The sequence below is a fragment of the Eurytemora carolleeae genome, unplaced genomic scaffold, assembly GCF_000591075.1.
Source record: "Eurytemora carolleeae unplaced genomic scaffold, Eaff_2.0 scaffold344, whole genome shotgun sequence".
In the NCBI taxonomy this organism is placed as follows: Eukaryota; Metazoa; Arthropoda; class Copepoda; order Calanoida; family Temoridae; genus Eurytemora; species Eurytemora carolleeae.
This window is the reverse complement of record NW_019396248.1, coordinates 71,751-143,839: the sequence shown is the minus strand read 5'-3', so window position 1 is coordinate 143,839 and position 72,089 is coordinate 71,751. Positions and strand designations below refer to the sequence as shown.

The following is a 72,089-nucleotide window of genomic DNA, read 5'->3' as shown; positions in this document are numbered from 1 at the left end:
GTAACCTTTTAATGTGACATTAAGTTTTTAAGCATATTTCTTGTTTTTCAAGAAACTATGAAATGATCAAAAAATTGGTTTTCGTCCTTCTGAAATGTTCACAATGGGATTTGTGTTACTTTAAAAAAATTTTTAAAAAGAGATTATTCATATTGAGTTTCTTATTGCCACTGATTTCAAACATTCTTAAACTTTGAATTGGTATGGTTCAGTGGTTCAAATTTGAATTGGCAGATGGTACTTTAGCGATGCAGTTTAAATTGATTAAATTAGGTCCCCGGAAACTCTAACGCAGGAGTAAAAACTTGCTATTTAATTCTAATTAACTACTAATTTCTAGATTCTTGATGGTATGCTGTGTGCAGGAGGAGTAGAAGGAAAGGATTCTTGTCAAGTAAGTACATTTCAGAGCTATAGGAATTGTAGCGAAAAGTGCGCTAAATGTTGTTCAACATGAGCTGGCAACTTTTGTGTTGTATATTAATAATCCAGGTTGCTTTATCTTATTATCTACTATTGTGCACTTTCAATTAAAGGATTGAAGCTGTCTTTAACTTTCCATATCTTAATTTTAGTTATTCATCCACTAACTGAAAAAAATTTAATTAATCTGAAGATTAACAAAAGATCAAGATCAAACATTGATCTTGATATTCACAATCCAAGAGTTGCCAGCTCTGAAGTCGGGTATTTTGAGTTCTGAATCTTGGGATCAAGAATGATTCTCTATGCTATTCAGAACTACAAATCAATTTAATTCCTTTTCAATATCCTGCGCGCGGAGGATTTAGAGAACACAAGTTCAAGATTAACAATTCTCCACACAAATGTTCCGTCCTCTGATCTAAGACAGTTCTAGGTTTTTAAACCACAAAATGCTATTTTTGTAAACTTATTTCTCATAAGATTCAATCAAATAATACAATGCTTCTGTTATAACAGTAGATTTATGTTGAATCAAATATTATCAAATCTTGCTGATTTGCTGATTTTAGGGAGACAGTGGAGGTCCGTTCACAGTTCCTGATGCAAACAACACTCATTCATTGGCAGGAGTTGTCAGTTGGGGTGATGGTTGTGCAAAGGTAAATATTTTTTGCTCATTTAATAATATTCCTGATATAAAGACTAACATGCTAGATAAAAATACTATAATGCCATAAATTAAAACTAGGCTTCCAGGGCAGGTTGCACTCATCTTCGATTTTAACTTTTAACTTTTATAATTATCAAATAAAAACAACAACAAAATTCCAAAGGTTAATCAATTTTTTGTGGATTTTGAAAAATCGTATTTTTTTAAGGCAAATTCTATAAACCTTTTTTTTGTTGTCATTTGAGGTCCCACAAAATATTTGGGCCCATTTGGTTCAGACGTTTTGATAATTAGATTTTAACGGACAGACAAGCAAAGTATAGATATACTAGGCTTTCAGGATACTTTAAGCCCATCTTCTATTTCAATTGTAAACATTTTCTCATTGTATAGATTGTAAAATAATAGGGAGTTGCCATTCTATGTTGCGCGCACATGCCCCTTAAAATTCCAAAACAGAGAGAGGGGGATTGAATTTTGTAGATCCAGAAATTAGTATTTATTTAGGGTTAGGTTGGGTTAAGACACTTTCTGTGCCGAGCGCTGCAGCTAGGACAGGCTAGGGAGCCGAGCGCTGCGGCCACGGGTTAGGTTAAGTTATGACACTTTCTGGGCTGAGCGCTGCGACTAGGACAGGCTAGGGGGCCGAGTGTTGCGGCAACATGTCTTACATTAAGACTCCACCAGCTGCCTGTCTCTACGCAGACATCCCACAGATATTATTTTTCAAGATCTACAAAATTCAATCCTCCTCTCTTAGTTTTGGAATTTTACGGGTCATGAGCGCGCAACATAGAATGGCAAATGCCAAAATAATAAGAAACAAAACTTTGCGGATTTTATAAGAAATTCCTGGATTTTCACAATTCAATGAAAATAGAATTTGATTTGAGGCTAATTTATGAAATTTTGAACATCCCTTAACCTTCCCAGGGTCATGTAAGGTCCCACACAAAATTTGGGGCTGATTGTTCCAGCTGTTTTAACATTTATTGGATACAAACATCAAGATAGAAAGCAAAGTGTTTATGTAGTAAATGACGTACTCTTAAAAGTTCGTCCCCCAAACTGTTTCAGTTCAGGCACAACCAGTCCACTATCCATGTCAACCCTGGCTCTAAATAAATAAAAATAAAAATTGTTTTGTCACATAAATCGGAAAAATTTCTGGGTTATAAAATGGAAACTAGAAGTTTTATGGTTTACGTTATGTAAACCGTACACATTACTGGGTTACAAAATGAAAACTGGGAATTTTTCGGTTTCTACTTTGTAAACTGGACAAATTTCTGGATTATGTTAGGTAACCCGTAAGCATTCCAGTTTCCATTTGATCAGGAGTTATCCCAGAATTATACTAAACTCCGAATCATTCCATTTCCAAGATGGAAATTTGATTCTAGAATAATGGAAACCCTAAACATATATTTATGTATAGGCTGGTAGTTATGGAATATATGCTGATGTGGCTTACTACAATGCCTGGCTTCAACAACAGTTTGCTGCTAACGGTGGAATAACACTAACCTAATCACTCTCCGCACTAAATCTGATTATTTTTCAGTCAGTGTACTGCAAATTGCTGCAGTACGCTATGAAAACTTAGTTGAGGGTGGAATATTTACCTCATAAGTTTTAAGTATTATATATTATATATGTATAAGTATATTAAGTCACTAGCTACATTTGTGTTATAGATAACAGATCTTTGATAGTTATATCTGCCTTAGTTTATCATTTTTATGTAAAATGTATTTCAAGAATAAATATCATATGTTTACATATTCATTAAATTATTATTGTGGTAAACATAGAAGGCCATTATTGTCATGGATGTAATGGAAGGAAAGTTATTTCAGAAGTATACACATCTTTTGTACTGCAGTGTACTGTCTCTGGGCGGTAATGTAAACAAAAGACGGATGTCAAAGTCTAACATGGGATCCATCTTTCACATAAAAAAAATCAATGAAATATTCTGGTCATAGGAAACTATTATGTGAATTATCAAAATTATCAAAAATTAATGCTTTTAACCTCCTCGGATACTAAACGAACACTGATGCATCTATTCTTTTTTACAAATTCCGCCCAAAGAGAACTGGTTTCGTTGTATAAACAGAGTATACACGACCGCAATTAACTTTCCTTGCATTACACCCTTGATTTTTGTGATGTTTTTAGTCTATCTATCAATTCTAGTGGGAAAAAAATATTGGCGTTAAAGGGAGTGTCTGACTTGACATGGTAGTTGAGATGAGAATGCAGAATTGTAAAGAAATTAAAGACGTTTAAGTGTACGGTGTATAATCATTCAGAAAGAGTGAAAATTGAATCTTTAAAATCCTCCTGGATTGTTCAAACCGCCAGGCAGGCGTACAGGACCTCATCCTGATAGGCGTCACTACCAGAAAGGCAAGTTGCGGTAGAAACAAACGTCTTATACAAGGTGTCTCAATAAACATGGGAATTAAGTGACAACTTTTATATAGTCTTCAATTCATGTACCTTTTTTATGAAAACAATAATTGCTCATTCCAGTTGAAACATCTAACATTGAAAACGCCTGGTCTTGAGATTTTCAAAATGAGGTCTACCATTGACGAATATATTGCAAAATTTGTACTTTCAATTTATTTAATAAATCAAAATTGACTGATTATTAAATATTTTCGTAAATTTTTCAGACACAGCCGTATATTTATACTTCCTTTGCCATTAATTAAATATCAGAAATCAAAGACAACTTTCACGTCGTCTCTCAATTTCAATGTTTGTTAGGACATCCTGATTTCTAAAAATATTTTCTACGATACTGCATTCTCATTTACAACTACCCTGTCCAGCCAGACACTCCCTTTAAACACTTTATCAAGAAAAGTTATTAAAAGTTAGACAACTCAAAATATATAATTCTAAGATAATTTAACAACTTTTGAAATCTTTTTAGAAATTCTATTTAATGCAAAAGGCTGTACTGTATTTACATTTGGTTTATCTAGATTTCTTGATCTTTTTCTCTGGAAATTCCCAATTTTCATCTCTGCTGAGATTGCAATTGGGGTCTGTGATTCAAAATTAAGATTTCTCCGACTAAAAGTCTGTGGTCTCCAATGAAAAGTTTGTGGTCTCCAATGAATAGCTTGTGGCCTCCAATAAGCGAATCTAATTATAAATGAATAGTATGCACTGCATGCAATTATTATGATTTCTTTAATCAGACCTGCTTTCTTGTTAGAGAGGTTAAATTTATCTTGATTTTTCAGTTTTAAAAACACACTTTTTAACCACACTGCTTTAATTCGTAAAATCTTTCTAAAAACATTAAACCTATTCCTGCTGTAGTTTTTTTACATAACTCAAAAAGTATTGGTCTGAGGCTGTTGAAATTTTCTGACTTTTCTTACATACCCAAAGCCCTCCCTGTAGGCCTAAAACCGGGCTTTAATACTAACTGCCTGAGTCCTCAGGCACACTGCCTGAATGACTGCTTTTGCCTGTAACAAACTAAATCTTTGTTTTGACCCACTTTCACTTGTCAGATTATGATAAAATTTAGTTTTTTGGAAAGCCTATGACATAAGGAAAAGGGTTGCACAAGTTTTGCACAAAAAAATTGCAAATTTTTTGCAAACAACCTGTCAAAGGAAACTTGCACATTTTTAGTTTTTCTTGATTAAAAATCAGGTTATTTAAAATTTTGCCAAAAATTATTGCATATTTGAAATGGCATGGTCAAGGGTTTTTCAAAAATGTATGATTTTTCATTTTTTGGACAAATTTTTTTTTGCAAACATTTTTACTACATAACTGGAATTTGCGATAAAAAATTCAATTTTTGCAAATTTGCAAATTTTTTTGCAGATTATAAAAGTAGAGCACAAGAGCTTTCCAATGATGTATCATTTGTCATATTTGGACATAAAACATGGGATTTAGAGGGGGGGGTCAAATTGACCCCCCCCCCCAGCATATCCTGGTTTTCAAGTACCCCAGCAGGAAAAGGGTGAAGATTTAATATTATCTATTGTTGTAAGTTAAGGATTACATACACGTATTTTTTTTATATGATCTGTTTAATGCTACAACTTTTATACAAAATTTCATATGTATAAATTTTTGTATAAATTTGACACAGTTTTTATCAATTTCTTGATAAAAACAGATAGTTGTTTTAAATGTATCCTACCCTTTCATTTTTGCTTTATAGTCCCTTTTAGAGATTTCCAATGGTTGGGCTATGCTATAAGTTACCCAAAGCATCCACATTTACATTTCAAAGCATCTTATTTGTCCCAATTGATAAAATATAAAATACTTTTTAACCTCTCGAAGAAGAACGATAATTTCTTCATCAATATTGATCACATAAATGTTTCAAGGGTACCAAAGTGAATCGAACATCGACAACTTTGCCTGTTTGGCCCCTTGAAATTACGCTTAAGAAAGAGGCCATTTTCTATTAATGATATTATCTTACCTTATCTATGAACACTCAAGGCCAGGTCGCTTTTGTCTCCGTCCGCCTGTGTCCTCCTTTCCTGTACTTGAATTTTGCGAAAGGATTAAGTATGAATTCCTCTACCAAACTGTATGGTTCTCCCTTACCCTGGTGGATCTGAATACCTGCCTCCTGAGGTCGACCAACCTGTGACGGTACCTCTGACATTCGTAAGAATAGTTTTCAGGTAGGCTGGTCTACCTGGTTGACCTACCTGTCTTGTTATCTGCTAAGTTAGGTCGGTCAACTCTGCTGACCAGCTCTGAATAGTTTGTCATCGGCCGGTCAACCTGGTTCTCCTGGCCGCTGTCCCATGGCCGGTGAACCCTGTTCACCGGCCCTGGGTAAAGCAACCTGGAGGACCCAAAGTGAAGAGAGGGTCTTTTCCCCTCTTCTGAAAGATATCTTGTGAAAGAGAGGAGGGCGAGAGCGCGAAAAGAACGGAGCTTAAATTTCGTTTCGTTCGTACAAACTGTAATGGCTGCTCCATGGACTGGTTGCATTGCTCGAGGAGCGCAGCGGTTGGACTTGGTACTAAAATGGTGTTCAGTCTGTTCCTATAGATTAAAGTAAGATAATATCAAAGCCTCTAAAACATTGTTCAAGATCTCAATTATAATTTTACAAAAAAAACAATTAAAAGATTAAAAGATAAATTAAAATCTATTTAAGATATTTCCATCTGTTTATAATAGAAACATTTGTGGTGTATAATCCAGTATTAAGTATGAGTCAATATTCTCAAAAATTGACGTTGCGTATACTTTGTACTTTCTACGTGTTCATGTCTCATGAAATATAACTATTGTTAGTGCCTACGCATTATTTCATTTTATTTTCACATTTGTAAAATTATGGTTGCTACTTGCTGCCTGTACATTTTAAATGCATTTCAAGATTTTTTTAATGACCAACACAACGCATGGCGTATTTTTATTTCCACAAAAAAAAATAAAAGCATTTGATAAGAAAGTTTAATTATAAATATACAAAGAGCAGATGTAAGTATACTTATACAACATATTAAACATGAAATCTAAAAATCAAATGAAATACTAGATACAAAGGAACTGAGTTTTTGCAACAAACTCTGATATATTGTAATCTCTACCTTTGCAACCGGATTTTGCAGACCTTTGATATTTTATGCTAATCTTTTAGATAAAATAATCTTAGTCTGAAATAACAAAGATTTACACCATCAGGCTGCAAAGATTAGACATTTTTTGTTTATTGCAAAAACTCAGTCTTTTAAATTACTGGTATCCATAATCCGATTTTTTAAAATATGAGCTAGGTTGCCTAAGTACCCACTTTGGTCTGCAGCAGATTCAAATTTTAAATCATTGATTAAAGTTAAAGATTCTTGATTTGTGAGGATCTGAATCAGTGATTCAGTATTTAAACCAGCGGTAGGTATTTAAGGTATTTAAATTCGGTCACTGTTTTTTAGTGTAAAGATTGATCAAAACGGAAATTTATGTTATTATTAACAATCTAATATGGTATTTGGTAAAGATTGATTAAGAGATTGTTTGATAGCTACGCTTGTGTCCCTGTGTGGCATTCAAGAGCTCGATTTTTAAATATTATTAAGACACCGATAGATAACGAGATCTCGCCCAGTGGAAGTAACCTTGGTAGTTCCCCGATTGTAGCCGTTTGGATCGTGTCCTGGTTGACTTTGATAGCTAACGGGTGGTACCTGGATAGATACCTTTCGAGGACTTGTTATGGAGTAGGCGTTTACTACATATAGACCTAAAACATTGGATATTAAAAGTTTAAATGTTATTCAATCAGAAAGATAAAAATTTACAAATATATAAGTATTAAAACAAATACAATCAGAGCTCAAGTTCACACTTAAACTATAAGACAGAAGGAGGAGGTCAAATTTATTTGACATTATTGATACGACTTTAGTACATCGTAGCTCCTCTGGTTTATTTGACATTATTGATACGACTTTAGTACATCGTAGCTCCTCTGGTTTATTTGACATTATTGATACGACTTTAGTACATCGTAGCTTCTCTGGTTTTCATTTATCGCAAACTATGGTTGATCCCGAGATTTAAAAACACAAACTTTCTTACTATATATATTATATACATACATTACAATTCAGATTTAGAAATAGAAATGCATCTTCTAAAAGTTCGATTGTTCAATATCTGGCAGCACTGCGCTTCGTGCAAATAATAAAGTTTGCAGAATTGCAAGCTGGTTCATTTAGTATTAATAAAGAACAGTTCAATAGTTTTACTGCAATCACGTTGAATTTATATCCATCTAAACCAACCAGTGCAGTAGGGGAAACTTTTAAAGTGAGTAAAATCACTGAAATATCAAGAGCAGAGACACCTAGCGGCCAAATAATCGGCGTTTAAAGATACATCGTATATAAAAAATTGAAAATATTATGAAATATTATCCAACTCTCTGAATCTATATATACTATATATACAGACTATATATACTATATATATACTACATATATAGTATATATATACTATATATATACTATATATACAGACTATATATACTATATATATACTATATATATACTATATATACAGACTATATATACTATATATGCAGACTATATATACAGACTATATATACTATATATACTATATATACTATATATACAGACCATAAATTTTTCTCATTTTATAAGAAACAGATAAAAGTAAAAATAGTAGCGGATAATATTAAATTCAATTCGATATTAGTCCATGAATTTTGAGTATTTGACGCCAACCTGTTTTGTAAAAGGAAGACACACAGAAAGTGAGATTTTGCCACAAACTCAAATTTTCTAATAAATCTAAGACTAATGGTATTGGGACGTTATCAATGAACTGATATTTGATCTTACAGAGTTTAAAGTTTAAACTATCGAAGCTCTACAAAATTAGGTTGCAAAAATAAAGAGATTAAAAATTAGATTTTCTGTCAAAAAATTCATTTCCTACAAGATTTAAAAGTTTTGCACTCAGTTATTTCTGAGTGGTTCAATTACTCTCATGCTCATTACCAAGCACGCGTAAAACAATAAAAAGAAACCTCCTGAGTAGTGTAAAACTGTGATTTAAAGTTTGCAAGCTCTCAGGCAATAATCAAGAAGAATTTTGCCAATTACTTCTGAAAGACTATGAAACTAAAAAAATACGTTTCAGTTTTAAATTATACATGTAAAGACTGGGTGGTAAAATCAAAGGCCATTGCCTTGCGACACTTAAAAGTCGACCTGGTCTTGAAAATTGATGCAACATTTCATGATTTATTTGCACTAAAAGGGAGATAAATGATTGAATGATTCACAAAACAAAAGTCTTCTAGTTTCTTTATAAAATAATATAAACGTGTTTTTGTATTAAAGGAAATTGCTCAGTTTTATGTTTATTGTCTAGCAATATTTCTTCTAGTTGCTTTATAAAAAAATATAAACGTGTTTTTGTATTAAATGAAATTGCTCAGTTTTAGGTTTATTGTCTAGCAATATTTCTTCCTAAAAAGTTGACAATAAAGATATCTTAAAGAAATTGCAATTTAGCGTCATTTTTAGAAACCTGTCATTTTTAGAAACCTGTCATGCGAAGATAGCTATGGTCGATTTACAACAGTACCATTGGACATTATATACTGAGACCAAAATGTGGAAGACGACTCGTTTTTTTCCGTCGAAAAGTGATTATTTCTGTGAAATTCTCCATTATTTCTTCCAAGCAACAAAAATCAAATCATATTAGCATAGAAACCATAAATTAAAATAGCCAGTTCAGAAAAAACAACATATTCATATCTAATTCAAACTTGATCCAACAAAGCTTTGAGGGTACTGTTGTAATTCAGGCATTACCATTTTGAATGGTCGCTTGAAATTACGCTTACAGTCCCTTTAGAACCAGAGTTCTGCGTCCAGACAAAGTACTTTAAAATCATGTTTGTTTACGGTTTCTTGTTTTTAATAGGAGTTTTCAGTCATTATAAAAATACAAATATGATATTTATGAGGCTAAATGCAGTCCTGCGCGTTTACAAAAAGTTTAAAAAACTCTACTAACTGTCTCCTGGCGTAGGATACAGGTATACACGGATACACGGATACATGGATACATGACAGGGGCCAGATATAATGGTTCTTCATTCGTTTTTCCTCAGTTGATGACAAGCTGTCACGGTGTTAACAATGGACACACTTTAAATGATTTGGACCAAACCTAGCTTCTTTAAGTATACAGGGTGTTAAAAAACATGGCTTATTTTAGTATACCTAGAATGTTCCATTGACATGGCTAAGTTAAAAATACAGAGTGTATCATAAACATTGCTCATTTCAGGAAATATCAGGTTATAAAAAAACATCGATCATTCAAGAGTACAGGTGATGTTTCGTAAACATGGATGATTAAAAGTACACGGTTTTCCATAAACATGGATGATTAAAAGTACAGGGTTTTCCATAAACATGGATGATTAAAAGTACAGGATTTTCCATAAACATGGATGATTAAAAGTACAGGGTTTGCCATAAACATGGATGATTAAAAGTACAGAGTTTTCCATAAACATGGATGATTAAAAGTACAGGGTTTTCCATAAACATGGATGATTAAAAGTACAGGGTTTTTCATGAACATGGATGATTAAAAGTACAGGGTTTTCATAAACGTGGATGACTAATAATAGTACATGGTCTTCCATAAACATGGATGACTAATAGTACAGAGTTTTCCATAAACATGGATGATTAAAAGTACAGGGTTTTTCATGAACATGGATGATTAAAAGTACAGGGTTTTCATAAACGTGGATGATTAAAAGTACATGGTTTTCCATAAACGTGGATGACTAATAGTACAGAGTTTTCCATAAACATGGATGATTAAAAGTACAGGGTTTCATATTCATGGATGGATGATTAAAAGTATAGGGTTTTCCGTAAACATAGATGATTAAAAGAACAGGGTTTTCCATAAACGTGGATGATTTATTGATCAGTATTCTAGGATACTAGATATATTATAAGTGTTCTAGGTTACAAGATATATTATCAGTATTCTAGGATACTATTTATATTATCAGAATACTAGGATACTGGACATAGTGTTCTATATATTATAAGTATTCTAGGAAACTAGATGTATTATCTAGGATACTAGTTAAATTATCAGTATTCTAGGTTCCTAGATATATTATTAGTATTCTAGAATACAGGATATATTATCAGTATTTAAGGATACTATATATATTATCAGTATTCTAAGATACTATCTATATTATCAGTATTATAGGTTACTAGATATGTTATAAGTATTCTAGGATACTAGATCATCAGTATTCTAGAATACTAGATATATTATCAGTATTCTAGGATACTATATATCAGTATTCTAGGATATGATCTAGATTCTACAAAAACAAGTGTGTTTTAAGAGAAATGTGGTGATAGGATAATAAGGCAATTTTGTCTTATTAGTCATTTAATAAGGGGAGGAGGGGGAGGTGGTGGAAGGGGAAGTGGGAGAAGGAGAAGGTTGTGGAAGGGAAAATAAGTTTTCCCGCCTGATAGCATAAAAAATATACACATGCATAGGAGGGTATTAAAAAAGTATAAACTTTAATGAATGTTGAAAACAAAAAATTTGTATATTTAAAACATTTTTAGATACAATTATTTTAATTTTTATTCCTTTTAGTCGGATTCAGGTCTTAAGCTTGATTTCCGTTGTAAGTTTTCCATGCCTCATGCCTGGCCACACAAATTCACAATGATGGTCAACTCAAGTCAGAAAGTGGAAATTGAAGAATTCCTCAAATTGTCCACAAAACTTTGCAGTTAAGCTTAATCTCAACAAGATGCCTGCTCTGTTCTTTTAATGCAAACAGATCTACAGAGATAAAAAATATATAAAATATTTAAAGGATGATTGTTAAAAACTAAATTTTTAAATATTTTTTTTTTTTTAAATTAAAGATTTAAACTTAACTTAACTCGTAATTTCCAATAATATTCCATATTGATGTCCGATACACAACGGTAACAAAAAACGTTGAAATTATCCCTAATCTTCCCTTTACAATTTGATTATTTTTAATCACGATTAAAAATCAGAAGTCTGGTTATAGAAACAATAGGATTAAATTGTGATTATTAAACATCTTTCAAGCTTAAAAAAGACAATATCTTATTAATCAGATAAGGTTTTCAGTTGTTAATCTTTCCATGGAGGGTCTATAACGCTTACTTACATTCCCTTGAAATATGATTTTTCTTTTTCAAGTTTGCTCCCTTGTCATTAACTAAACTAGACAAGCTACTGAAGACCATTAAACTGATTTATTGCGTTTACGTGATTATACTTTACATAGACTAATACTTAAACGGTTTTTAAGAAACATTTACAGTGTGCCCCGATAAACAGGATGTTGTTACAGTGTGCCCCAGTAAACAGGATTGTTGTTACAGTGTGCCCCAGTAAACAGGATTGTTGTTACAGTGTGCCCGAGTAAACAGGATTGTTGTTACAGTGTGCCCCGATAAACAGGATTGTTGTTACAGTGTGCCCCGATAAACAGGATGTTGTTACAGTTTGCCCCGATAAACAGGATGTTGTTACAGTTTGCCACGATAAACAGGATGTAGTTAGAGTGTGCCCCAATAAACAGGATGTTGTTACAGTGTGCCCTGATAAACAGGGTGTTGTTACAGTGTGTCCTGATAAACAGGACGTTGTTACAGTGTGCCCTGATAAATTGGATGTTGTTACAGTGTGCCCCGATAAACAGGATTGTTGTTACAGTTTGCCCCGATAAACAGGATGTTGTTATAGTGTGCCCCAATAAACAGGATGTTGTTACGTGTGCCCCGATGAACAGGATGTTGTTACAGTGTGCCCCAATAAACAGGATTTTTGTTACAGTATGCCCCGATAAACAGGATGTTGTTACAGTTTCCCCCAATAAACAGGATTGTTGTTACAGTGTGCCACGATAAACAGGATGTAGTCAGAGTGTGCCCCAATAAACAGGATGTTGTTACAGTGAGCCACCATAAACACGATGTTGTTACAGTGTGCCCTGATAAATTGGATGTTGTTACAGTGTGCCCCGATAAACAGGATTGTTGTCACAGTGTGCCCCGATAAACAGGATGTTGTTACAGTTTGCCCCGATAAACAGGATGTTGTTACAGTGTGCCCCAATAATCAGGATTGTTGTTACAGTGTGCCAGAAAAACAGGATGTTGTTACAGTGTGCCCAGTGAACAGGATGTTGTTACAGTGTGCCCAATAAACATGATGTTGTTACAGTGTGCCCAAAACACAGGATGTTGTTACAGTGTGCCCCGATAGACAGGATGTTGTTACAATATGCCAAGATAAACAAGATGTTGTTTCAGTGTGCCCCAATGAACATGATGTTATCACAGTGTGCCCAATAAACAGGATGTTGTTACAGTTTGCCCCGATAAACAGGATGTTGTTACAGTGTGCCAAGATAAACAGGATGTTGTTTCAGTGTGCCCAGTAAACAGAATGTTTATACAGTGTGCCCAGTAAACAGGATGTTTATACAGTGTGCCCAGTATACAGGATGTTGTTACAGTGTGCCCAGATAAACAGGATGTTGTTACAGTGTTCCCAGTAAACAGGATGTTCTTACAGTGTGCCCAATAAACAGGATGTTGTTATAGTGTGCCCACTAAACAGGATTCATGTTAAAGTGTACCCCTCTAAACAAGATTGTTGTTACCGTGTGCCCCTCTAAACAAGATTGTTGTTACCGTGTGCCCACTGAACAGGATTGTTGTTACCGTGTTCCCCACTAAACAGGATTGTTGTTACAGTGTGTCCCTCTAAACAAGATTGTTGTTACCGCGTGTGCCCCACTAAACAGGATTGTTGTTGCCGTGTGCCCCACTTAACAGGATTAATGTTACCGTGTGCCCCACTAAACAGGATTGTTGTTACCGTGTGCCCCACTAAACAGGATTAATGTTACCGTGTGCCCCTCTAAACAAGATTGTTGTTATCGTGTGCCCTCTAAACAAGATTGTTGTTACCGTGTGCCCCACTAAACAGGATTGTTGTTACCGTGTGCCCCACTAAACAGGATTGTTGTTACCGTGTGCCTAACAAGGATTTTTGATATACCTAGTTATTAACAAACTGCAGATAGTTTTCAATCCTAATATATTAGTAAACGAATGGTTAGTTAATGAAACTTTACATTTTACTACAGATTTTACATTTACATTTACATTTTACCACAAATAATGAGACTTAAGAGACGATTGTTCGACATCTCTACTGTTTGTTTTCTTAAATTCACGATTCATAATTAGACCTTGGGATCGTCCCATTGTAAGAGTTTCCGGTCGTCTTTACCATCTCTTTCTTTATGGATAACCTTTAGATCACATTAAAGTTAAAGTTTAAAATATGGTTGCTTACAATTTTTACACCTGTAAAGATTATTGGGTTTTAATCTTATTTTGTTTAATATTTTAAGGGGATTTATGTAAAGTCTGTTGTGTTGTGTTTTTAAACGTAAGCCATCGTACACTTCAGATGTTCTACAATTTGAACACAGTTTTAGAGATAAAAACAGGGAGTGCTCTGTCGTCGATATCGATAATGGTTTATAAATAGGGTGCCAGGCATTCTCCTTTTTTCATTGAGTTCAACTTAAAATCACGCGCGTATACAGTCCTTTAAGAAAATATTCGGATTTAATTTTAAAAACTAGGTTTGTAGGACGCTTCTCGCCTCCTTTTATATTGACAATTTTAGACGGATCGGTTCGACCGTTTGGACGTTTTATGGAGACGAATATTCAAACTAAATAGATTGGGTAATACATGTTAGGATACTTATTCGTTATAAGAAATAGGATTTCATAGTTTCGAATTTTGTACTTTTTTGGAATTTTGTACTTTATTTGGAATTTTGTACTTTATTTGGAATTTTGTAGTTTATTTGAAATTTTGTGCTTTATTTGGAATTTTATACTTTATTTGGAATTTTGTACTTTATTTGAAATTTTGTACTTTATTTGAAATTTTGTACTTTATTTGGAATTTTGTACTTTATTTGAAATTTTGTACTTTATTTGGAATTTTGTACTTTATTTGGAATTTAGCCTGAGAACTCAAATTTTTGTTTAACTTAGCTCAGAACATTTCCGCGTTTCTGCCGATTTTTTTTATCAAATGTCAAAATACAAGACTTACGCTAATTAGTCATTGCTATTTGCAAATTCAATCGTAATCCTAGATTACATCGTCGTTACTCAACCTCCAAACCTGCAGATTACAAACGTCGCAGTAAATTTGTTGAATAAAATATTTGTATCTTATCTGTCATAGCTCTGACATATTTCTAAGCTAAGAAGATTGCCTTTAATACAAAAACTTAGTTTCCAGGCAACGCTGGGTTTCCAAGCAAGTATGCGTAGTTATAATAATAATAATTTTTCAGATGTCAGGATAAAATATATGTACATATACAGATGCGTCTTATGTCAAGGATTTTCTTTTTAGCAGTAATTATCCTGTTTAATTTAAATCATCTATATTTCATGAACAAGTGTTTCAATTTCAAAAAATAAAATCTAAAGACGTAATTTTTTTTATGTTTTTAGAAGAAAATGAATTTAAATTTGTTGAATTTATTGCTCTGTATTCCTGCTCTCTATTGCTTTCAGGTTAGTAAATATTCAGATCATGCATCATGCTGTCTAGTGTCTAGTGTCTAGTGTCTTGAGTCCAGTGTCTAGTGTCTAGTGTCTAGTGTCTAGTGCCTAATGTCTAGTGTCTAGTGTCTATTGTCTATTGTCTAGTTTCTCATGTCTAATGTCTAGTGTCTAGTGTCTATTGTCTTGTTCAAGTGTCAAGTGTCTAGTGTCTAGTGTCTAATGTCTAATGTCTAGTGTCTAGTGTCTATTGTCTAGTGTCTAGTGTCTAGTGTCTAGTGTCTAGTTCAAGTGTCTAGTGTCTAGTGTATAGTGTCTAGTGTCTAGTGTCTAGTGTCTAGTGTCTAGTGTCTAGTGTCTAGTGTCTAGTGTCTTGTGTGTAGTGTCTAGTGTCTAGTGTCTAGTGTCTGATGTCTAGGTGTCTAGTGTCTAGTGTCTAGTGTCTAGTGCCTAATGTCTAGTGTCTAGTGTCTATTGTCTATTGTCTAGTTTCTCATGTCTAATGTCTAGTGTCTAGTGTCTATTGTCTTGTTCAAGTGTCAAGTGTCTAGTGTCTAGTGTCTAATGTCTAATGTCTAGTGTCTAGTGTCTATTGTCTAGTGTCTAGTGTCTAGTGTCTAGTGTCTAGTTCAAGTGTCTAGTGTCTAGTGTATAGTGTCTAGTGTCTAATGTCTAATGTCTAGTGTCTAGTGTCTAGTGTCTAGTGTCTAGTGTCTTGTTCAAGTGTCTAGTGTCTTGTTCAAGTGTCTAGTGTCTAATGTCTAATGTCTAATGTCTAGTGTCTAGTGTCTAGTGTCTAGTGTCTAGTGTCTAGTGTCTTGTTCAAGTGTCTAGTGTCTAGTGTCTAGTGTCTAGTGTCTAATGTCTAATGTCTAGTGTCTAGCGTCTAGTGTCTAGTGTCTAGTGTCTAGTGTCTAATGTCTAATGTCTAATGTCTAGTGTCTAGTGTCTAGTGTCTAGTGTCTTGTTCAAGTGTCTAGTGTCTAATGCTAAATGTTTAGTGTCCATTGTCCTTCTTTTCTAAATTCGTTTTAGATTCGAATTTAGCTTAAAATTTCTAAGAATAAAGGTGCCAAGTGTAATTTATGAAAATAAAATTTTGGGGGGGGGACCCATGTAGTAGTAGTTGACATTAAATTGTCGGCTCGCAAAAATATGGACGATTTTAAATATTTTTTTTTTAGATCGCATTATTTATTTTTAGGTCTTAATAGTTTCAAGTAATTCGATTACAAAAAATAATTTTCCTATATTTTTTAATATTTATTAAAAAATATTCTTAATTTTGTTTTTGAGCTTTCGGCAAAGTTGATATTTAGGAAAATTGTAATTTGAAATTATTTACTCTGTAAACCAATTACAAGTAGATACGTACAAAACGTTTGTAAAATATAAAACATTTAAATTATGACGGAGGTTTACAATACATTGTTTGTAAACGTGACTTTATCAAAATATTTGGTAAGACCTATGCTTACATAAAAATAAAAGAAACGTGAGACAAGTGTTTAAAGGGACTGTAAGGGAAAAATGAAAGGGGGTATAGGCTGAAAGCTAATCACTTTAGCTTTTCATCGAGACCCTTGAGACGCCTATCTGAAGTTCCTAACTCGAGAGTTGATATAAAGCTGTTTCAAACTTGTACGAAAATGCATATATATACAATTTCGTATAGAAATAGTAGGTAGGTTTTAAAAACACTTAGAAATTAAATTGAAAAAATATAATTGTTGTTAAGACTACATCACCCCATGGGTTCCTTTAAAAAAGATCAGCCTTTTCACAAATATAAATTAATATAAAACAAATATAAATTTTTATGCAAAGAGCTTTACTAAAATTAAAATATGCATATTCAGCCATACTGAATNGTGTTGTTGAGGGCATGGGGTTTTTTTTCATTCATTTTTCATTTTGTTTCCACAGCAATTAAATAAGTTTAATAAGTGTATATATGTATATTAATCCCTCAAAAAATAGAAAATAGAAAAACAAAAGTAAATAATTGAATTTTAATCGATCTATTTTTTTCCCCTTTACTAAAAAGGTTTTTAACATAAATTCAATTGTGGAAAAAATCTTACCTTTCACAGTTCTCCAAGGTTTATCGAAGGGAAAAGATTCAGGAAGAGAAAGAATTATTTGTACAGCTAAAAAAAATAATTAAGTATCTAAGTTTTACCCCTGTTTTACTTATAATTACTTATATACAATACCCAGAATTTGGAAAATAGGTCAAAAAAACAGAATATTAAGGTCAACACTGAAGAAATAAAACGCGGGGTAGAATTCTGCAGCTAGGCTTGTATGTTTTGTTTTGCAATGTTGTCTAGCTCATTACTGGTAAAATTGGTAACATGTATAAGAAAAATTTGAAATAGTTTTTATTTGTTTAGTTCAAGATAATTTTTTCGAGCTATAAATAATTAAAAATACTTAATATCAGCCCTGACCTATAAAATCCGACTATATGTTTATTTTTCCCGCAGAATTAGATGATTTGAATAACTAAAGAAAGTACAATAATTTTAATCCACCCCCCCCCCCNCTGTAAAATCCATGGCTGATAAACTTCAAGGACCTTCTAATCAAGTAGAAAAAACAGAGGTTAGCGAAGTCAGAATAGAGAATATTGAAAAGTGTTCCTTAGCTTCACCTCCTCAGAGTAGAAAGCCCTATGTGATTCAAAATGCAGACAAAATAGTAATTATCGAACATTTTCATGGGAACAACTTTACAATGTAATTATGTAAACCCGAAAAGAATGATGTAATATAATATATTTGATGACAGCTCAGTAAAGCTGTATGTACATGTTTTGATCTTTCCTAGATCAAATATTAAACTAGGTGTAGTTTACTATTTTATTCAAAATTGATTGAGAGAGCGATAAATGTAAAAATAAAATTAAATTAGAGAACTATTTATTTGATAAATCTGTATGGATCACAGGGAGGATAATTACTTATCCTCCCTGTAAAGAGGGAGGATAAGTAATTATCCTCCCTGTAAATAGGGAGGATAAGTAATTATCCTCCCTGGAAATAAAAAAAGGAGGGAATTAAAGGTTGGTTATTTCGTTGAACAGGAGATTAAAACTTTAATGACTAATTGAAATATTTAATTTTGGTTTGTTACAGGAGATAAGTCAACAATTAAATGTATTGTAATGAATATTGCTACTATCGATTACAATTACGGACATAAATCTTCTGGTTTGTCGAGATCAATCATTTGCTCAGAGAAAGGGAGTGTACAAATATATTTGTCTTGGTCTTCGTTTCATAAATCCCATTAATGCTCTCTTTCTATATGTTTTTATATATCTCGCAGAGTATGAATGAATGTGATTTATCAGATTTTCATAGATAGATCTAAATACATCTGTTTATGTTTATTCTTGTTGAATCAGTTTCCTATGATATCTGAGGAGTTGTGTTTCGTCTGTCCGAATTCAGTCTGAGCTTTCTGAGCAGCTTCCTCAATCTCAATATCTTGTTTTAGCTGAATTTGAAATTCGGGGATGATGATGTACCAAACCTCTGTAGAGTGAAAAAGTAGATGTTAGTTCCTAGGGTTTCCAATCGGAATTCCGTTGCGTGGAATTGCGCGGAATTGCGCGGAATTGCGCTATAATTGTGAAAAAGGAAGCAATTAAATACTAGTGGAATTGCGTGGAATTGCATGGAATTGCGCGGAATTGCGTGCATCGGAATTGGTTTCATATCTAAAAATCAATAATTTTAAATGTTATTTACGAATTTATGCAGCAGATACAAGAATGGAATTAAATATCTCTGTTTCAATAGTTTTTTAAAGTTTCTTGTGGTTAAGTTACTAATTAACAATTTCATATGATACATTTTTCAGTTGTTCACTTTTTTTGGTTAAAATTGTAAGGTTTGTTTTATCAAAATTAGATATTTTGCTAAAGTGAGAACCAGAAAACTATGGTACAGAAAGACAACATCACAGTGTATTTAATGTTAAAGTTACAAGTCAAACGAAATTAATTAGCAACTTATCAAATCACTTATTCAGTTACATGGGTCTGCTTGAGTCTAAACTGTCGTCTTCCTATGCCTGAGTTTTCTGGTTTTCATGCTGCACATGAATATCATAAAACGAAAGATTAAGTTTAAATTCAATTTTCTTAGCATTTGAGAGTGAAATATTATCAAATTGAATATTTTGTTGTTGAAAGGAATTGTGCAATAATTAATTGCATTTAAAGCGTGCCATAAGGTTTAAATTGAATTTTTTTAAATTGAAACACAACGCAAGAAAATTGGACGGAATTGCGCGCAATTCCGTTGCGTTTATTTGCGCGCAATTATTACGGAATTGAGCGCAATTAAATTCACTTGCGCACAAGGGCTCGCAATTGCGCGCAAGTAAAATCTACTTGCGTTGGAAACTCTATTAGTTCCACATTTTATTGAAAATATATTTAGGTCAGTGCTAAAAATTTTGTTAAAAATCACAAGAAAATTAACAAACAAAAAAGATTATTCAAAATAAAAATTTGGGCTGTCAAATGGACATAAGGGAAACGAACTCAGTCTCTGCTATGCTAGCTGTTCAATGCTGGAGCTGCTCCTAGAGTCTCTGCTATGTTAGCTTTGCATTACCAGAGCTGCTCCTAGAGTTTCTGCTATGCTAGCTGTTCATTACCGGAGCTGTTCCTAAAGTCTCCGTTAGCGGTTCATTACAGAGCTATTCTTAGAGTCTCTGCTATGTCAGCTGTTCATTACTGGAGATGCTCCTAGAATCTCTGCTATGTTAGCTGTGCATTACCGGAGCTGCTCCTAGAGTCTCGGCTTCTTTAGCTGTTCCTACAATCCGAAATGCTTCTAATGCATTCTCAGCTGCTTCCTTTACTAATGGAGCTTCTCCTGAAGTCCCTGCTATATTATCTGTTCTCTCTATCTGAGATGCTCTTTCTGTATTTTCAGCTGCTTCCTTGCTGGACTCACAACAGGTCTGTGAAAAGCTGTTCTACAATGAGCGGCGTCTCCGTATTCCGGATCCTCTGGAGAGTATAGAGCAGTCTCTGATGTACTGGCGGGGTAATCCAGTTCTCCTCTGCATACACTCTATCTGCTCCAAGTCTCCAGTAGCTCTGTTCATAGAACCAGCTGGAGAATATATCTTGACCTGTGGTTGGATTGGCTGGTCTGTAGTTGGACTTGTTTGCCCTGGATATCCTAGTTATCTTGTATATCCTGGGTATCTTAGTTATCCAATATGTACTAGACGTCCAAGTTCTGTTATGTGTCTTGAAATTCTTAGTTCTCCTGTTTGTCCTTTAACTATTTCTACAACTGATACGTGAATATCTGTCTGTAAAGAGCAGCGTCTCTTGTCACAAGATTATCTTATTCTTCTATGATGGGTATGTGGAGAGCTGTCTGTAAAGAGTAGCGTCTCTTGTCTTAAGATTATCTTATTCTTCTATGAGGGGTATGTGGATAGCTGTCTGTAAAGAGCAGCGTCTCCTGTCTTAAGATTATCTTATTCCTCTATGATGGGTATGTGGAGAGCTGTCTGTAAAGAGCAGCGTCTCTTGTCACAAGATTATCTTATTCTTTTATGATGGGTATGTGGAGGGCTGTCTGTAAAGAGCAGTGTCTCTTGTATCAAGATCATCTTGTTCTCCTATACTGGATATGTTGAGAGCTGCCTGTAAAGATCAGTGTCTCCAGTATCAGGTTTAGATTCTGCTCCTGGAGTCCTAAGACTGACTGGATCTTCTAGCTGCTCTAGATATATGAAGAGCTGCCTTTAAAGATCAGTGACGCCAGTATCAGGTTTAGATTCTGCTCCTGGAGTCCTAAGTCTGACTGGATCTTCTAGCTGCTCTAGATATATGAAGAGCTGTCTGTAAAAATCAACGTCTCCAGTATCAGGTTTAGATTCTGCTCCTGGAGTCCTAAGTCTGACTGGATCTTCTAGCTGCTCTAGATATATGAATAGCTGTCTGTAAAGATCAGTGTCTCCAGTATCAGGTTTAGATTCTGCTCCTGGAGTCCTAAGTCTGACTGGATCTTCTAGCTGCTCTAGATATATGAAGAGCTGCCTGTAAAGATCAGTGTCTCCAGTATCAGGTTTAGATTCTGCTCCTGGAGTCCTAAGTCTGACTGGATCTTCTAGCTGCTCCTGTTATATGAATAGCTGTCTGTAAAGATCAGTGTCTCCAGTATCAGGTTTAGATTCTGCTCCTGGAGTCCTAAGTCTGTCTTGATCTTCTAGCTGCTCCTGTTATATGAAGAGCTGTCTGTAAAGATCAGTGTCTCCAGTATCAGGTTTAGATTCTGCTCCTGGAGTCCTAAGTCTGACTGGATCTTCTAGCTGCTCTAGATATATGAAGAGCTGTCTGTAAAGATCAGTGTCTTAAGTCTCTGGTTTGGGCAGCATCTGATACCTTGAATATAAAAAGTGTGAACATTTTTGAGATCATTGAACTTAAAAACTTGAATTCATTTGAAACTATTTTTTAGATTTACAAAAATTTAATATTTTATTTATGCCCTAACGTGGATCGATTCTTAAAAATCTTGGAGGGTTAGACACTTAAAAAAAATATATTGGAAGCACGAGAATTTTCAGGTGGCTTGGACGAGAAAATGAAGAGTGTGGCTCGGACTAGAAATTATTGTGGCTCGTATTTCTCCCCTCCTTCAAATATATTAGTAAAAAAGTCCACGAGTTATTCAATGTACATGGTAATAACAAGAAATCTGTAGAATAGGAAGACACCATTAAACCAAGACTAAAGGGGATTTGATGTTATAAAGCAAATAGATTTTCTAGTAACTTATATGTTGAATCACTTAGTATATAAGTGAAATGGGTTTGTATATACTGCATTATTACTGTGTCTCATGTTCATCGGATCATTTAAAGTCACATCTTCAGTCTAAAACTTCTTACAGGGTTACCCACAAAGGATGTGACTATAAAGACGACCCAAAACTCTAAGAATATATGCCGATTTGAAGCTTGATTTTTTGTTTCTGCATTCATTGGTGTATTTTGATGGTTTAAAGAATGATCCCGTTATCACGAGTTTTCTGATTCTCACCGTGTACCTAACCATTAGAGTATGAAATTTAAATACGAGGAACTAGTAGTATATATATATATATGTCGGAGGTTGCGTGATTATATCAAACAAAGGAAATAATATGTTTGTCACAAAATCACAAACAAAAAGTGAGTTGCTACTTTAACGTGATTAATTTAATCATTTCTCATGTATTTATCTAATTGTATTTACCTATTCATATTTTTTATCTTATCTATCTAAATTATTATATCTTACCAGGCTTTTAACAGGGAATAGGAATAAAGCTTTTAAGGGCGCTTCGCGCCCATCTTATATTTCAAATTTTATTCTGTGAGCATCTTCTCTTTGTATAAAACAATATAAAAGTTTACGAATTTACTAATATTTTTTCGTGCATTTTAAACTTTAAAAAAATAAAAAAACTTTGAGACACTCATTTTGTATGCATAAACCTTCCCTGGGGTCATGTGAGGTCCCACACAAAATTTGGTCCTATCGGTTCTGTCGTTTTGACGTTTATTGGATACAAACAGACAGACAGAATAACAGACAAGCAACGTATATAATATATTTACAAATAGATAGATGTACACTGCAGTACAGTGGCGCTACTCGGGGGAGGGGGCAAACCGAGTTTCGCCCCACCCTCAGAAAATTTCGCCCCCCTCTAGCCCCTCCCCCCCTAACTGGACTCCAGCATCATCAATGATCATGATTGTGGACCATCTTTTATCAAGTTTAGCCATAGAAGACAAATACCAAAATATAATATGGATCATATGAGACTATTAGGAATTATGCAGACTATAACAGGAAAACAGGGTAAGCCCTTTACTGGCAAACAAGGACAGAAGGACTTCGATAAGAAAAACTAATATGGATTATGGCCAGACGAAATGTAGTCAAGCACTGCCAGGAACTACTCACTACTTAGGACTGCACAGACCTATGATTAAGGGACTAGATACTGAACAAATATGACTAGTGGATGAATTACAAAAAAACTGCTGTAGACTGTAATAGGGGACTTTATATACACAGTGAATATGACTAAGCCAGGGACTAACAGACACTAAGAAATACATGGAAAGACACTGGAAGAACAGAAATATTTTGGCGCTTCGCGCACTTGTTTAATTTACTAATGTCATTCGTTTTAAAGCTGTTGAAAGTATTTTTTTTGAAACACAAAAACAAGCCAAGGATAATATAAAAATGGCTTATATATTAATGCGCACAGAACCAACCCTTCAACAATTTTAAAATGCTGTTTTTTTACTTCAAATCCTAAAATTGCAGGGGTTTTTTTGAAAAAAAAATCAACTCAACAAAAATTTCGCCCCCTCTCACAAAAGTGCTAGTTGCGCCACTTTGCTGCAGTGTCCCTCTTCTAGCAACAATTTAAATGTTTATATATTGCGCCCAAACTGCGATTTTTTATTCGTACTTTTAAAAGTCAAAACTCTAAATGTTGCGATTTTCTTATTAACATGTAATTAGATTAAATTTCTAAAATCTAAGAAATTGACATTATTTTCACGGGAATTATTTTACCTTTAACCGCCTATTAACCTCTTCTTGCCAGAAAAAAATTGGGCCAGATCGGTTCAGACATTTTGACGTTAAGTGGATTTAAACAGACAGACAATAAGCAAAATTTATAAATATATTCATCTCATTTATTATTAATATCACATTATTTATTTATTTAGGAATCTACTGATGTACTTCCTCCAGTTAACTCTAACCAAATCGACGAAGCTCTTCACAGTTCTTCAAGGTTAAGATTTTATAAATTCCACTCAGTCGTCTCTTCATTCACATACTTTCTGGATAACCCTGTATTACAAATTTATTTTAAAAATGTTGTACAAAAACGATTTAACCATGATTGTCAAAATCATTTCTAACATTTCTTGGGAGTGGGACACTCAATAGTATAGAAGTCACAAAAGTAGAAATCATTTTACAAATAAATTAGAAAGTATAATGTTACGTTATCCTTTAAAAAATATTTTAACAAATTGTAAGTGAAAATCTAGATATTTAAAAGACGACATTTTATAATATATTTGTGATCAGGCATTATTTAATAGAATTTTTGTAGACTATACAACATCATTTTAAGCAATTAAATATTTGCTAAAGGACAATTGTTACACCCTTGCGAGTCGATTTTTTCAATTCATTCGTTATTGTCCGTGAACGACCCAATTCGTTTTTTTTCAATCGTTAAAAAAATTGATTAGTTAATGCTCAAAATTATTGTTCATTTTCCATCTAATTCGTTCGATTTCTCACTAAATGAACCGTTCAGTAAAATCGTTAGTAGACGAAAGTCGTTTGTTCAATAAAAGCGTCCATTAAGTAAAAATAGTTTTTTCAAGAAATTTTAATCGAACAAATCATTGATCCAATATAAACTATCTATCAATGACTTATTATTTTCTCCAAAATTATGTTTTTTTCTCTCAAATTTTTTTTTTTTTTCAAAAGTGTATTTATCATTCCACGGGCAACGCCGGGCACTTCAGCTGGGAAAAATTAAAATACTTTCAAGGCTGGAAGGACGAGGATGGCCTAAATACAGCAGATACAGAAGACAGCAAAAGAATCAGAGAAATAAACCAAGGAAGGCAAAGCAAGCAGGTAAGGAAGGTAAGGTTATAAAAGTTTGATGTTGATCCCAGCAACCAGAGACCAGAGTTTACGTGGTGTTAAACTCTGCAATAGTCTTGCAATAACTGGGTGATAGGGTTTCCAGCGAAAAAAAATTTGCGAAAATAAAATGTTCGTGAAATTTCGCTTTAATCTGTTTCGAAAAAATGCATAATGTAATAAAACCTGACTACCATGCAATTTTAAAATAGGATTTACATCTTAGATTCTTGTGGAGCTTATTCAAAGTCTAAAAACATTAATTGTTATAAACGGACCTCAAACAAATGCCCATTATTAGATGGCAATACAATCGCAGAATTAAACTTAATTTTGACAACTTTGCTGTTATTCCATCCAATTCTGTTTCGTGGAATGCAGGGGCACACTGAGGGTTTATCCAATTGGGCATCCTTTTTTTTATAAAACCCTCAGATGTGGTGTACCTGCATCCCCTTGTTAAATGTCTATCAGAAATTTTTGTTGTTTTCGTCTGTTTAGAAATCCCTGAGATGACTTGTGCTGCGCCTTGCTCATGCGTTTGTCCTTCATCCAAACCTGAAACTCAAAGCACATATAAATCCAAACCATCAAGACCAGCTGAAACACCAACCAAAACAGCCAGCTCTAACCCAAAAGATGTTCTTACTACCTACAATGCTCCTTCAAGACCAGCACCCTACTCTGTTCAAAAAGGGACAGTTAATGTATTGCCAACAGTAACTTCAGGATCAGGAGGTTCTGGTTACTCTGCACCATCAGCACCAAGTTCCAGTTATTCTGCACCATCAGCACCAAGTTCCAGTTATTCTGCCCCATCAGCACCAAGTTCCAACTCTGCACCATCAGCACCAAGTTCCAGTTATTCTGCACCATCAGCACCAAGTTCCAGTTACTCTGCACCATCAGCACCAAGTTCCAGTTATTCTGCACCACCACCAACTAACTCTGCTAATTCTGGCTTACAGGCATCAAGTTCTTCTTATTCTGGACCAAAATCACAATGCTCTTCTAATTCTGGAGCATCGGCAACAACTTCCTCTTATTCTGGACCACAAATGCCTGGCTCTTCTTATTCTGGAACACAAGCTCCAAGTTCCTTTTATTCTGGACCACCTACACCAATTTCTTATAATTCTGCACAACCAGCACAGAGCTTGTCTTATCCTGGTCCACAAACGTCAATTTCTTCTTATTCTGGCCTGCCAGCACAGAGCTCTGGACCAACAGCACCAAGTTCTTCCTATTCTGGTCCACAAGCCCCAAGTTCTTCTTATTCTGGTCCAAAAACATCAAATTCTGATGTAAAGAAACCAGCTTCAGAATCACCTAAATCCTCTTATTTATCATCTTCAAAACCATCAAAACCTACTTCCTACACTAAACCTTCACAGCTATCTGACCCGGCAACTCCAAGTTCTTCTTATTCGTCACCTTCTGCATCAAGCATTTCATATACTTCGCCATCTGTAGAGCAACCTGGATCATCATATTCCATATCAATAGGGTCCTCTTCACCTGAATCCAGTGGGTCTACAAGTGGTAGTTCCGGTGAGTCCTATTCTGGAGCTTCCAGTTCATCTTCAGCAGGTTCACCAACCGTATCTACTTACACACAAACCCAGGAGGTTTCCTATTCCCCCCCAGCAACCTCATCAAGTTTGTCCTACTCTGAACCTGGGAGTTCAAACTCTGCTTCAACACAATCAGGTACGTCTGAATATTCTGCACAATCAAGCTCCTCTTTCCCAGGTATTACTAACAAAAAAAAACTGTTTGACAAACCTTTTTAACTAGAAAAAATAGGGCCCATCAATCATTATTTATGATTTCATTGGATCCACTCCTGATGCTTTGCAGATAGAGAAAAATAAAACATGACAATAACTCTCTTAACCGTATCCCTGCTGGGGTACTTGAAAACCACGATACTCTGGGTGGGGGGTGGGGGGGGCAATTTGACCCCCCCTTGAAATCCCGTGTTCGATGTCCAAATATGACAACTGATACATCATTGGAAAGCTATAATGCTCTGCTTTTAGAATCCGCAAAAAAAAGGAAATTTGCAAAAATAGATTTTTTTTACAAAAACCAGTTATTATAGTAAAAATGTTTTCAAAACAATATCCAAAAATGATCAAAATATACATTTTTGAAAAGCTCTTGACCATGCTATTTCAAATATGCAAACAAATTGCTAAATTTTAAATAACCTTATATGTAATTAAGAAAAACTAAAAATGTGCAAATTTCTTTGAACAGTTTGCAAAACTTTCTTTGCAAAACTTGTTTAATCCTCTTCTTTATGTTATAGGCTTTCTAAAAAGCTAAAATTTATCAAAATCTGACAACTGAAAGTGGGTCAAAACAATGATTAAGTTTGTTACAGGGAAAATTAGTCATTCAGGCAGTGTGCCTGAGAATTCAGGCAACTGACTAATTAAAAGATTGAACACGATTTTTGGTTTTTAAAGACATATTCTATTGCTTATTTAATATTTATTTTTTAAGGATACCGACCTGGGATAGGGTCAGGTAGTACAATAGTATTAGGACCATCTACAGGGGCTGGAGCTGGAGACATAAAATATGTATATTCTATTGATTCACAGGTATAATTTAAACACAGCAAATTGAACATAATCTTTTTTTAACTATAAACTATGCGTAAAAAAACATTAACGAAAATACCATACCTTTCTTTCTGATTTTTCTTCAATTGGTTTTATAAAAAAAAATCTTGAGATTCTCTCTGTAAAGTTTTATGAGATTTGATCAAAATTTTCAGGTATCTTATCGAATTAATAATTCTTTTACCAGTTTTAAATCGAATAGTTAGCTTATTTATAATTTTTTGTCAGCGGAATCATTTCATAATAAAAAGATTTACAATTGACACATACTTTAAAGATTTTGTAGGTAAAAACAAACGATAGGAAATTTTCTAAATGTATCATAAACTTCGGTTTTTTTAAAACACTAGTTAAATATAATTTTATTTGTAAATATGAGCGAAGGGCTTTATTTTATTTCATACACCCTATCCCACATAATATTAGGTCGTTAATAGCTAAAAATTGCAATTTTCGGGACTAATCAGAAAATTTTAAAATAATGAATCATTCCAGAAAAATAATTCAGGCTAATGAAGATAGAAAATACTAGGGTTTTCGAAAACTATGTGCGTATTTTGGCGTTAAAGCTTAAATATGATATGGGACGCGCTCTAGATTAAAAATACATTAATAATTGTATCCTAGATTGCACCAGATAAAGATAAAGGAGGGAATCCAAATTCTTTAGAATCTTTCCCTGCATCCTTCTATCAAGTATGTATAAGTATTTAAAAACTTACGAAGTTTTAAGGATCTTTCCCTGCATCCTTCTATCAAGTATGTATAAGTGTTTAAAACCTAACCAAGTTCTTTAGGATCTTTCCCTGCATCCTTCTATCAAGTATGTATAAGTATTTAAAAACTAACGAAGTTATGTCTAATTATTATGCAATAATGCACAACATAAAGGCTGACTTAATCTATGTGTTTGTTCATGTAAGGACGTCATTTTAATCTATATTAAAAATATAAATATATTAAGGCAGGTTTTCTTGATCTTGAAAAATTATAGATGCTTTTTTTGTCACTGAATATGATAATTATAAAGAGTTGGGCATTAATATTACAAAATATCCGTTTGTTAGATTTTCTAGGTTTTTGACCTTATAAACAATTACAAAAATTTACGAAGTGTTCAAAATTGTATTTTTTCACTATTTTTAACGAAATTATGCAAACCTTTGACTCTGACAGAAGATGTTAATGCCTGAACGAAGCAAAGTCAATTTTTCGTTAACGATAATAAAAAGTACATAACAAAGACAAATATTTAAGTAATACAGTTTTGAATTATGTTAAACTTTTTAGAAATTGTTGATTCTTCTGAAAGCCTAAAAATATTAAATAAACGTAGAATGATTGTATAGGATGTTGATAAGGATGTATCATCTGATGGAGCTCCCTCCTCTGTGTTTACATCAGCAGAGTTCTCTACTCAAGGTATAATTGGATAGTCTAAGCATAGTGGACTATCATAGTGGTTTTCGAACTAACATAATTCAAGGCAAGGAGGCATGGTCGATTGAAGGTCCTCCAGCCTCAATTCATTTTTGTGTCTCACAGACATGCACAGATTTGTTTGATTAAAATCAATGAAATTCAATAAAAATCAATGAAATTCTAAAAACAAAAATTAAATTAAATGATTTTTGAATAACAAGAGAATTTTAAGATTTAATCGATAAAACGATTGATTTAAATCCTATTAATTCAGTTTAATTAAAAATGTAGTATAGTTCTTGTATATAGGATTATAATCAGAATTATAATCTAAAAAATTGTTAATTTTAGATGATTTCTGGAAACCTTTCTCATGGAATTTTGGTGAAAAAGAGAGGTGAACCAAAAACAGAAATTAAACATCTGCAGGGTTACCCAAAAAGGACGAGAATTCAGAGACGACTGGACAGAATTCATTAATTTCTTACATTTATGATTTTCCATCTATTTCGATCAATTAAAGACTATGCTTATAACAGTTTGTCACTTTAGAAATTTTTAATCCTTCTACGTCTGTAAAATACGAATCCCTTCAAGTACTTGACCGAATCTTAAGCAGTACAGTACACGTACAGGCTATATCAGGAATACCGGGACGGTACACCAAATGAATCAGCCCCTTCTAGAGAGTTTTTAGTGTCCAACTCATGAATTCAAGGTTGTCATTTAAGTCTCAGCCTATTCTATGAAGTTAAAGTTCTGGATTGAAGAAATCTAAATCTGAACATAAAAAAGGGTGCCTAACACTTCCCTAATATAATCATTTAAAGGAAGTGTTCGCTAAAAATGAAAGGAAGGGGGTATAAGCTTACGTCCAAAAATATTCGATGGTGATTGCTAATATTCTTCTATCTGTTGCGTCTATAAGGATTGTGTTTTTAAAATTTATATATCGCTTACAATTTGTTTTCACGGCTGGCGCTGAATTTTCGAAGTTGCCTGGAACATACGAAAATGTCGTCTTCATTATCAAAATCCTCGAAACAGAAAGAAGCTGTTGATTAAAAAAGCTTCTCTTTGATTGTTTAAATTTGTAATTCGAAATAAGATAGTAAACAATAGAAATTTGAATGAAAAAGTCGTCTTTATTGCATTGATATAACCGTAGCTACAACTAAATTAAATATTTTATTTAGACCCAGAAATGCCCGACGAGTAAACTTAAAGTTCCTTGTTCCATGTTCCAGATCTGCAGTCATGTTTGATTTAGACTTTTCAGTATCTAACTGCTAAAATTTTACAGGACCATAAAAAAGGGCATGTGCCTCTTAGACCTGACATTGCTGAAACTGAAGTTTTTGAATGTTCCATGCTACAGATTCTGTAATTTTTATTTAAACTTACTGAAATTTGAAGCTCTTTAAAAATATATAGCGAGCACCATTAATTTATGTAATAAGAAGACGACTGTTAGACCAAGTTTTGATTTTAAAAATTTCTTAAATGTCGTCTTTATATTTCATAGTTTCGTGGGTCCTATAAATTATAAAACATTTAGCGGTTATTTAGTGAAAAAAGAAGCAAGGATGATTATCACTCTGCTGTTTATTGGTGATTACTTTATCATCAAAATATGTATTTATTTATTTATTTTAATTAAGTTATCTTTCCATCTATTGTTTTTATATTATAATTTGTAATTTATCAATTTATTGTTTTTAATTATGATTTGTCAGTATACATGATATTTGGCCATTTTTGCTTGTCATATCAAGGTTTCATGTTTTCAATCATTTTCTCCTCTTTTTTCTTTTTATTGACATTGTAATCTTGAATTAATAAAACGTATTCAAATAAAGAATGTAAACACTCAGCAGAATCTTGGCCATATTTTAGAAAATCAATTTTAAAGGAACTGAGCTGAAATCTTTTGAATGGTGGATATCGAGATCATAACTTGATCTCCTCTTTTTCTTCATCTCCAGAGCTGAAAACTTTAGAATGAGATATCCTTAATCCCGATCGGTTAATTAATCGGAACATTAATAACAAGAGGCGAACAAGCATTATTTAATCTGTAGATTAAGAAAAAGAGTGGATCAAGCATTAATCCCGATATCCACCATTCAAAAGTTCCTAGCTCAGATTAAATTATAATTCTTGTTCTCCTCTTGTTATTAATCTCCAGATATCAATGCGCAATTCACAACAGTATTAAGTATCAAATGGATATCAATGTTTTTAATTTTGAAATCTGATTAGTTTCTATTGTTGCTTCTCTACAAACGTGACGTGCTACAAAGAAGAATTTTTGTTTAGAATTTAAAGCTTGAAAAACGACAATATACTCCAAATTATTGGTCAGAAAAAGGCTTCAAGGGTACCATTGTGGATTGAGCATTGTCATCTTTGCATGGAGGGTCACTTAAAAAACGCTTACAATCCCTCCAACATGTTGCTAGGAGAGTAGGCTGTGAAAATAGTTTAAATTTAGAATAAACTAAAAGACTGGGAATTTTTTCCTCAAATAAGATTTATAGTTTATCTTCTAAAACTCCATAGAAACGATATGTTCTGAAACACATGTTCAATCTTGAATCTCAGTTTCTAAAGTCAATCATTTTTACAATTTTTACTTAAATATAAAAGGGACTGTTAAGGAAAAATTAAAGGGGGTTTAGGATGAAACCAAAGCACTTTAGGAAATGATCGCGACCTATATGAGTTTTCTCTGATGTTCATGTCTCGGGACATTGATACAAAACTGTGTCAACTTTATACCAAGGCTCATATGTACATGAGAGATGGCATAGAATTCAAAGATTTAAACAGATCATATTCAGCAAATACGGAACAAATCTAGAAAATTACTATAAAACAGAGGACACAGATTTGTTTCAATATAAAGTGCTTAGGTTTCAGCCTATGCCCCCTTTAATTTTTCCTTAACAGTCCTTTTAATGCAATCATTGCACAACAACCCCACTCTATTTCAAAATATTTAATGAATATAAACTATTTTTTCTTTTAAAACATTAATCTTGTTTTTGTGATTTACTATGCAAATATTGTTATCTTAAAATCCAGACGTATTTCTGAACTAATCGCACATCATAATAAGGATTTATTGTTTGCCTTTAAAAAACTTCAAAATAGAAATTTTAAATATTTTTCTAAAATGAATGCTTAAAAGTTCTGTTTAAAATTGATAAGAAAACATGCACATTTTGAAGAAACCCCTGCTTACATAAAGTATTAGTTCTTCCCTTTAACATTCAGAATTCGAAGTCTAGAATATATTCTATTTACCTGAAGTGAAACTACATGTGCTCCCCCCTCCATGTTTAGTTCAAAGGTTCTGCAGACCTTTAATCCCAACTTCATGAAACTCAGGTCAAACTTCAGCTACTCGGCATCCAAAGTTCGGACGTGTATACCATTGCAGTCATCTTTGTTTACCGGTGTTTATTGATTTCTAAATTTCGCAAAATTGCAGTTTTTCTCTACTCTTTCGAAACATGTGTTGAGACAAATGATAAAGTACGACTATCCGATTGTTGTTCCTTAGCTTTCAAAGCTGTTTTACTTCAGATGTTTCAGTTTTGTTGGGATGGTTAAATTCTTAAAAACAATTTCATTTCCTTTCCTAAGAGAAGAGAATATAGTCTACAAATTTAAATGTGTAGATTTATTCTTGACCTCTATCTTTTTTAGAAGTATATATGCTTTTTTGGACGCATATAGTATAAATTGGTGGATTTTTTACTGGAGGATCAACCGTGTTTTTATTTCAGCAGGTGCACTTAAACAAGTTTAAAGCACAATTGAATTAAAAACATATCTCCCTCCCCCCCCCCTCTCTCACTATGAATTTTAAGTTTCAATGGAATATAAATGTAAGATAAATGTGACAAAATGTAAAGACAAATCTAAAATGTTATCTTTGTCTGTTACATTTTTTAAAAATATAAATGGTTGAAGTTTTTTCTTTTTTATTTTAAGATAAATCATGATACTAATTTTTCTGAGACTATAGAATACATTATAAACAAATATATTTCCCCTCAACCCCTCCCCCTTCAAGAATTCCCCCGGGACCCGGACCCCCCCCCCCCTACATCCCCTTTTAATATTACGCATATGTTTAAGATATTATCAAGCATATGACAGATTTAGAATAAATAAAACGATATGATATCTGATAAACATCACAAATTTTACTTATAATCTAGCTTATCTATACAACTATACAATATTTTATTTTTATTAACAAGGATATTAGAAAAAAAGATTAAAAAAAACTAAAATCCAACAATTGTATATCAATTGCATGTTTGATGTGACTATCAGAGGTTGGATACTGGTTAATGTGCACATCTTTCCTCATTTCAAATCCATAATTTGTTTGCCAATCTTTGATCTAGGAGGATAATTCTACAGCTTAAAACTTCTAAGGTCTATGACGTAAGAATGCAAAGATATAGGGAAGAGAAATTAAAGTTTGTCGCGACTTTTTTAGCTAAATACAAATACAAGAACACACGTGGTAAGTTTCTACGTGACACTGTTAAGATAAATGAAGGAAAAATAATAAGATTATTTTATTCTAAAACCAGTTTCAGATTCTAAATACATCTCTCAAAGGAACATTTCAAAAACTTTTCAAAGCATTAATAAAATAATTACTTGCGACAAACTCTAATTTTCAACCCTTTTCCGGTTTCCCTAATTCTATGAACTTGCCAGTGGCTGATTTCCATGTAACAACTTGCCGGCTGCTTGATTCTATTCAGCAACTTTTCCTTTTTTTCTAAAGTTGTCGAAAGATACAATTCCAGCTCACACCAAACTAAAGTAATCTGTCAAGGGACACAATTCCAGCTCACACCAAACTAAAAAAATCTGTCAAGGGACACTATTCCAGTTCACATCAAACTAAAGTAATATGTCAAGGGAAACTATTCCAGCTCACACCAAACTAAAGTAATCTGTCAAGGGACACTATTCCAGCTCACACCAAACTAAAGTAATATGTCAAGGGACACAATTCCAGCTCACACCAAACTAAAGTAATATGTCAAGGGACACAATTCCAGCTCACACCAAACTAAAATAATCTGTCAAGGGATACAATTCCAGCTCACACCAAACTAAAGTAATCTGTCAAGGGACACTATTCCAGTTCACACCAAACTAAAGTAATCTGTCAAGGTACACTATTCCAGCTCACACCAAACTAAAGTAATTTGTCAAGGGACAAATTCCAGCTCACACCAAACTAAAGTAATCTGTCAAGGGACACTATTCCAGCTCACACCAAACTAAAGTAATCTGTCAAGGGACACAATTCCAGCTCACACCAAACTAAAGTAATCTGTCAAGGGACACAATTCCAGCTCACACCAAACTAAAGTAATCTGTCAAGGGACACAATTCCAGCTCACACCAAACTAAAGTAATCTGTCAAGGAACACTATCCAGAGATATTTAGTAGAAAATAATGTTTTGAATTTCTAAAATGTAATTGAATACATTTTGTTAATCCTTGCATAAAGTCAAAACTAGAGAAGCTACGAGGTCACAAAGTTAACTTAGAAATGGCGCCTAATTTTGTATAATAAAAATTTGCTCGCTGACACTTTGCCCGTTGCGCGGCCCGGTATCCTGGTTTTGCCTATGGTAATTGGCATTAATACGAGCTATTGTCCGGTTGACATTGATAGCTCATGATATCGTGCCCATTGGTTTGGCATTGATCAATTAAGTGCGTGTGAATCCGTGTAGACATTGATAGCTTATTGTTCCCATTGGTTTGGAATTGATCGATTAAGTGCTTGTGTCCCTGTAGATATTGAGAGCTGGTCATGCACATTGGTTTGGCATTAATTGATTGACGAGATTGTGCCATTGCTAGCTAGGTGAAACTGAATTATACCTGGATAGATACAGCTCCAAGAAACCTTTATAGAGTAGGGTATTTACTACAATCATTATTGTAAAATAAGTATCACAGGATAACTATTTACTGGATCAATTCATCGGTCCTTTGCATCCTTTTCTTAATTCTCATTTATCAATATATATGTTTGATTCATCTATCTATCTATCAGTCAACCTATCTATCTATCAATTTGCGCTATCACATGTGAGAGCATATCTCTTTATCTCTCTCCTTCAGTTCGGACTTTGATATCACCGAGGGAAGGGTCAAAGGTGTTTAAGAGAAGGAGACGTTAAAGTCTCCTGAAATTCGGTATTTTTTCTTACATTTTTGCAGGATATTTTAAGAAATTGTATGGGCTATTTTCCTTAAATATTTATGAATATTCAGATTAATTTTTTTTGTGTTGATTAATGTCTAATAATAAAAATATTGACGAAAGTTTGAAAAAACATACAAATTTTTCGTAATTTGTAAAATGCAAAAAAATTACTTCAAATATGGTCCAAATTTCTCTAAGATTTTAAATTAATGGATAAAGGCAACCAAAAAAATTAAAAGAACTGAGCTGAAAACTTTAGAATGGAATAAGTTAATTAATCTGGAGCTTAAAAACAAGAGGAAAACAAGCATTATTTAATCTCAAGATTAAGAAAAAGAGTGGATCAAGCATAATTCCGATATCCACCATTCAAAAGTTCCCAGCTCTGGACATTGTTTTCAAGCACTGATTTTCTAATCCTGATATCTCTACCAGAGGCGTATACAGGGGGAAAGGGATATGGGTGTTTAGAGAGTTTCATACCTTAGCCTCGAGAAGAAATAATTCCTGTTTACGCCGCTCATCTTTACCTTGTCCTAATATGCATCCTTTGTTAATTCAAACTATGGTTTTAAAGTTTAGAATATCTATAGTTTACTTAAAATTTTAATGACCATAATTTGTAAGATCTAAGCCTGGCTTAAGCTCAAAAACGATTAAAAATTACATTATCCATTGTGCATGTTTAAAACAAAAATTTAATATATGGAATATCAAGCCCTACAGATGATGAGGTGGCGGCAACCGAACTGAATTCCGTTTAAAGTATAGTTTGGTGAAAGATGATAAAAAGGTTGTGTAGTTTGTATCTGTTATTTGCCAGAATACCGGGGAAAAGAAAATATGTTTATATGTTAGATGACGTCATCATTATTATTTACATTCACTGTAGAATACAGATAGACAGACGATTTTACATTTAGACAGTTATTGAAGAATAGATATATATTGATAGATGTTTAAAGACAGATAGACAGTTAAATTATCATAAAATACCCCCTAGTCCTAGCATTTTCAAAATGTGGCCTGCATTTTTTGTACCGCCAATAATACAGGAGTATTTTATTCAGGCTTTCACAATTATAGTGTTTTATTTAATAAATCGAAATCTGATGGAAATACGGAATTACCAGAACTAGGAGAATTTTGTTTGAACATCGTGCATGTAAAAGAAGGTTAACAAATGAATGCAATAAATTATTTCAATGATTTTGAAGACGACCTTCAAGTCGTCTTTCTACTGTCAGCTTTCGTGGGAAACCCCAACATTATAATGCAAGGAAAGTTATTTCAGAGGTGTACGCATCTTTTGTACTGCAGTGTACTGTCTCTGGGCGGTAATATAAGCACAAGACGGATGTCAAAGCCTGACATGGGTTTCATCGTTCACATAAAAAATCGATAAAATATTCTGGTCATAGGAAACTATTATGCGAATTATAAAAATCAAATGATCTTATCTTCCTCTGATACTAGACGAACACTGATGCATCTATTCCTATTTACAAATTCCGCCCAGAGGGAACTGGTATCAACATGTACGCGGAGATTGCGCAACTGCAATTAATTTTTCTTGCATTATAACCTTGGAAGTTTGGACACCCTATCTTAGAATTGTCAACCCATGCAAAGAACATCTTCGTGGTTCTACCGAGTTCACAATCAAAACTTGAGACAAATCTGTCAAGGTTTTTCCGACATACAATCGCAGGCTCACAGAGAAAATACCTGGTTTCAAAACTGGTTTTCATAACGATACCCTGTCTTAAGTTTTGGGCTCTGTGTGCTCAGCTAGCTGTACTGTACACGTACAACTGTTTACTAATATTGATATACTATTGGTCAGAACTAAATATTTATATATTTCTTGCTATTGGTTAGGCTCGTTAGGCCTGACTCAACTTATAATAAACAAATATGCAGTACGTAACTCGGTATAGTTGATGGTTCACAGACTAGACAGACTACACTGCTTATCTTCTTTCACAGGGTGGGCTACGTAGGCCTATAGTTGACCCAGCACGACATGTTACGTTTTTACGTCAGGTTTTTAGAGTGACATCTCACGGTCAATTGTTGAACATAATACCCATTCAGGAGTTAAGTTTTACAACTTTAAAGAAATGCACCAATTTTAAACATGAAACATAACATTTGTGAATTCAGTCCTTTTTTGGAAGATTTTGTGTTTCGTATCCAAATGATCCTTAAATATCCCTGGATTGGTCGTGTACAGTACTTGTACACAATAGAGCATGCTGTAGAAAATATCGCATATTTTAGCTGATAATCGATCTCTGTAACTCTCTTATCTCTGGCCTATACAATTAGTAAAGGATTAGCTTACATCATCACTCTATACACTATAACCTCGTTGGTAGATATTGATAATTCTTTATTTTGCCACAAAGTAAGGATTAATATAAATAAAATATTTTCTTTTTTAAAGTCCCATTTAGAACTACTTGTTTTAGTTGTTAGTCATGGGGTTGTAAATCATGGGAGAAACCTCAGTCATGGGATGTGGAGGTCTTCTCAAAATGGAAGGTCAGTAGCTAGAAGGATTTTACCAAATACTTCTTTTAAACTGAAATTGAAGCTTTTTTGCAGCTTTTAAGTCTTCATATTCCTATCTATACGCGGGTAAAAGGTTTAAATTACGTCCAATGACTGCAATACTACAATATCGGCCTGGTTTTCATAGTTAATGGACAGCGTTTATATCAATACAATCGAGACGACTTTTCTATTTAAGCTTTTCTTAAATTACAAGTTTATTAGTGAACAAAGAAAAGATGCTAATTGACAGATTCTCTTTTTTTCTTGTTTGTGTGTATCACTGCTGTTTGAAGGCTTGGTAGAAATCAAAATTGAAACCGAAAGTCGTGTTCATTATATTGATATGTACTCTGCGACGACTGCATATATCTGTCGGAAATCACTGTGAATCATGCAGAATCGATTAAAAAAAAAATTTTGTTAGGCGGCGGCCTCATACCGATGCCCGGCCAGTCCTCGGTGATCCATCATCAATCAATTCATCATTCAATTATTCCCTCCAACCCTCCCCATCTTATCAGCAATTCACAGGTTCACATCCAGTCCTATTCTAAATAACCCGGAAAAATGTAAATTAATTGATTACTGCAAAGTCGTCTTTGACCTTAGAAATAGTTTGCGGCATTCATTAATCAATACGACAAGTAACCTGATTTTAGCCATATTTATTCAGGGAATAGGAATAAAGGTAAAGGAAATGGCGCTGGTCTGGCATGAGAAGGCCAGTCGCACTGCTTTGCATACAAGTTTGGTAAACCTTACACACACTCTTTTGGTACAGACATACAACATGACTACAGTCAAGGAAATTGCAGAACAATGTTGTCAATTACTATTAAGCTTGAATTACAACTAGTTTATTGTAAACTTTAATCAAATTATATTCTTTGTATGAAAATTTGGCTTATAATGTAGACTTAAATATATAAATAATATACTACATGTGTATTAAACAATTAACAATAAACAAATGACTCTCCATGACTGTACAAATACCGAGATTCGTATGTACTGTACCTGCAGTACAAACCTTCGGTTGGGTAAACTTTACATACACTCTTTTGGTACAGACGCACACACATGACGTTTCCGCCACCCTGTATTAATTTTATATATAATTATCTCAAAATAACCTAAGTACTGACATTTCCCAAAGATGGTCTGCCATTTTCTTGCTCTTAAATTTACCAGAGATATTAAGAATTGTGTTTGAATTTCAATTTATGAATGAATGAATGAATGAAAATGTCTCGTTCTGAACGAAATTATTCATATCTCCGGTAGTTATAAAAACACATAGCAGACCACATTTTGGAAATGGCAGGTCTAGGGCTATGTTATTATTGTTTTATAATTTAATAACAAATATTGCTAAAATCAGCTTACCTAGGTTAAATGCCGCAAACTATTTCTAAGGTCAAAGACGACTTTGAAGTCAACAATCAATAATTTTATATTATCTCGGTTTATTAGAAATATGACTGCAGGAAAAAAACTTGCCTCAAACTCTAGTTTCTAATCCCTATATCTTTGCTACCGCATGTTTGATATTTAACACCAGGATCTATGAGTCACTATGCTAGTTAAACCAAGGTGGATGATACAGGGTGTCCCACGAAACATGACAGTATGCAGGACGAATTGAATGTCGTCTTGAGTTTTGATATAATTTGCTGCGTTTATTTGTCAACCTAATTTTAGAAATAAATTTCTAGAGATAATAATCACAAAATTTCCCTTGTCCTGCAATTTCCAAAATGTTGTCTGTCAATTTTGTGCTTTCACTATTGCCCGAGATATGAAGAATTTCGTTGAGATTTCGACAATTTTGCTTTTATTTAACAAAATTGAAATCTGAACCAAACTCTTTATATCTCCGGTAATATTGAAAGCACAAAAAACGCAGACCACTTTTTGGAAATGCCAGGGCTAGGAAAATTATGTGATAATTGTTTCAAGAATCATACATGTTAAAGTAGATAGAAGACTAAATGTCACAAATAAATTCAAATACGAAAGACGACTTTCAAGTCGTCTTGCTATTATCATGTTTCGTGGGACACCCTGTAGTTTCCTACCTGTGTGCTCAGTTAGCTGTACTGTACACTTACAACTGTTTACTAATATTGATATATTATAAGTTAAAACATCTGAAGAAATATCAAAGGTTTCTTGCATCAAGTTGCAAAGATATATTGAAAAGACAATGAGAGCTTGAGTTGGGCGTGAAATAAAATTTCAGATAAATTGGAAACATTTTGAATTTTTTTTTCAAAGATTTCAGTCTTTGAAAGAAATATAAACAAATCAATGATATTAATTTTCAAACGTTTGATATAGTCTACACCGTTGAAAGAAATACTGTCATTGTGTTTAACCTAACTAAAACTAAAATGGCCAACCACAGGGCTCTACTCGAATTTCAAGTCATGTTCACTTCTGATTGGTTAAAGTAATTCAACCCAAAATAATTATAGAAATTGTTGTAAAACCTCATAAAATTTCAAAGAATATCATAAAACTATGAATTTTTCATACTTTTTTTAAGAAACAAACCCATAATTTTAGAAATTTACAAGTGTTCTCCAATTTTAAACTAAATTGTCAGACTATTCATTGATGATGGAGAATACCTAATTTTCTAAATTAAGATTGAATGCCTTGAATCCCGAGTATACAGAATTTACTTCAATTGTTGCCAATAGCCGGCCCATAACGGCTGGACCAAATGGGCTGAATTTTTTTTGGGGACACTCCAGGGTTGCAGGGGGTGTTAAAGCCTAAAAAAATTTGAATTTTTTTCTTCAATTTTTTTTCACTGGCATCGCCGGCCATTTAGCTAAGACTTAAAATGTATAATTGTAATATTTTGTTTTTGTGCAAAAATAAATATAACTCGTACTATGAAGGTTCACTTGAAGTTCCGTCTGCAGTCCGTTTACCGGTGTATTTTTTAGATAATTTCCCCATCAGCTGGAGAGTACACCTCCCTCCAACCTTCTCCTCATCCTCCACATCTCATCAGCAACTCACAGGTTTAAAAAAGGACTGTTAATGAAATTTAAAATGGATCTTCATAACATTTTTGAAAATGTATAGTTTCTTAAACTATGACTCGTGGATTACTACAGCATACATGACATGAGTAAGAAAATGGTCGAGAAATTTTTTATTTCGATTTAAAAACTAAACGTTTTAAAGCCTCACATAAAGCATAGATACCACATATAACAATAAGGCATATTTTCGATTAATTTCTGTCACTTACGTTAAATTGTCTAAGTTCTGCATCATCAGGTTGCAAATAACATCTAATTACTGAGCCATTTAAACAATCCTAGATTTTACAATTCCTCTATCTTTGCAAACTCAATGTAGTAGACCTTAGACATTTCAAACTATGAATAATGTTTGATCAGATAATCTTAGTTTGATGTATCAAATGTTTACACCTTCAAGTTACAAAGATATAGGGTCAAGTAAATTTAATTTTGTGGCAAAAATACAGAACCTTTGAGGTGAGAATAATCATTTCATTGAATTTAAATTTTAGTTAAATTTTCTCAACTTTGTGCATCCATCTTAATTTTTTATTTATTTCTAGCATTTACTCTCCACCTCTCCTATACATGAGGTGCCAAGCGTCGTTAATGATGAACCTGATCCTGGAGATTCTGCACAAGTCAGCCAGGTTTTTTTTCTTTTTTTGATACTTGTTTTACAAGATATTAAAGGGCCTGTTGTTGTAATCTTAAGTAACTATTTATAAAGTTAGGTTTGCTCGATATACAACAAAACCTTTATATAATATAAGGTCTTTTTAAAAGTGTTTAATTCTCACAATTCCTACATTGTTGGTCCTCTGTTTCATAATTGAGCATACAATTAGCTTTTAAAGTGTATCATTGTAAATCAGGTATACCACTCATATATAAATTGAAATTACGTGTACAGAACTTTTAAAATGTAAAAATTGAAAACGTGTAGCTAGATAATTGAAAATATATAAACAGTCCCTTTAAGAAAATAAACTAATATTTAGATGTACTCGTCCTGAGATATATAAACAGTCCCTTTGAGAAAAAAACAAATATTTAGATGTACTCGTCCTGCGATATATGAACAGTCCCTTTGAGAAAATAAACTAATATTCAGATGTACTCGTCCTGCGATATATGAACAGTCCCTTTGAGAAAATAAACTATATTCAGATGTACTCGTCCTGCGATATATGAACAGTCCAATTGAGAAAATAATCAAATATTTAGATGTACTCGTCCTGCGATATCTGTGGGGACAAAGCAACTGGGAAACATTACGGAGCATCCTCGTGTGATGGGTGTAAGGGATTCTTCAGAAGAAGTGTCAGGAAGAAACATGCTTACAGCTGCAGGTTAGTTGGGGCGGGGGGGGGGGGGCATTAATCTATTAGAATATCTGAAGTAATTTGAAATTGAGAAAATAAGTTCGAAAAATTATGAGCAAAATGTTACAGATATCTCACAACTTTTTATATCCTAACATATTGTGCGGAATTTTGATTGAAATGATTTGTAATTTTGAAGAAAAAAAATCGAAATCTCAAATAAAATTTTAGGAATTTCTTAATAAAGTTTTATAATTACGAAACCTAGTCCGTATAGTTTCGATATTGTTAACAAAGTTTCATCAGTTCTTCTAACGGAAATATCTTGCAAAAAACTACAGGGTGTCCTACGAAACATGACAGCTAGTTGGTGAATAGATTAAAATGTCTTCTTTCATAATATGTTATATTGTTTGATACCTAAGAGAGTTATTAAAAATAGTATATGGCCGTCATATTATAGTAAAATTATTTTTTAAGTAAATTACAAATAAGAAACTGATTTTTTAACAAAATAAACTGCAAAAATTCTTTAATATCTTTTACAGTATAAGGAAGAAGACATTTGAAATTTAATGATGGACCAGCGAATAAGATTTCTTCTAATTGATCAAAATCTATCAAGATTGTGAAACTAGATTTGTTTATCTTAGATTTGCCTCATGAGTTTTCTTCTTAAAATAACTATGGATATTTCAGATTAATCTTTAAATTACGCAGATTTTAAAATTCGGTCAATGTTTATAATAAAAGTGTGAATTTTGAGTTCATTTTGACCAATTTAATATAAAATTCTCTTTTAAGAAATAAAATCATTAAAAAAACAACTCTTCACGTTTACAGAATGTTGAATTGCAGTAGGGGAATGAAATCAAATTGGAGAAATTAGGGTTAAGTAGGGGTAAAATTCCCTAAAATAAGATATGATAAATAATTCTTTACAAAAATGAGAAATCTAACATATTAACTTTTGAAAATTTTGTTTAGATTTAACAGATTCTGTACAGTGGACAAGGATAAGAGGAATCAATGCCGATACTGCAGGCTTAAAAAATGCTTTAAAGCAGGCATGAAGAAAGAGGCAGTTCAGGTCTAATATTTACAATGCAATGGGACTGAGACCGAATTTAATGAATTTGAGCCACGTCGCTTAACTACCTACTGCCGGTTCAAATATGAAGGATTTTAATCGGTAATCGATTCAAATTTGAACCGGCGGCGGTAGGCTAAGAAAATTCATTAAATTCTGTCCAAGATTTAAATAATGGGGATATGTAGTTTAACCCTGTAGACTAAGTTGAACCACATCTCTTGGGCGCTGGAAATAAGTTTTTCAATTAACTTAGTCAATGAGGTTTAACTGGGCAAAACTATACAGTAGAAAGACGACTTATGAAAGTCGTTGTCGAGAATAGAAATTATTTTCGACATTCAGCAGTCAACTTAATTCTACATTATCATTAAATTTTCATAGTCACGACATTTCCAAAATGTGATCTGCCTTTTTTTGTGCTGTTAATGTAAACCGGAGATATTTTAAAACGTGTTCTTCCATAATTTTTTAAGTTGTTTGATACCAAGAAAATAATAATAAACATTATATGGTAGTTTTATTATAGTAAAATCGATTCCAGATTAAGATATATTTGAGTAAAAGATTTTTCTACCGAACTAGATTGCAAAATGTCTATAAATCTAATCAAGTATTTGGAAGACGACATTCCACACTATTCTTCAACTGTCATGTTTCGTGGGACACCCTGTATCTCCGATAATATTTGAAAAAAAAATGACTGAACAAGTTTTGAAACTGGCAAGACTAGGTGGACGTACTTGTAATATACGTTTAAATTTGATAAGCTTGACAACAATTAGGTTAAAGAATAAGTATTTCAAATTGAATTGATAAAATAAGGCGAATGAGTAGAAACTTGATAAGTCAAATACACTGTAGGGTTGTTCATCGTGTTTGAAAACGATCGACAAATGATCGTCTTTTGATTCGTTTTTCAATCGTTTTCTAAAATGACCGTTTCGTTTTTGGAAAATAACGATCGTTTTTGAAAACGATCGTTTTAATAAAAACTATTTGCGACCGTTTTTATACAATTTTTTTTAAAAAAACGATCGTTTTTGAGAAAAAAAATGTATGAAAATTATGTTGACGATCGTTAACGAAGGGTTGTCGTTAACGATGATTAATGAAACGACGAAATTTATATAAACGGTCGTTTTTGGAAAACGGTCGTTTTTGGAAAAACGGTCGTTTTTGGAAAAACGGTCGTTTTTGGAAAAAAATTACATGCATCTTTTTTATGTCATCATACATGAAGTTAAACGATCGTTAAAGAAACGACGAGTTTTATAAAAACGAACATATAAAAAAACGAACTTTTTGAAAAAACGATCGTTTTAAAAATGATTTTTTCATTTTCGATTTCAAACGATCGTTTTCAAAACGAAACGATCGTTTTACAAAAAATGTAAACGTTAACATCCCTAAATACAAGTAAAATATACATGGTCAGAATGAAAGGGAAAAAATTAGTACTTGACTAATCAGGAAGTATTTATGGTCAGAATGAAAGGGAAAGGATAAACACCTGACAAGTCAGGAAGTATTTATGGTCAGAATGAAAGGGATAGGATAAGTACCTGACAATTCAATAAGTTTTTATGTTTAGAATGAAAGGGATAGGATAAGTACTTGACAAATCAATAAGTTTTTATGTTTAGAATGAAAGGGATAGGATAAGTACCTGACAAATCAATAAGTTTTTATGTTTAGAATGAAAGGGATAGGATAAGTGCATGACAAGTCAAGAAGTTTTTATTTTTAGAATGAAAGGGATAGGATAAATACTTGAAAAGTCAAGAAGTATTTATGTTTAGACTGAAATGTATAGAATAAGTACCTGACAAGTCTATAAGTATTTATGTTTAGAATGATAGGTATAGGATGAGTTCCTTGAGTCAAGAAGTATATATCATTAGAATGAAAGTAATATGATAAGTACCTGAGTCAAGAAGTATATATCATTAGAATGAAAGGAATATGATAAGTACCTGAGTCAAGAAGTATTTATGAACGAAATGAAGGGATAGGATAAGTACCCGACAAGTCATTAAGTTGTTATGATTAGAATAAAGGAATAGGATAAGTGCCTGACAAGTCAAGGTTTATTTATGTGTAAAAACGAAAGGGATAGGATAAGTACCTTACAAGTCAAGAAGTATTTATGTTTAGAATGAAAGGGATAGGATAAGTACCTTACAAGTCAAGAAGTATTAATGTTTAGAAAGAAAGGGATAGGATAAATACTTGAAAAGTCAAGAAGTATTAATGTTTATAATGGAATGGGTAGGATAAGTACCTGTCAAGTAAATAAATATTCATTTCTAGAATGAAAGGGATAGGATAAGTACCCGACGGCAGCCTCCAGAGGACGGATTAAACGGTCAAAACGGCCTCTCAGTTAAAACTTTGCTTAACGCTGAGGTCTTGTCAAGACAGGTAAATAACCGTTTACAAGTTTGAACCAAATATTCTACCAGTACAAAAATATCCCACCTCTCAGACATGTTTGTTTTTTTGTCTCTGTTCTCTCTCATTAGCATGTGGGGCTGTAGTGAGAAGTATAGATAATGTTATTTAAATAATATTTATTACTTGTTCAATTCAAGATTGTTGTACCAGCTGTTGCTGGGTCAACTACTCTCTTTTGTAAAAACAATTCCATACTTTTCTATGAGTTTAAATGATGAAATTAAGCCTATCCTGTTCAAGCTGACTCAACAAAAACGTTGGTCTAAGGTTGTGAAAATTTGTTGACTTTTCTAGTTAACGCATGCCCATCACTTCAGGCTCTAACCTACTGCCTGAATGCCTTATTTTACCTTTACCAGACTAAATCTATATTTAAGCCCATTTCCAGTCATTGGATTTCGATATTCTATAGCTCTTTGACAAAACAAAAAGAAGTAGATTGCACAATAATTGTGAAGAAATTTTGCAAATATTTTGCACAAATGCATTTCAAAAAGGGCTTTCCAAAAGTGAATCAAACTTTAAAGATTTGTAACATTGAAAAAAACTAATTTAAGTAAAGGAGACATACGCTTGAATGAATAGGCGTTTGCAATTTGCCTAAAGTAAAAAACAAGTATATTATGGTTTTTGTTTCTCTCCAGAATCTAAATTATAATTTTTTTCGATTCATTAACAGCAAACTAAGAAGGTAGAAGGAGAAGGTGAAGTTTATGCGATATATCACCAGTTTTTATTAGAAAATAAAAACTTGTTTCTCTCAATAAGCCTTCAATGAAAGGAATTTTGATTAATAACATATAAGACTTCAATCTTACGTGAAATTAACTTTAGTTTGACGTGAATTACAAATGATGGCAACATATCTTCAATTGTTCTAGTTGTATTTATCACGTCAAGTTAAGTCAATTTCATGTTATATTAAAACTCCTCTTATTGAAGGGATTTTTAGAAAAACAAACAGGTCTGGAGTTTATAGTAAGTAACCTGCACATTTTTTGTTTGTTTTATACTTAAAATCAAAGATGGAGATACCTCGAGGACACAAAGTCGTACATGTAATAATGCATAAATTCGACCCTCTCCTTCTGTCTAGCTAAGTGTGTTATTTACTTAGGGAAATAATGCATTTGAGATTTGTCATGAACTGAGCGAATATGAGATTAATACCAAGCGTCTAGCTTCTATACCAGACATAGGTTAAATACTTATACCAATAATAAAAATAATAATAATAATGATAATTTAATAATAATAAAAAACAAATAATAATGATAATAATGACAATAAAAATAAATTATATAATAATAATGATAATGGTAAAGGTGAGAGTATGAAGCAGCAGCTCCTGATCCTAGTGGAATGGGCAAAATATATTCCTGCTTTTAGCCAGCTCACTCTTGATGATCAAGTTGCCCTTCTTAGAGCTCATGCAGGTCAACACATGAAAGGGACAGTTAGCGTAATTTCAAATGACTTTCCATATGTAGAAAGGCATGACCGATTCACAACGGTACCCTTTAAATCTTTGTCCTGACAACGATGAGGTAGATAACCTGGAGACTCGAGGTTTTACTTTCAAATGAGTTTTTTTTTTTCGTTTTTAATTTGTAAATTTTATTTATTTAACTGTTGCCAAAAAAGATACTTAACATAGATTTTTTTGTTTTGATATTATTTTAGACTTTAAAAGAAATTTATAATACAGTTTTTATTGAATTCTAAAACTTCAAATATCTCAACTTATCTCACATTTGCATGAATGTTTAAATTCATTTTCCCCTTTTCATTCTTCTGAGTACATACACACAGGCATAAATGCTTTGATTTATTTTGTCCACTATGTGAGTTACCCGAATTAGGTAATTCATAGTTATTTCTTGTTTATTTTTGAAAATGCATATTTGCAGTAGAGGAGGTTTACACAAACCTCTTTGACTTAAAGTTCAGAATAAACACCGAAATTTATTTCTTTTAATCAATATTCATTTTTGCATAGCTTGAGAGGTCGAAATTATGTGAGGAATATCTTCCATCTTGAATGCTTGATTTCGATATCCAATAAAAACACTTTGAGGATTAATCCGTCAATTACATTTTCCAGCAGCTAGTATGACCACCACGGGATATCGGAAAGGAATAAGATTAATCCTAAGATCTGCATAAGATGGAGATCAATGCTTGATCCCGGGAATTACAATGCATTTTTTTATCTGTTTCAAATTGATAAGATTTAATTTTCCATCAGATGATCAGTACCATGATTACAATACTTGAAATAAGAGAAATTAATTCTATTTCATATAACATCAGATCTTGTGTTTTGTGTCTCAGGATCAAGCATTGATCTCCATCTAATGCAGAAATTAAACTCAGTCTCTCTTTAGTATATCCCGTAGGCCATAGTGCATGGTCATACCCTGCATGGCTATCTTTTATTGAGGAATCAACCATTGCCCCTCAAATTTAAAAGTGATCACATTAGATATCGAGTTCAAGCGTTTAATATTAATGATACTCCATACAAAAGTTCCGACCTATGTTCACTATATATTGTGTACAATTGTCCGAAATATCACACTTATTTAAAGTTTTATTCTAAAGGTGAACACCTACTGTTGGGGGTGGCACGACGCTCCTTGAATTTGGAGAATATTCTCCTGCTTGGGAATGATATGATAATACCTCGGGATATCCGGGACTGGGGAGCACCCTGGGTTACAGAAACACAGGTCTAGTAAACCTTTAGTAAACATCTTATTCAAAAATATGGAATTCAATTGAATTAGAGCTGAAAGAAACTAAATCTGCAAAATCGTTTAAAAGAAAAGTCGCCAAGATCTCTTTAGATAGTTATTATTTAGAAAATTTCCGCCCATCTCAAATTTTGAAAAAGTTAAATTATAAATTGCCTCTGGATTTAAAATATTATTTACAATAAAATTGAATATTAACCTTTTTTTGTTTTCTTCAGGATCATGTGGTGCGAGATATTGGAATACGGGTTATGAACGAACTTATTGGACCTTTTAAGGTGTTTTTTTTTAAAGAGTTTGAGAGTAGATACAACTTTATTGCATTTATTTAGACTTTTGCTTGCAATCTTGGTTCCCTTCCACTGTAAGCTTTTTTTCTTTGCCATATCATAACGTATTCAAGGCAACTGTAAAAAATTCAACCTTCAAACGTACATTTCTAGCAGGTTTTAAGGTCGTCATTACAGTTTCAACGAAGCATATTGCATCGAAATTTCAATTTATTGTAAAAAAAATCTAAATCTTTTTCTTTAGATAACTCAAATGGATGAAACTGAGTTTGCTTGTTTAAAGGTGAAACAAAAATTTTCCTAATTACACATTGAACTAAAGTTAATTTTATTATTTTTAAATCTTGGATTTTTTAATCACTTTCAGAACTGTACCCTTTCAAAGAGACAGCTATAATCTTCTTTATTTTTTTCAACTGTCGCGTCGGTTCTCTTGAAAATGACTTTCGCATTTTGCTTCAGAAGCAATGGATTGTTAAAAAAATTCAATTTTCAAACTATAACAACAATATTTTCCACATTTTTGATTAGATTAACGATTAATGAACAAAATTTTGAAAAAATTAAAGATAAAATATTTATGTTTTTTTCTTCAGGCAATTGTCTTTTTTGACCCGAATGCAAGAGGTCTAAATGACGTTGAAAGGTGAATAAAAAACTTGAAACTTGTATTTTGTAAATAATTGTAAGACTATATCACAAGACAACAGATAGAATTCAACCAGAAATGTTTTAAATCATGATTCATACGTTGTCATTAATGTCACATCCTTTGTAGGTAAGTTTTGTATTCAATGGGAGGGATTTTAAAATACTAGCCTTAGGGGGCGCTTCGCGCCCATCTCTTTGTGTACATCGTAAAACAAAACAAAAATAATTCGCGGATTTTCACATAAATTTCGTGGATTTTCAAAATTTTCAAAAATTTAATGAAGATCGAATTTTGATGGAGACAAATATTTGAAATTTTGATGATTCATAAACCTTCCCTGGGTACCCTAGATGTCCCACAAAAAATTTGGGTCCGATCGGTTCAGCCGTTTTGACGTTTATTGGATACAAACAAACAAACAGACAAACAGACAAGCCAAATTTATATATAGATTTGGAATTGTTTATTCTAACATAAAATCATACCATGTTGGTTGGGTGAGGTGTCGGATTGAGGTCAATGTCCAACACCCATTTTTATTGTAAATGTTTCAATTCTTTTGTTCACACAAAATATAAATTTGAAATCCAAAACAATTCATTATGTTTTTTTTTTTCTGCAAGGTCGATGTAGATAGAAGTCTTATGTTATAAAATATGTATTTCTTTTGTCCGAAATAAACTGCTTTTTAAATATTTAATTTTTTTTCTTAAAAATAAAAAAGCATGCTAATAATGATTTAGGAGATGTTGCTGGGGGGAGCAATAAATCATAATATACAGAATCCGACATCACAGGAATATATTTAATCAAAAATCATAAAAAAAAAAATTTGTTAAATTTTTTTTTATTTTTTCCTTCTTTTCTAAAGCTTGATTAAAGGTTTGAGAAGGGGAATCAGCACCAGACCTATACACCTCTAACGATGGGTCTGATTACATCAAATAATTATCAAAATTCATGAATATTGTAAAATCCAGGCCCGTTATTGGAAGGTTTTGTAGGAAGTTGGTAGAGGGGAGGGAGCAGTGTAAAAGGTGAGACAAAGTCTTCTTTGTTTATATATAACTTGATAGTGCAGAGGGGCATGGGGCCTGCTCCCCCCCCCCTTCCCATCCCCAGTTACGGGCCTGGGTAAATTATATGTTTCTGTTTGATAATCATGTAAAGCTATGTCGCAAATAAACCTTTTCTACTCTGCAGGTTTGATTATTGTGAGAATATTATTACTTTCAAGTTTAGATCAAATAATTTGTTAAATTCCATAACTATTAAAGCTATTAAAGCTATTAAAGCTATTAAAGCTATTAAAGCTATTAAAGCTATTAAAGCTATTAAAGCTATTAAAGCTATTAAAGTTGTTGTAATTAAAAGTGACTCTATTTTGTAGAATACATTGCCCGATTCACACTTTTCCATGAATCCTTCATCTAATCAATAACATGTTTCGTCGTTTACTTAAAAAAAGTAATTGATTCTGAAATATACTACACGTTTCTTAAGCCCAAATGCGCGAGTCAATTTATTAAGAAGTCGCTTGAAATGACAAGCATTATACCATATATATATATATGCCATTTAAACAAACTGTTTTCTTTATACTCTAATGTCTAATGTCAAACAATGTTAATGTCAAACAAAAAAATTGAACATCAAAATGTTTGTGTGGAGTAAACAGTTTTTAAAAACCTGCAATATTCTAGTATATAATTGTGTTTTTATACTAAAATTTTACTAAAACAAAAGTCTTCTTCCTTGAAGACTTTTCCAAAATCATCCTTTTGAGAATACATTATCAAATTATTTCATGTTTTGTGAGTTTCTTATATATAAGTAAATTGATTGTTTTTACACAATTTAACAGAAATTAGCAAACTTTTCCGGAGTAAAAAATTCAAACCTAAAATGGGTTAAAATTTCAACAATAAGTAATATATTATTTATTTTGGAAAAGCCTTCTACTATGCAGTTTAAATATTCAAAAATAATTGCACTGTTTTAAAAAGTTTAAAGTTTTCATCAAAAAAAATTATTTTTAACGCATGTATGCAAAAACATGGCAACATTTGTTTGCAAATTGTCATTTTGTAAAACGGTTTTCTCAATTGAGATTTAGTTTTTCATGAGTAAACAGAAGTAATGAGGCAGTTTAGCAATTTTAATCGTATACAAGCTTTAGTCTATACACCCCAGTCTAAAAGTTGCATAATCCGTGCCATTACAACACGTATTGTATATGCAGTCCTGCCTACTGTCCAGTCAGTCTATCCAATGTAGAGTCGACCCAGTGCGTCGTATCTGGCCTAGCAAGGTCACAGTTTATACTCCGTTTTACAATTTACATATATGTTAGCTCTCTTCAAAAAACAATCACCAACATTTGGAATACCGAGCTTTTGATATTGGATTTTTCAAATGTGGCCTGTATTCTATATCGGCATAATTTATTGAGAATTCAGATTTCTTTTGAAAGTCATCGACAATATTTAGAAGATGCCAATGATAAAAGAGCCATTAAAAACTGTTTTTTCCCATTCTTCTATTATTTTTGAGGGCTAAACAAGTAAATGAAAAAATAATTGAAGGAGACCAAGAATTACCTGAATTTAAATTAGTCATAATTATTGTAATTTAAAAGCGCAGCACATAGAGCACATAGATTCAGCCTCCTTATAAACAGTCTCATCAATTTTTAAGACAGGGCTGACTTTGAAGTGTCGCAACGCCCTAAGCTTAAATTTTACCGCTCTAACTCACTTATGCTTTTCTGTAGCCCTTTACATGTACATTTTAGCACTGTAAAGCACTTGTTGTTAGATATGGTTTTTTAGAAGTTATTGGCAAAATTCTCAACGATTTTTGCTTGAGAGCGTGAGACCATTAAATCGCAGTGAGAGGGTGTCCCAAAAAACATGGGAATTCAGTGACGAATTCGATATTGTCTTTGTTATGAATTAGCATTGTAATACCTAATTTCAAAAGCCATAATATAATTATGTCTGCTAGATTAATTTTTGAAAACGGTATAATGGCTGTAAAGATGTGTCAATATGTATCCGTAAGTTGAACAGTGAAGACAGACAAGTGTACTCTGTTTTTATACTGCAATTTTCTTGTTTTACTGAGTACAACCGTATGCAGTCAAAACATAAACAAGCAAAATGTGAACATAGCAGACGAAACTTCTACAGATTACAGCTTTCTCAGTAGGTAGCACTATACTAAATCAAAGAATTATTTGAAAAGACGATATCGCATTCGTCACTGAATTCCCATGTTTATTGGGACACCCTGTACCCTGTAGATTCTACGATTTCTAAACAAAATAATTATTACATTTAGTATATCTTTTTATTTTCTAGAAAGCTCCTGAAAGCGTGATGAACAAATATAAGTTTAGTTTTTTTCTCCGACAATCGATAGGTTTTTGGCGATGTGCTTCAACTTCTGCTACTTTTCTTACTCGGCCTTGGCGACGGTTGCGACTGGGATTCCAGCGTAGGCATAGGGGGCATATGCTCCTAGGGCGTAGGGGTAGGCATTGTAGGCATACACATTGGGGTGTGCAGCATAGGTATAGGGGTAGGCGGCATAGGATAGAGGAAGGGTGTTGTAAACGAGGGGAGCTGGGACGGCAAGCTCATGAACGGGTGCAGGAGCCTGCATCTCAGCAAGTCCGCCCGCCTCGGCATTCTCAAAGGCAGCCATGAAGGCAGATCTGGCCTCAGCAACCTCAGGGGCATCCTCAAGATAAGCATTGGGGATTTGTTCAGCCTGGGCATCAGTGTTGACAGGAGCAAGAGCAGCATGTTCTCCAGCCTCTGCTGCGACGAAGGCTGCGTTGAAAGCAGCTTTAGCTTCGGCAACCTCAACAGTGTCTTCTACTGGAGCTGCAAAAGCAGCGACAGAAAAAAGCTAAAACGCAAAGCATGAATTAGCATATTATTTTAATTTGACAATTAATTTTAAAAACATAAAATAGATATATTGAAATATACTTTTTTAATTTCATTCTTTAAATGACTTTTTTATTGTAAAACAAATGTTAAATGTTTAATGTAAATCACAATTCAAACGCAAAAAGACATGATATGAAATATTTAATTTTTGAAATAAAAATATTAAAAGTAACATGATTTACCAGAACTGAAAGACAAAGCATGTTTGATCCAAACCTAAGGAATCTTCGGAGTAAACTAACTGTGCCCATCCCACCTCATATCTTTATATACAAACCATTCCTGGCTAGCCTGATTTTCCGCCCATCCCACCTCATATCTTAACATACAAACCATTCCTGGCTGGCCTCATTTCCCATCCATCCCACCTCATATCTTAATATATACAAACCATTCCTGGCTAGCCTGATTTTCCACCCATCCCACCTCATATCTTTATATACAAACCTAGCCTGATTCTCCACCCATCGCACCTCATATTTTTATGTACAAACCATTCCAGGCTAGCCTGATTTTCCACCAATATTTTTAAATAAAAACTATTAAAAATTATTTAAAAATATTTATGGATAATTAATAATTACATTTTTACAGAAATGTTTGAATGACCATAGATTATTGACACCTATTACAGGGTGACCTATAAAAAACAGAGATCAGCGTTTTAACGGCCAAATAATCTTATTTTCAAAAAGTTCTCTCACACATAGTTTTTTTTAAATTTTTCAAGGTGTTCAATACTTCCGTTTGGCGCAAGACTGTGTCTAATTTTTAAAAACCTGTCTTCTGACTTGAAAAAATTGATAAAGCAAACCAAAAGTTAGGCAATGTATAAGTTATTACTGGCTATTTCTAGTTATTTGTTCATTTGAATTCTGGATACATTTTTATATTCATATAGTTTTATCAAAAAATGTCACATTATTCCATTTCCATTCAAATCTATATTGCAGACAGAAAACAGCTTAACAATGCTAAGAAATCATAATAATGAATACGTATCTAGGTTATATTAAAAAACATTTCTTAAAAGGAGTGTTCGGTAATCTAATTAAATAGTTAAGAACATATTTCTCAAAAGCAATTTGTCAATAAATCAATGTTAAAATCGATTATTTCGTTTTCATTATTATATTGAATTTCTTATTTACTTTGAATTTATTCGTATATTTCTTTAAATTCTTCAAATGTCCTCTTTTCAATAATAATTCTAGAAAATCTGTAAAATTCTTTGTGAATAAAGAGGAACCAGAATAATGAGAAAATAGAAACTAATAATTGAACAAGATTACTTATTATCGATAATAAGATTAATTTTTATTGTCTCAACGTGTTCCTATACATGACGTCCGTAGTTTATTGTAGAACTTTTTTTTCATTTAATGTCGTCGTTATTTAATAATTTAAAAAAACTAATTCTGATAACGTATCCACCCCCAAAGTAGGAGTTTTGAACGTCGAATTTGCCCTCAAACTCAGGATTTACAGATCTTTAAAGTGTTTTATACGTCTTAAAAGAATCCGAAAGAAGTTTTCCGCAACAATGTGTACTTAGTTAAACTACCATAAAAGCCGGTCACTCCCTTTAAAGAGGCCCCAATTTGATGCAATGCAAAAAGTCGTCTATTTCAATTATTTTCCAAGGTTCATCAAAGCTGTTCCAATCATGGGATTTCTGCAACCAATCTTTTCTAAGGTTTCTCTTCATAAAGTTCTGAGTATAGGACTTCTAGGCTTGTAGAAAACCTAGAAGAAAAATCTCAGGGGGTTCAGATAGATTTAAATTTTTTTTGTTTCTTGAACAATATTGGTTAGCCAAAGATTTTCAGATATTCGACATAGTTTTGCACAAAATGAAAACTTATTAAACAACTACTTCTAAAATTAAAATCTATATCCTTTTTCAATAATTTCAAGCGATAACGGGGCTAAAAAAACTAATATCTGTTTTTTGGGGTCACCCTGTATATATATTAAAAGAACAGTAAAATAGCATGGTGAAGAGGAAGGTGAGAGGGGGGGGAGAGGAGGGAAGAGTGGTGATGGGAGAGGAAAGCGGGTATAAAAGGGGGGGGGGCTGATGCCAACGTTGATCTTTCTTGTTTTCAAGTTGAACATATTTGAACATCCCCTACAATTATCCTGACAAACAGAACGAGCAAGGTAAATGGTTCTAACACTTAAACTTTATTATTTAGCCAAAAGTCCGCTATATTCTAAAATTTGGACAATCTTGGACCGTCTATTTTATACAAAATCTCTTTATATAAATTTTTTAAAATTTATTTTGTAAAGTATAAATACATTTTGCTCTGCTCCCCCCCCCCCCATTAATCTTCAGCCAAACTTGACTTCTAGTTTTTTAATACTATTTTCTTCTTTATAAATGGTTATCAAAACAGACATTCGAAAATTTCCTTTAAATTTGAGACATTTTAAACATTTTGTACTGTTGAATGTCGAATGTTAGTCATGACCAGGTAGAAATGGGTATCGTTTTTTTTCGAGCGATACACTTTTTGAGACCAAACTGTATTTTTTGTGAAAAGGGTGTCGTTCAGCAAAGAAAAAAAACGATGATCGAACAAAATGGTTCAGAAACAGGAAATAATTACCATTTTTTTTTAAACGAACGATAAATGAGAACGATTTGAAATCATTCGAACTAACATGAAAAAACGAAAGTTTTTTTACTGAACGAACGATTTTTTGCGTACACATTTTTGAAAAACTATAGTTTTTTTACTGAGCGAATAATTTTAATGAACACACAATTTTACTGAATGATAGTTCAGTGAGAAAACGAATGAAATAAACGAACTAAATGGGCCGTTCAAGGTTTCAAGCTCTCACACAAATTTTTTTCATAAACTATCGTATTTAAAAACGACCGTTTCGTTTACGTTTTTTCTTAGTAGTGTGCAGTCATACACTACATCTTAGTCCTGATGTTTAAATTAAAGTAAGACAAAATGCAGTTTAAACAAATTTTTAAAAGTACTTCTGATGTTTAATTTAAAGTTAAAATGAACTGAATTGTATTCCATTTATAAAGTTAAATAACCATTCATAAAGTTAAATTACACCAGATTGTAAATACATGTAATTTCCTACACCTACACATTTTATTCATAATTCAATTAAATCACCCACCATCTTCAAACATAAACAAGGCTTAGCCGCTTCTTAGAGAAGTTAAGATGTTTAAATGTTATGTTTTAGTTAAGAATTATGACCGAAAACCCGCTATTTCATTGAAAATTCTTAAAATAGGATTGTTCAACACGCTATTCAGACTAAAAGATTTGGGATGCTGCTGGAGCCCTTAAATTTTTTCTATATGGTTGTTTGAATCTTTTTATACATTTAAATTATCCCGAAACCCGTGTGCTTTCTTGTAATTTTGCTATAAGATATATGTTTTTCTTCCGAAATACTCACTGTAACAAAGACGACATCTGAATATATTGCGGGTATACAGGATCCATTCAATTGGATAAATTTATAAACGGGAAAAGTAAGTTTAAATGGAAATCATTATTAATCAATGTTAGCTACAATTCATACAATAGAAAGAATATATTCATTTTGTCCATTCTCAACATAAAACACAACACGAAAGGGCGTTAAGGGGAGTATTGTGACAAAAACAGTCACGCCCCATGACCCCCTAAAATATTTACCGTGGGCAGGGGACTTGCATACATCCCCCTCAATGTATACTTTAGATAAGAAAAAATCAGGAACGTTTATAGAGAGCTGTAGTGATGGGCATTTTCGTTTCCAACTAAAATCTGGGGTTTCCAATGAAAATCTGGGGTTTCAAAAAAAATCTTGGAGTTTCCACGAAAATATGGGGTTTTTAATGAAAATATTGGGGTCTCTAATGAAAATCTTGGGGTCTCCAATGAAAATCTTTGGGTCTTCCATGAAAATCTGGGGGTCTCCAACTAAAATCTTTACTGAAAATCTGGGTTCTCTCCAACCTTTTTTATAAAATTTGTCCTTATTGTATTTCTTTATGATTTTTCTTTTATTTTTGTACTTTTTCATTTCTAATTTCTATGCCGTAAAATCATTGTAATCTTATATCTTTCAAATATTCTTTTCTTTTTTGATCTCATTTTCCACAATTTTTTTTATTATAGAAACCTCTCAAAAGTAACTGATAAATATAACATATTTTACAACTGGTTGCTTCTTTTATTAGTTTCTCGGAGTTCTTGTAATATTCAACGGTTATATTTTGTTGTATTTTTTATAAAACTTTTCATCTGCCATCCTAATCTGTTATAAAGCCCTTTGATCTGCATCAAAAAAACGTAAAAAAAAAGGCGACCGGAGGGGGGGGGAGGGGGTTGACGATCGTAAGAACGCTTGTATCACGTTCAAATTATTATTTTGTTCTTTGAAAAACAAAATATTTGTTTCTGATCAACAGAAATAAACCGATTCTTTAAATCAAATAAAGAAACGTTAATAAAGTTTGTTAATTCCTTCACCATACTACTGCAGATCTCACGTGTGGTTAAACTAGACATTTTTTGGCGCTTAGCACATCATTAAATTCAATGAGCCTAATAAAATAACACTGAAAAGTTTTACCAAAAACTCTAGAAATTAACCCCCTAGGAAATCCTTAGCTACGCCCCTGGACATCCGAGAGGGGCCTTATATTTTCTGACATGGGGCTAAATCATAGAAACCATAGTTTTCATTTTACCAAGGGGGTTAGAGGGGGGGGGGTGTTACTCTCCAATACCCCATAGCCGAAATTTTAGGCGAAATTTTGATGAAGTCAATGACCACTGACCAGTGAGGGGGGGAAGGCGACCCGCACCAGTTATACCTTGGCGTGCTATTCAGTAATAGAATATGCTATAATCAAAAAGAGTTAATTTATTATAAATCCAAATTTAATTTATATTTTAAAATTATAGAATTAAGACATTTTGCGGGAAAGCAAATTATAGAATTATACAATTTGGACAAAAAGGGTGAGGGTCGGACGACAAAGGGGTAAGCATAGGCCGAAAATCCCATTTTGTGATGTCATTTGCGGGCCGGAGGTAAAACGGTGCGGGTCGCCTTCCCCTCCCTTGACCAGTTGAGAAATATTGCTTAAAGCAACTTAAATATACGAACCTCTACCTCTGAACACAGATGCAATAAATATATATAGATATAGATGTAGATATAGATGTATACATATAATATATAATTATACATACCTAGTTTCCCTTGTAGACCAATGGATTAAATTAGGCACAAACTAGGCTTTGAAGCAGTGGGGGGGGGGATTGGTAAAGTAGGTTCCAATTTAACAATTAAAACAATTCAATTTTTAGTTTCATGTCTCAAAGGGATCAACTGAAGACATTATTTTAATTGACCCTCTATTTACAGTTAAATCTTATTATTCACAAGGGTACCATTAAATCTTATTATTCACAAGGGTACCCTTAAATCTTATTATTCACAAGGGTACCATTAAATCTTATTATTTACAAGGGTACCTTTAAATCTTATTATTCACAAGGGTACCCTTAAATCTTATTATTTACAAGGGTACCCTTAAACCTTATTATTCACAAGGGTACAAATAAATCCAATCATTTACAAGGGTACCCTTAAATCTTATTATTNTGAACAGTCCCTTTATTCATATATATATATTTACGGTTTAGAACTATATATATATATACGGTTTAGAAAAATTTCACACACTTTTTATTTGTAACTTTTTTATTTAACACAAGGATTTTTGCAAATATTATTCCATATTTGAAATGCAATATCCAATTCCAAGAATCAGAATAGGCAGATTAATTTTGGTTCAAAATGTATACATAAAATTCACAAATTTAAATACCAAAAGATTTAAAACCTACGAATGGAAAAAGAAAAATCTGCCAAACACCGATCCGGAACTAATCAAAACATTGAAAAAAAACTAGAAAGGAAACAATATTGGCATTTAATTCAAAAATTGATTTCCAACAATTTTATTGGAGGGGGGGGGGGGGATAGCAAAATAAATTTACTATTAATGAGGCTGCGATGTAAATTTAAGCGAGGCCATCCATTCATTCAAAAATGAAATTTACCAAAATTAAAATTTAACATTTAGATTTGAATTAATTACTAGCCATTCAGTGCGCTTCGCGGCCATCTTCTGAACAGTTTCTCTTTGTATAAATAAAACAATAAAAAAAGTTTTTGTGGATTTTTAAATTTATTAAAATTTTAATTTTGTTGGAGGTTTGATTCTTCATAAACGTTCCCTGCTACCATGTTAGGTCCCACACAAAATTCGGGTCCGATCGTTTCAGCCGTTTTGACAATTATTGGATAACAACAAACAGACACCCGGCCAGACAAGCAAATATGATTGAAAGTCAAACTTTTGAAATAGAACATGTTGCAATTAACATAACAATGAATTATAAGGCTGATTAATTTTATTTTACATAATAATTTTAAATTTTTATTATTAGTTGATTATTACACTTTTTACATTGATTATTCATAGAACATTTCCCATGGGAGGAATTTATTTCTATCATTAAAGTGGATATTTACATCAAGTCTCTAGGGAACATTAAAGTAAACTAGATTGCAAACTCTAAATAGGCTGGGAAGGGGGGGGGTGTTAGTGTCCCCCCTCCCCAATCGTTTCAATTTGATTCCTAAAAGCATCGATTTGCCGGGGAACGGAATTGGGATTTCTCAAGTATTTTTTCTTCTAAACATCTGAAATGTTATACCAAAAAAAACAAAAGCCATTGATTCAAGGTAAGTTCAGGTGTTAATACTGTTTTGAAGGGATTGTGTAATCTTAAGCTACGACCTATTTTATAATCTAATAGCTGAAGGACCCGACGTTGCCAAATAAAATGTTCAAGCCTTTTACAACCCCCGGCCACCCATGAGTGCCCACAAAAAAATCAGCTCAATCGGTCAAGCCGTTCAGCCGGCTATGAGTAACATATATATGAATGCCTTGCATTCTGTAAGTAAATTTAATATTAAGCGATGCATTGTATTTTATATCTTTTATCTTAAACAGCAAAAACGTTGTGTTTAATATGACAAATTGTGACCGAATGTCACAGCTTTCTGGAATATTGACAGAACCGTTAAATCCACGTAATATGTATTTGTAATTTCTATGATTTCTTTCAATACAGATAAAAAAAAAAAAATTTTTCGTTCTTGTTTTATTTTGTAATTTTTTATCTTGGTTTTGTTTTTCTTGATCTAAATTTGTTTAAAAGATTTTACAATTAGAGACAGTAATGAATCGAAATGCATCTTGAAATAAATTATACCATGAAGGTTTACCAGACAGATAAGAAACCTGAAATTATATAAAGAATTTCAGGGATGGATTTCAGTCATTTTTAATTTTTAGAGTTTGTCATATTTTCGAAGATTTAATCATATATCCAGAGATGGAAAAAGAATTAGGTGTAGAGGAGGCGTAGGTGGGAGGCGGAGGGGGAAAAGAAGGAAATGGGGAGAAGAGGGGGAGGTATTGAGCTAACCCTGAACCTGATCTCAATTTTATATTTAAAGGATTAGAGAAACGCTGGGCGTTGTTGCCGTGAATCTTCTTCTTTAGTTGCCAAAGCCAGGTTTCTCAACAGTTTTGCAGTTGGACCGGTCCAACATTTTTATTTTAAAAGGGTTCATAAAAACGTTTAAATTATATAACCGCCGGTAATAGGTATTTTCTTTCTCTCACCCTTGCAATTAATTGTAAAAACCAATTATTTTTTTTTAAGATTAACAATAATTAAAAACGTACCCTGCAAACATTTAAACACACAATTTATCTAAGCAAAAAGTAAATCTAAAATTTGTTAATTTTCAACTGTGGTTTCCTGTAAAAGGGACGGCGCAATAATGCAACAGAAACATAGCAAGAAATATGAGAAAATAAAAAATTAAATAAACTTTCATAATAAGTGTCCAGATGAAGGTTTAAAGGGTACCATTGCAAATCGCACTTTCCAAATATACAATAGACACTTGAAATTAAAACACCGGTCCCTTTAATCATATTCGTGTTTATGATATTTACCGGTCTAATAACTAAACAGTCCCTTTAATCATATTCGTTATCATGATATTTACCAGTCTAATAACTGAACAGTCCCTTTATTCATATTCGTTATCATGATATTTTCCGGTCTAATAACTGAACAGTCCCTTTAATCATATTCGTTATCATGATATTTACCAGTCTAATAACTGAACAGTCCCTTTATTCATATTCGTTATCATGATATTTTCCGGTCTAATAACTGAACAGTCCCTTTAATCATATTCGTTATCATGATATTTTCCGGTCTAATAACTGAACAGTCCATTTAATCATATTCGTTTTCATGATATTTTCCGGTCTAATAACTGAACAGTCCCTTTAATCATATTCGTTATCATGATTTTTACCAGTCTAATAACTGAACAGTCCCTTTAACCATATTCGTTATCATGATATTTACCAGTCTAATAACTGAACAGTCCCTTTATTCATATTCGTTATCATGATATTTATCAGTCTAATAACTGAACAGTCCCTTTATTCATATTCGTTATCATTATATTTTCCGGTCTAGTAACTGAACAGTCCCTTTAAGCATATTTGTTATTATGATATTTTCCAGTCTATTAACTGAACAGTCCATTTATGTAAGATCTGTGGATCTTTATAAACTAATGCGTGTTCAGGGTGTTCAACGTCGAGAAGTTCTCCAGCTCGTCCTACAGAGAACCCCTATCTTCAAGCAACTAATCCTACAAATCTCTACAAATACATTGAATCTACCATTATTTATCTTACCATTCAAACTACCAATCTAAGATTTTTATGTAAACCTTTTCTAAAGCCTATTTTATATTCTCGAAATTGAGTCTAATTTTCTAATATCATACATATCTTTAAATAGAACTGTCAATAAGTTTTAAAAATGCTTGAAAGTCTAGCCACTTTAGTTTTAATAATTGGTCTTGTCTTTCAGACCAAGATGGGTTAGTTGTACTTTTCTAACTTGTTTTCGTCCTCTTTCTCCAGGTTTATAAATCATCCGTGATTTAAATATTCACATGGAAACTTTTACTCCATATTGCTTGATTCTTGTATAACGGATGGTTTATATAATATGTATAGATTTGTTGTGATAATTGTAATTCTTCCCTCAAAAGCTCCGTGCATGCCTCCACGCACTGAACCAGGTGATTAATTATGAACATTAAAAGTTTAGCTTAAAAATTATCCTGAATTCTCACAACCACTTCAACAACTCTTATGCTAGGCTGGCTTTGAGTTCCTGTTGATCTAGAGCTTTATCCTCTCCGCTGACTCGCGGAGCTAAACCTATTTGCATCCTTGGTCTCAGGGATGAAGATGCTCTACTCTCCTTTCACCTACTAATCTTGACACCCTGTGCCTTGGGTAGGTCATGAGTTCTCTGCGTATACAAGACTCCAGTCTCAACGGAGTCCGAGTGCTCCTGTGTCTTTGGACACTTGGTTGAGTTCTCTACAAACAAGACTCCGATCTCAACAGAGTCCGAGTGTTCCTGTGTCTTTGGACGCTTGGTTTGAGTTCTCTACGTATACAAGACTCCGATCTCAACGGAGTCCGAGTGTTCCTGTGTCTTTGGACGCTTGGTTTGAGTTCTCTACGTTTCCTCTGATAGTATCCTAGAGACGTCTCCATCCCTACGTACCAGACCTCCTACAACCTTGGCTTGGCTGTTCTCACTTCTCCGGCATCTCCGATAGAAGGAATCTATCCTCTCCGACATCTCTGACAGAAGGACCTCACTCTGTATCCCTGATCAAAGCTCCTCTAGATCAAATGCAGTTCTTGTAATCGAGACTGTGGTGCATTCTAAACACTATAGGCTACAAACCTCCGGACAAATCAACATTGTAAGTGAATTTTTCTATTTATTTAAAATTAAACATTTGTTATATAAAATTGAATGTTTTACCTGGAGAAAGTTTTATTTTTATTTTATTTTATCGTAAAATTAATTAACCCTGGACTGATTTGTTGTGTTTTAGTTCACGGTTGAATTGTGTATTTACTGCCTATCCTGAAATATATACGTAAGATTTAATCAGTGCAAATTGAGGTGAACCAAAGAGAAAGAGTCCATGCTCGCTCTTATGTTTGTAGTTAATTACCTGGTTCCTAAAGGTAAAATTTGAGCACAATTTAATCATATTCGTTATCATGATATTTTCCGGTCTATTAACTGAACAGTCCCTTTAATTATATTATTAGCTTCTATTCTTTTAACTTCATTTGAGAATGTTCAACGAACCTATTAAAAAATTGGTCGAACTGTAACAAAGAAACATAATATTTTTTGCTGACAAATATAATTATAAAATAAAAATTTAATGTTTAAAAACCACGAACAAACAATAAAAATATTTTAATCTACAATTTAAAAGCCCCAATTATACCGTGCAGTTCCAGTATAATATACAGGGTGTCCCAAAAATAGTATATCCTTGATCAAAAATGGGAATTTGAGTATCAGAGCTCGGAACTTTTGTGTTAACTACTCACAAACCAAATCCTTTACCCTGGATATCCACTGTGGGACCTTTAATTTGAGGAAATCAACATATTCTACCAGTTTAAATAAGAGGGCTGTTTAAAATGGCGGAAACATATATTAAATAATAATAATAATTAATAATAATTAAATAAAGGGTGTTTCTAGTAACAATTTTACTTCTTAATTGTTGCTTTTTCTATTCGCCTTTCTTCATCGTTCTCAAATAAACAAACCATTTCCCGATTTTCTTATTAAAATCAACAGTTTTTTCTAAAATGAAAAATGTATTCGTTTTTATCCAAGGCAACATTTTTATTTTTAACATTCATGGGCTCTATTGGTTCGCCCGTTATTTACAGAAAGACAAACAAGCTAAAATATTTGTCATTAAAGCTTCCCATGGATTGTTTCATAGCAGAGAAAAGAAGAAAGACAGAAAAATTTCAAAATAATTCAAAAAAGATAATCACCAGACAGAAATGCTATACGTTGATGTAGAACAAAAATATGCAGACATCATATTTATCTAAAACCAGAAATTTATCATTTGTACTCATCTATACTGAGACGCGTTGATAAAAAAGCCTTAGGCAATCTATGTGTCTACTGTCTATAATTTACGGGCTAACTAACGCTAAATGTATACAGTCTACTGTCCCTATGCTATCTTTTCATTTCTGTCTACTATTAAACCTTAGCCACTGTCTAATTCTGTTTACTGTGCACAATCTACTGTCTACTGTTTAATTTTCTATTGTCTACTGTCGCCTGTCGCCTGTCGTCTGTCGTCTGTCGTCTGTCGTCCGTCGTTTGTCCACTGTCTACTGTCTACTGTCTACTGTCTACTGTCTACTGTCTACTGTATACTGTATACTGTATACTGTTTACTGTCTACTGTCTACTGTCTACTGTCTACTGTCTACTGTCTACTGTCTGCTGTCTATGATCTACTATACTGTCTACTTTCTACTGTCTACTGTCTACTATCTACTGTCTATATACCGTCTACTGTATTACTCCTCCACCTATTACGAAACCCCCTTGAAATGAATGACATTGACCGTTAGAGAACCGGACAGGGACAGGGGTTTCTTCTTGAAATCTTAAAAATAAGGAAAATTTAACGAATTAAATTTAAAATAATGAAGATATCATTGAAAAGAGAGAGAAAACTTAGAATAGAGTAGCATGACAAGAGTATAGAATTAAATCATAAAACTATAAACATCACAGTTGTTGTTTAATTGTTTAATGTACCATGTTTAGTTATATAAGAGCGTACATGCGCCGCATGAAAATATGCGCGTGATTCGTTAGCGGGCAACAAGACAGGTAAACGCCCCTCCCTCGGGCAATTTAAAATGGACACTTCAGATTTAACAAAAAAAGGCGAGTTTAAATTTTATTAAATTTGTACCATTAAACCTTAACAAATTGTGGAAGGTTTTAAAATTGGGTTTTCATAGTTACAAATATATAGGCTTTCCAACCAATCCTTTTGTAGTCATTGTTTTAGCTGAGCAACGTAAAAAATTATAGAGCCTGCGAAAACATCGATGGAGAAAATTTCGAAAAAAATGAATTCAATCTCAATTTAAATAAGTCATTTAATATTGTACGTACTTTCTATTCTACTGGCTGTTTGAACATTTAAACGCTGTGAGAAGACTTGCATTTTTCGTTTATATTTAAGAAAACCTACCAAAGTTTAAATCATTATATGTATGCATTTTTAAAATTCTTTTAAAACAGACATGTTAAGAATTCAATGGGTAAAGGGATAAAAGCTAGAATGAATTCTTGCACCCCCCCCCCCCCTCCCCTGGCTATAAATTTACATATAAGTGATTCAGACCCTTTAAGTAAATTGTTTTGTTATCTGTTGCAAAATGCTTTAAAGGCCTATGCCCAAAAATACCTAAAATGTAACACAGAAATATATTTCTCAGAGGCGTATTCAGGGAGGGGGGCTTTGGGGGTTCAGCCTCCCCATCCCCCCGGACCAATGAAATCTAGAGATTTCAGGGGGTTGTCAAACCTGTAAAGAAAAAAGTTAAGCCCCTTCCCCTGGACACATTCCTGACTACGCCCCTGGATGAATTTTCGAAATTTTTAAATCAAAAATGTTCATTTTTCTTCTATTACAAATGTTGGACTAATCGATTTTGTCCTTTTCCCGTTTTTGGAAAAAAACCATCTATTTAAAAAATATGAAAACTGAGAAGCTGCTGTGATTATTGCTTTATTACATATATATACATATGATTAAATGATTGTCAGGGGTATGCGGGAAAACATATATCAGATCATCCCATTTATGCATATCAATATATTATCTACAATAAATATGTATATATTGTAATATTTGTCTGCAGGGTATAAAATGCTCCAAGCTGAATGGGCCTATCTAGAACTAGAATAGAACCAATGATTAAGTTTAGATCTGATAAGCGTGGTCCCCAGGGCGCTTTACGCCCCTTATTCTTATGATAACTTATATAACTTATTTGCTTTACTATTTTCTGTATCGATTCTAAATCAACAAAAAAGAACATTTCCCGATTGTGTTCAGTAAAATTAAAAAACCAAATCTGACCATCAGGGGAAGAAAGTTCAAAATGGTGATTTGTTAAGTTTGGACGAAATGTGAAAAGTTATCTTTTTTAACTTCTTTACTTGAATGGAATTGAGTCTTTGCTCCAAACTCTGAATTCCCAATCTCTATATCTTTTCAACTCAATGTCGTAGACCTTAAATATTGTTAACTAGGAATTCTGTTAGATCAAATAATAAGTTTTAGATACCAAGTGTTTACACCATTAGGTTTACAAGATAAATGGATTAGAAAATTTGAGTTTGTGGCAAAGACTCAATTCCTTTGTTCTGATGCAGCACCGGAAGAGTTACTGAAACGTTCATCATAATACTCAGGGTTAGGTTTGGAAACATAAGCACGGTTTTGACTTTATTCCCATAAAACAAGGGGTCCAGTGCCCCTTTAGTGAAAGGCACATTTTGCAACATTTAAATTCTTTTTAAAAATTGTTTGTACAGGTGAACCCGTTCCAGCCCAGTCTCTTCATCTTCACTCCAACATTCCTTTCTACCATCAATTGAATGTTTTATTGGTTTTTTAGATTCTTTTATCGAATTCAGATATTTTTTATTTAGATTATTAAAACTTAAACTTTAAACTATTTTTAACAAACTGGCTCAGTTCTTTCATTTTAATTTCCATTTATGCTCGAGTTGAGAGTAACCTAGGATGATCATTTTAGGAAAGTAAAGTCTTCTGTATGTTTCTTTGATTGAGCCAGTTGTTAGCCATGATAAGCCGGGAGGTGCCGACCGTAGCACTAACGATCGGGATGTTCATCTTCGAGCAAACTCTGCCCTTTTTACAGGATTGAATCCTGGGTACTTGTACGTTAGTTAAAAGGTTTTTTTTTAAACTTTCTTCTCCTAAAACAGGACAAAATATAAAGAAACGTTAATAAGACTGAAATATTTGAATCTGTAGGTTCATAAAATTTATTTATATAAACTTTTACACAAATGGTTTAGGTTAAATTTTAATATCACAATTTGGTAAAGCAAAGGTTTGGTCGTGATCAGGGACAATTCTTTTACATTTAAAACTTGTTATAGTTATTTAAAGATTACACAGAAAAGAGATGATTTTATTGATTAACTTTATTTAGAATTAACTCATAGAGCTTGACACAGGCAAAGCATAACTTATTTAAAAGATTGACGAACACAACTGGGGAATTTTAATTGTTAAATAAACTAAAAAGAGATCTTTTTACAGATCTTTTAAATCTTTAATTAATTCGTACTATATTATTATTTTTAATAAATATCTATTTATTTCATACCTAGCAATTGATTTTCTTATTTAATCACTAAATCATGCGGAAAACAAAGCAATACTAAATATTTTTGGCATTTAAAAATAGTCCCACCTGGTTAAATTTTTTTTAATCTAGAGAAAATTTGATTTTCATGTTAAAGTATTAAGCGAACCTTAAAAGCTATTTAAAATTTGTCAAACTATAAACCTAAAGAGATTTCTCATTTTGTAAAAATAATCTAAACACATGTTTTGTTAGTATTTGGGTTGTATTTTCAGCTTCTTTTTAAACTTTTTGATATTCATACTACAAGGATTTTTTGGCTACACTTGAATTATTTCTTTAAAAAAAATATAATTCAAAACTTTTTTACCATTTCTCCAATTGTTATCTTAACTATCGATACATTATTTAGATTGTCATCAAAACAAAAGTTTTTTTTTATTTTAGGAGCAATTTCAGTTTTCAGAAAACTAAAGAGACACTTTCTATAATTCTAATTTTCTAATCCTTGTTCAACATATCCATATATTGTTGAAGCCTGATGTTGTAGACTGTAGATATTTAAATTTTCCAGATCAAACAGCCAAGTTTGAAGTATCAAATGTTTGCACTTTTAGGATTAGGAATTTGGAGTTTGTAGGGAAAGTTCAGTTTCCTCTTTTTTTTAAATGTCCATCGTTCAATTTTATTGAGTGTTTTCATTTTTAATCTGCTAGATTTATTTTTTGAATCCGCCATGTTGGATCTTTAAATCGCCATGTTCTGTTCGTAATGTTGGATCTTTGAATCAACTATTTCGGATCTTTGAATCCGCCAAGTTTGATTATTTGAATCCGCCATGTTGGCTCATTGAATCTACCATGTTGGATCTTTAAATCCGCCAAGTTTGATTATTTGAATCCGCCATGTTGGATCATTAAATCTACCATGTTGGATCTTTTGAATCCACCATGTTGGATCTTTAAACCCTTCAAACTGAATCCAGCTGATTTATTCAACTTTCTCCTTGTCGTCTTCAAACTGAACTAGCGCAATGATATGGTCATCTGGTTGAAGCAAGGCTGAGTTGTCAGGGGCTCCCAACGTTACCCGAATCTAAGTAAATTATTAAATATTCATTTTATTTACATGAGATTTTGAAATTTTATACTCTAGCAAAACCTTACACTTACACTACAGTTGGAGGTACATTTTTGGGTTTTCTGAATAGAAAAGAAAGTATTGGAGTCAGATTAGAAAAAGAAAGTATTGGAGTCAGATTAGAAAAAGAAAGTATTGGAGTCAGATTAGAAAAAGAAAGTATTGGAGTCAGATTAGAAAATAAAGTGGTGCATACGTAAGATGGAGAAAAAGTGGTAATTTGGGAAAAATTAAGTTGTCATTCGGGGAAAAATGGGCCAGGTTATAAATTTCAAGTGGTTTGTTTGGAAAAGAAAGTGGTTATAGTTGGGACATTAAAGTGTTTATAGTTAGGAAAATAAATCGGTTACAGTTGGGTACAGTTGGGTACAGTTGGAATATAAAATGGTTATAATTGGAGAAAAGAAGTTGTTATAGCTGGAGAAATAAAATGGTTTAAAATTGGGGAAATAAAGTGGTTATAATTGTGAAAGTTAATTGGTTATAGTTGTGGAACAAATTGGTTATAGTCGGAAAAAAAGGTTATGCCAATATGGAGGAAAAGCACTTTTAAATTAAACCCAATGAAAATGTGATTAAGTAGCGCTGAGATTGGAAATTAATATTGTCCTCAGGGATATAATCATTTTTTTTTACAAAATTACCATCTCTAGGAATATAAATTAAGTTTACCAAATAACTGTCTCTAGGGATATAAAATAAGTTTGATATCCTACCGAATCTATATCGTTGTCCCCATCCAGATCTTCTTCTACTAATCTAGAGAAGAAAAAATTAACAAAATTATAATTTTCATTAGATTCAAGAAAAATAAATAGATGTAAGGTACATAGCTTCCAGGGTGCTTCGCACCAATCTTACATTTTAACTTTTAATTGCTGCTCTGCGTCATTTTCTCCCATAAAATTATCAAACAATAACAAAAAAATTTCAGGGGCTTTCTCTTTGTTTTAGTATATTTTGAAAAATTGAATTTTAGAGAGAAATGTTTTTAAAACTTTGACCATCTGTAAACCTACCCTGGGATATCAACAACAATAAAAAATTACGCTCGATCGGTTCAGGTGTTTGACGTTTATCGATTAAAAAGAATACAAACAGACAAGCAAAGTTTATGTTTATGTAGTCAATGCCGTACTCTTAAAACTTCGTACAGAACTGTATCAATCCAGGTAAACTCGTCAGCTATAGATGTCATCCGGGACACAAACTCTTAAGCAATCAGTGCCAAACCAATGGGCACGGCTCTGAAAGTCAAAACGGACACAAGCATAGCTTTCAAACAAGCTCTTAAACAATAAATGCCAAACCATAGGCACAATTTCATCTGCTCTGAATGTCACACAGGCACACAAGCGTAGCTATCAAACAAGCTTTTAATCGATCGATCTTTAGGCACAATCACAGCTTGTATGTATGTAATGTATATCTTACAGAGGTTCTTTGAAATCTATTTTGATTTCTCAAACTGAGAATTTTTATAGAAAACACAGGACAAGTCATAAAGGGATTAAAGACAACATTTTGATCTACTCTTCATTTAATGATTTAGGTGTCTTATTGACAACGTAACCCATTAAGTCTTTATCAGAGGAGGATATAATTGTATATTTAATTCTGGAAACGTGTAAAATTCTGATAATTAAAATTTGTCTCTCCTACTGCAAAATGGTATGTGAAAAGATGTACACAGAACCCGTAATAGAAAATAATTAATTTTAATATTAAACAAAAAGGAAAACTCAATCAGTTTTGCTCAGACATTGGGGAAAAGAGTACCGTTGTAAATCAAATATTATTATTATTAAGTTTGTTAGTATTATTATTATCACTATTATTATTATTATTATTATTATTAACATCATTATTATATCAACTACCTGTATATTGCTAAGCATTGTGTTCCATTTTCTCTAAGAGCAGCAGCGTACAAATCTCCAAATCTTGATCCGTATTCTGCATACCTATGGTACAACATTGTATATGTGCATAAAACATACTTCATCTAAATAAATATTAATTATTTCTTTCTTTCAAAACCTTTTTAATACTTAACCCTATCCCTGCTGAGGTACTTGAAAACCAGGATATGGTGGGGGGGGGGGTCAATTTGACCCCCCCTCTAAATCCCATGTTTTATGTCCAAATATGACAAATGATACATCATTAGAAAGTTCTTGTGCTCTACTTTTAGAATCTGCAAAAAAATTTGCAAATTTGCAAAAATTGAATTTTTTATCGCAAAATCCAGTTATATAGTAAAAATGTTTGCAAAAAAAAATTTGTCCAAAAAATGAAAAATTATACATTTTTGAAAAGCCCTTGACCATGCCATTTCAAATATGCAAAAAATTTTGCAAAATTTTAAATAACCTGATTTTTAATCATGAAAAACTAAACATGTGCAAATTTCCTTTGACAGGTTGTTTGCAAAAAATTTGCATTTTTTTTTCGCAAAACTTGTGCAATCCGTTTCCTTATGTCATAAGCTTTCCAAAAAGCTAAATTTTATCAAAATCTGACAAATGAAAGTGGGTCAAAACAAAGATTTAGTTTGTTACAGGCAAAAGCAGTCATTCAGGCAGTGTGCCTGAGGGCTCAGGCAGTTAGTATTAAAGCCCGGTTTTAGGCCTAAAGGGAGGGCTTTGGGTATGTAAGAAAAGTCAGAAAATTTCAACAGCCTCAGACCAATACGTTTTGAGTTATCTAAAAAAAACTACAGGGAGGGGGTCAAATTGACCCCCCCCCCCAGCAGGAATAGGGTTAAGCTTTGTTTGCAAACTCTGGTTCATTCAAGTACAGGGCTTACTTTTAAGCAGGCAAAGCAAACTGTAAAGTACACTGTACACGTACAGACTATTAAAGTCAAAACGGAACAGTACATCAAATGAATTAGTCCGTTCTAAGGATATTTTAGTGATGGGGCACTTAAATGATGACATGTAGCAGCAGAACAAAGATATAATCTACATCATATTTTTATACATATATGATATATTAGATTTATGAGTCTTTTTATATGATTTCAAATTT

At 32.9% G+C, this 72,089-nt stretch overlaps 5 protein-coding genes and 1 long non-coding RNA gene across 9 annotated transcripts in view; 4 read left to right on the top strand and 2 right to left on the bottom strand.

Annotated features, from left to right (window-relative positions):
* Positions 1–2,876, top strand: part of LOC111699328 (transmembrane protease serine 9) — a 10,902-nt gene extending 8,026 nt beyond the window's left edge. Inside the window, exons 11-13 of the mRNA XM_023469972.1 lie at positions 341–394; positions 996–1,085; positions 2,535–2,876. Of these exons, the coding sequence (XP_023325740.1) occupies positions 341–394; positions 996–1,085; positions 2,535–2,627 (237 nt within the window). The 3' untranslated portion in view covers positions 2,628–2,876. The remainder of the gene's footprint in view (positions 1–340; positions 395–995; positions 1,086–2,534) is intronic.
* Positions 2,877–15,255: 12,379 nt separating this feature from the next.
* Positions 15,256–30,904, top strand: LOC111699337 (signaling mucin HKR1). 4 transcript variants are annotated; one of them, XM_023469989.1, is made up of 10 exons: positions 15,256–15,314; positions 24,084–24,151; positions 24,932–25,029; positions 25,531–25,798; positions 25,886–26,781; positions 27,541–27,641; positions 28,290–28,358; positions 29,012–29,084; positions 29,436–29,481; positions 30,281–30,904. In XM_023469989.1, the coding sequence occupies exons 1-10, from the start codon at positions 15,258–15,260 to the stop codon at positions 30,375–30,377; spliced, it is 1,773 nt and encodes a 590-aa protein (XP_023325757.1). In that variant the 5' UTR covers positions 15,256–15,257; the 3' UTR covers positions 30,378–30,904. The 4 variants fall into 4 exon arrangements, with proteins under 4 accessions (XP_023325757.1, XP_023325756.1, XP_023325754.1 ...); XM_023469988.1 differs by having other exon boundaries at positions 25,531–26,739; positions 30,281–30,902; XM_023469986.1 differs by having other exon boundaries at positions 25,531–26,781; positions 30,281–30,902.
* A 4,326-nt stretch (positions 30,905–35,230) lies between these two features.
* Positions 35,231–49,560, top strand: LOC111699334 (hepatocyte nuclear factor 4-gamma). Its single transcript, XM_023469979.1, has 14 exons — positions 35,231–35,337; positions 37,822–37,894; positions 38,331–38,437; positions 40,864–40,941; positions 41,511–41,597; positions 42,175–42,299; positions 43,260–43,362; positions 45,676–45,786; positions 46,937–47,018; positions 47,145–47,255; positions 48,424–48,551; positions 48,794–48,853; positions 49,110–49,148; positions 49,462–49,560. Exons 2-14 carry the CDS (start codon positions 37,846–37,848, stop codon positions 49,513–49,515), a joined length of 1,134 nt encoding a protein of 377 aa, XP_023325747.1. The 5' UTR covers positions 35,231–35,337; positions 37,822–37,845; the 3' UTR covers positions 49,516–49,560.
* Positions 49,561–52,849: 3,289 nt separating this feature from the next.
* LOC111699331 (uncharacterized) lies at positions 52,850–53,724 on the bottom strand. The gene is made up of 2 exons (XM_023469976.1): positions 53,659–53,724; positions 52,850–53,432 (listed from the first exon to the last, which is right to left on the bottom strand). Exons 1-2 carry the CDS (start codon positions 53,677–53,679, stop codon positions 52,977–52,979), a joined length of 477 nt encoding a protein of 158 aa, XP_023325744.1. The 5' UTR covers positions 53,680–53,724; the 3' UTR covers positions 52,850–52,976.
* An 8,442-nt stretch (positions 53,725–62,166) lies between these two features.
* On the top strand, positions 62,167–63,564 carry LOC111699333 (uncharacterized). The gene is made up of 3 exons (XR_002764725.1): positions 62,167–62,555; positions 62,652–62,716; positions 62,797–63,564. It is a non-coding gene; the product is annotated as an uncharacterized LOC111699333 (long non-coding RNA).
* Positions 63,565–68,687: 5,123 nt separating this feature from the next.
* LOC111699332 (calcium-activated potassium channel slowpoke) overlaps positions 68,688–72,089 on the bottom strand; it is a 42,737-nt gene continuing 39,335 nt past the window's right edge. Inside the window, exons 24-26 of the mRNA XM_023469978.1 lie at positions 70,937–71,020; positions 69,773–69,815; positions 68,688–69,011 (exon numbers count right to left, since the gene is read on the bottom strand). Coding sequence (XP_023325746.1) covers positions 68,907–69,011; positions 69,773–69,815; positions 70,937–71,020 — 232 coding nt within the window. The 3' untranslated portion in view covers positions 68,688–68,906. The remainder of the gene's footprint in view (positions 69,012–69,772; positions 69,816–70,936; positions 71,021–72,089) is intronic.

What these genes read in the sequence shown, in the direction of transcription:
- LOC111699334 (XM_023469979.1), top strand. Translation starts at nt 37,846, where the DNA reads ATGGGAGAAACCTCAGTCATGGGATGTGGAGGTCTTCTCAAAATGGAA. An exon ending in AGGTCTTCTCAAAATGGAAG is followed by an intron (nt 37,895 to 38,330) that starts GTCAGTAGCTAG and finishes AAATTTTGTTAG; the next exon opens with GCGGCGGCCTCATACCGATG. An exon ending in TGAAGAAAGAGGCAGTTCAG is followed by an intron (nt 43,363 to 45,675) that starts GTCTAATATTTA and finishes ATTCATTTCTAG; the next exon opens with AATGAAAGGGATAGGATAAG.
- LOC111699337 (XM_023469986.1), top strand. Translation starts at nt 15,258, where the DNA reads ATGAATTTAAATTTGTTGAATTTATTGCTCTGTATTCCTGCTCTCTAT. An exon ending in TCCCTGCATCCTTCTATCAA is followed by an intron (nt 28,359 to 29,011) that starts GTATGTATAAGT and finishes ATGATTGTATAG; the next exon opens with GATGTTGATAAGGATGTATC. An exon ending in AGCAGAGTTCTCTACTCAAG is followed by an intron (nt 29,085 to 29,435) that starts GTATAATTGGAT and finishes TGTTAATTTTAG; the next exon opens with ATGATTTCTGGAAACCTTTC.
- LOC111699331 (XM_023469976.1), bottom strand. Translation starts at nt 53,679, where the DNA reads ATGCTTTGTCTTTCAGTTCTG. An exon ending in TGCTTTGTCTTTCAGTTCTG is followed by an intron (nt 53,433 to 53,658) that starts GTAAATCATGTT and finishes TTTGCGTTTTAG; the next exon opens with CTTTTTTCTGTCGCTGCTTT.